At 42.2% G+C, this 61641-nt stretch overlaps 1 non-coding gene across 1 annotated transcript; it reads right to left on the bottom strand.

Annotated features, from left to right (window-relative positions):
* Positions 1 to 25499: 25499 nt before the first annotated feature.
* Positions 25500 to 25573, bottom strand: Trnan-guu (transfer RNA asparagine (anticodon GUU)). The gene has a single exon. It is a non-coding gene; the product is annotated as a tRNA-Asn (tRNA).
* Positions 25574 to 61641: the final 36068 nt, after the last annotated feature.

The raw sequence follows: 61641 nt of genomic DNA, 5'->3' as shown, positions 1-61641 counted from the left end.
AATCTGAAGTCGTTTCTTCAACTTCACAGCTATGTGCGGACAGCCGAGACGTGGGAGATGGGACAGGTTTGAGCGACCCCGTTGGATAATGACAGACGCTATGCTCAACGACTCACTGTGATTTTGTTCACTCCCAGGTCTCCGTAGACATTCTCCCAGCGCCTATGAATATCTGCGGTGCTCTGGTTTCCCGCCACATGAAACTCAATAGCAGCTGTCTGCTTGGAACACACATCCATTACAGACGCCATTTTGAAAGCTACACATGGCGCTGCGATCTATTGGAACTTCATGAAATTATAAATGCTGAAGCAGGAATATTCGGCTAAGTCCCACAACAAATTCCCCGTTTTTTCAACCGAAATTGGCCGAGAAAACAAAAATGAACGTCCCTCGTATATGTCCGCTCCAACCTGAAAGGCAGACAATTCCCCAATCGCAATCGACACTAGGCGAAAATGATGTCATCCCTTCCCCTCCTCCAGATCAATACCACAGGAAACTCTCCTATTGATCGTCTCTCTTTTATGACTGTAAAATAGTTGTAGAATTTTGGAACACGTATTGTGTTCGAGTATAATGGTTTTTCTGGAGACTAGCAATCTACTCTGTAGGAATCAGCATGGGTTTCGAAAAAGACGGTCATGTGAAACCCAGCTCGCGCTATTCGTCCACGAGACTCAGAGGGCCATAGACATGGGTTCACAGGTAGATGCCGTGTTTCTTGACTTCCGCAAGGCGTTCGATACAATTCCCCACAGTCATTTAATGAACAAAGTGAGAGCATATGGACTATCAGACCAATTGTGTGATTGGATTGAGGAGTTCCTAGATAACAGGACGCAGCATGTTATTCTCAATGGAGAGAAGTCTTCCGAAGTAAGTGTGATTTCAGGTGTGCCGCAGGGGAGTGTCATAGGACCGTTGCTATTCACAATATACATAAATGACCTGGTGGATGACATCGGAAGTTCACTGAGGCTTTTTGCAGATGATGCTGTGGTGTATCGAGAGGTTGTAACAATGGAAAATTGTACTGAAATGCAGGAGGATCTGCAGCGAATTGACGCATGGTGCAGGGAATGGCAATTGAATCTCAATGTAGACAAGTGTAATGTGCTGCGAATACACAGAAAGATAGATCCTTTATCATTTAGCTACAAAATAGCAGGTCAGCAACTGGAAGCAGTTAATACCATAAATTATCTGGGAGTACGCATTAGGAGTGATTTAAAATGGAATGATCATATAATGTTGATCGTCGGTAAAGCAGATGCCAGACTGAGATTCATTGGAAGAATCCTAAGGAAATGGAATCCGAAAACAAAGAAAGTAGGTTACAGGACGCTTGTTCGCCCACTGCTTGACTACTGCTCAGCAGTGTGGGATCCGTACCAGATAGGGTTGATACAAGACATAGAGAAGATCCAATGGAGAGCAGCGCGCTTCGTTACAGGATCATTTAATAATCGCGAAAGCGTTACGGAGATGATAGATAAACTCCAGTGGAAGACTCTGCAGTAGAGATGGGGGATCCGCTCTTGAACTAATTCATAGAGTTGAATCTTTCAAAGGAGTGAACAATCAGTGATTCAGAAAAAAAGCACGGTAGCTCCAAACGTTTCCTATGGCAGAGAGAGAGAGAGAGAGACGGAGCATATCAGCAGCGCCTCTGCTGGTCAGAGCACAGTGCACGCCACACAACACAGCCAGCGCCGGCCTCTGCCCTGCTTCTACCTTGGCTGCCTACATTGTGCAGTGCCCCATTGGATTTTGTGTTTCACATATGCCATGCCGTCTCTGTGCGTCGTCTGCCGCTTGCAGTGTCTGGCGCAGCTTAACTTAGCATCGCACTCTCTCGGCGATCGTTTCAGTCGCACGTCCTGTCCTCTGGGCAGTTGATGCAAGCAACAGGACAGAGAGCCACCTAGCGGATAACATAGGAACTACTTGCAACAACCTGCTCGCAAGGGAACGGACGATTTGTCTCGGAGCGGGTGAGTTCACTGCTCCCCCCACCCTCGGAACTCGCCCGCTCAACACTCACCCCACTGTCTCGACTCTAGCCAGAACGTTGAGCAAAGCGACTCAGGTGTCACTGTGGTCTCTGCGGTCTCAGCTCACGCTGTAATACAGCTCGCGGCTCGACCTGCTCGACTCAGCGCCTCAGCATAGGAGTTCGTAGTAATACCGCTATGTATATTACATTATTATGTTATGTATACATCAATTGTTTTTATTTGATTTTTATTTGTTTAAACTGATTAGATTAGGTTCCTGATGACTCCTCTTACTATAGGATTTTTATTATGGACACTCGAATTTACGCTTTAATTACGAGCGAACCGATAAACATATCGCAAAATGTGATACACCAATATTTTCCTTGTTTTATTCTGCGTAAGGCTATATGCAGCACTTTCGTTTTACAGTCAAATTTATATTTTTTTTTCTTATTCTGGTACGGATTTTGCGATTTTAGGCGTCTTCGGAAGGAAACTTTCACTTTAAAAATATATGGCTTGCGATGTATTTGTATGAGGTTAATGAAATTTTAATACATTATAGCCAAATATATTGTTAATGTAAATCTCAAGTTACAACATTTTCCGATCACCCAGAAAACCACGATAGTGCAAAATAAATCAATAATCAAAAACTTTGTCATATCGTGGAAATTTCAATAAACAATACAAAATTCTTACTCATTATCTGTGTTACTTCAAAATAGGATCAAATAAGATCAAAATACAGGTATAGTACTGGAATAAACCAAGTTTAAAGGGCAATGTGCCTTCCATTTATTTTCTATTGTAAATGAGTGGTGAGTCATGAAAAAGAGCTAATTCATTTCAGGGAGTGAACAGTTCTGATCCAATCTCTGAAAAGAACAGTTTTGCCCATCTCTACTCTGCAGGAGAGATGCTCAGTAGCTCGGTACGGGCTTTTGTCGAAGTTTCGAGAACATACCTTCACCGAAGAGTCAAGCAGTATATTGCTCCCTCCTACGTATATCTCGCGAAGAGACCATGAGGATAAAATCAGAGAGATTAGATCCCACACAGAGGCATACTGACAATCCTTCTTTCCACGCACAATACGAGACTGGAATAGAAGAGAGAACAGATAGAGGTACTGAAGGTACCCTCCGCCACACACCGTCAGGTGGCTTGCGGAGTATGGATGTAGATGTAGATAGTGAACTTTTACTGAGAGAGCTCAATATTAGCAACACAGTTCGATTAGAAGCTCTCTTACTGTCGTGTTCGCAACAAAGGGCTGTGGTTTAAGCCTAGTTTACACGACTACAATAGGTTGCAGGCAACTGCGCTACCGGCCACTGCGCATGCGCGCCGCGCGTTTGCGCAACTCGCTGGTGAAACTAAACGCTTTCGGCGTGTTCCAACTTTGGGGACAGTAGTTGCATGTGTTTTGAGGTTATGTGTGTTCGTAGTGTGTAGTCGAAGTGAAATATGAAGTGAGGAACGGAGAATAATGTTTGCTTTTTGGATATCTATGCTTTGCATAGTTGTTTGTGGGATTTCAGTGATGCTGATTACAAAAATAAGCAACATATTGCTGTCGCTGAGACCATCATGTGCGATCATAACATGGATGAATTGACAATATCTGAGCTGCAGGGCACAATTTACTGAGTTAGGAGCACATATGCAACCGAATTAAGAAAAATACAAGCAAGCGTAATTCTAGTTGTGGCAATGCTTTCGTCTACAAAATCCCAGCGTTCGAGTTAGCCAACTCTTTGTTAAGGGATATAGTTGACAGCACGGAAGGCTATACAAATTTAAGAAGCGGCATTCTTCATTCAATATTCATCTATAAGAACGTCGCTGCAGTGCTCCCCATTTACACATGCTGGAATTTTGAAATATTGCCACTGTACAGATCTATCTTCAAGAGAGTAGTTTGCAAACAATTCTCTTCTTAATGCGACCTGCTTCGAATAATTATTATTGCTACTGTTAATAATTATTGCTGCTAATGTTAATTATTGTTGGTGTTAATGAAAAAGCGTCGTCAGCATCTAAAACCGTATCTTATAGCGTGCCGAGTCTTCTCGATGGTAATGCACGCAATATGATATGCAACTTCAGTTCTGGCGACAGTGCTTCATGCATTACAGTACCTTTATTCCTTATCGCACAATTAACTCTATTTAGAAGAAACGTGAACAGTTCTGGTGACATTATAAGATAATTAAAAGAACTTATTGGCTCTTCCGTTATAAATTATTTCAGCAAGGATGCTGAGCAACTCGAGCTGACGTCTTTTCTTCATCCAGTCACGAATCGAAACACCTTTCTTATTTTTTCCTTATGCAGCGATTCCACGCAAGATTTAACTCCATCAAAACTCATGCCACGTGCAGCTGCCAAAACTTTCATTTGAGACACGACGCAGGAATCAGTGAAACAACGAAACTGAAGAATAAATATGCTGGTGCCGCCGTGTCTACAGTCATATATGAAACTACTTGCGTGCAACTCATTCCACGCAACGAGTGGCGCAACCCAATGTCGTCGTGTAAACTAGGCTTTAAGGAGCTCCGGAACGCCCTATACTTTCAATGTTAAAATAACGCTTATAAATTACATCTTTCCTCACAAAGTATTTGAGGTAGGAAGTTGAACTTTTTACAGATTATTTATTGGAATATGGGCTACAACTTAACACAGAGATTTTATAAAATTTTAGTTCAGTTATTAAAGATGATTTTTTTTCAATTGTAATGAAAATTCACAACATTTTTTTGCAATTTTTTATTTATATATTCAAAAATATACAGTTTTTTTTGGAAAAAGGCTGTGTTAAATTATGCAGAAGGTACTGTGTAACATTTACTGAAAGTTTGAAACAAATAAGTTTGGAAGATCCTTAGAAAACATGTAATTAGTATGAGAAAATAAAAGTTTTGGGAATCGAGCGACAAAGATTGGATTAACTTTTTAGTGCATTCCAGGTCCATAGGATGGATTATCTTCATCCTCTGCAAACTCCTCCTCCAGCTTCCTCTTGTTCCTCCTCCTGTTTACTCTTGCTTGTATTTCTAGACTCTTTACAGCCCTGTCTGCAGCCCGAAGGCGTTCCTTGTCTAAAGCAAGCATCGCTCGTACCATGTTAGAATGTTATTATTTACAGTAATAACACATACCTTTGGCTTTCCAACATTTCTCCTTTTCTTAAAAGCCTTCAGAGGATTTCTAATAACTTTACTTTTACTCATTATTATACTTCAACAAAACAGAGACTCAAGAAACAGAATTAATTACGAATATTTTCGAGATAACGACAGAGTAAATGAACATGAAACAATCGACAATCACACCAGCGATATATATTGAACCATCACAGGTTAGCCACAACACATACTTTATCTCACATCACTAAAATGTACCTGATGAACACGGACGTTAATAATAACACCATTTGACAGCAGTTTAACAGCGCCACAGTGGGTCACGCCCATGTAGAACACATTTAAAAAAAAAATTTAAAAATAGTTGTAGTCTTTGGAATTGAATAAATTATATATCTATGAAAAGGTAATAGTCTGCAGATTCAGAAAACGCAAAAAAGTAAAAATTGAACTTTTCATGATTTTGAGCCTTTCCGGAGCCCCTTAAGAAGGAACTGAAAAAAGTGACTAGATGTGTTTATATGACAGTAAGATACTGAGCTATTGTTGTGAGAGCTAAATGTGTGTGTTACCTTAGAATTTCTCTGATTAGCTTTTTTCCAACAAAGGGGCGTGGTCTGAGGAGGAGTTTAGAATTGTGATCTGACTAATAGAAGAGCTAAGTATATGTTTTGGCTCATCACTCCCCCACTCCGGCTCGCACTTGCTTGCTTGCTCGAAAATCCTACAGTTGTGCTAACAGTAAGAGTAAATACTTATAATTCACTTGTTGTCATCAAAGAAAGGAGGAGAGAGAATTCTTTTTCTGTTATAAATTTTCTCACACGTTCTTTCTTCACTGAATTCCAGCAGTATTTAAGGACAGGTGTGGTTCTTCCCCGTGCAATAATTCACACCTGACACTGTGAATGAACTTGGCTATTCCTTCCGGTGATTGCTGCGCGGTGAATAGTGGATGGGGCGACTGGTACGGTGGCGCACCTCGATGAATACATAAGGCGGGCCGAGGAGAGGCAGCATAAAGAATTCCATTAGCAGGCTGGAGCGCGGCGCCAGCAGCTGTGTCGTCTGCTGCCTACCTGTGGGCGGCGATTGGCGTGGTGGGGGTGGGGAGGGGGAGGGGGTAAGGGGATGAGGGAGGTAAGTGTTACCACCGGAGGGGGGGGGGTGGCACCGAGCATGGACGACTGTCACGTGCTTTCGCCAGCTTCTCGTACCACTCCAGTCTGCATACATACTGTAAAGGGAATTAAGAGAGAACTTCCATTTGGTTGATGAGGAAACACTAAATACACTCCTGGAAATGGAAAAAAGAACACATTGACACCGGTGTGTCAGACCCACCATACTTGCTCCGGACACTGCGAGAGGGCTGTACAAGCAATGATCACACGCACGGCACAGCGGACACACCAGGAACCGCGGTGTTGGCCGTCGAATGGCGCTAGCTGCGCAGCATTCGTGCACCGCCGCCGTCAGTGTCAGCCAGTTTGCCGTGGCATACGGAGCTCCATCGCAGTCTTGAACACTGGTAGCATGCCGCGACAGCGTGGACGTGAACCGTATGTGCAGTTGACGGACTTTGAGCGAGGGCGTATAGTGGGCATGCGGGAGGCCGGGTGGACGTACCGCCGAATTGCTCAACACGTGGGGCGTGAGGTCTCCACAGTACATCGATGTTGTCGCCAGTGGTCGGCGGAAAGTGCACGTGCCCGTCGACCTGGGACCCGACCGCAGCGACGCACGGATGCACGCCAAGACCGTAGGATCCTACGCAGTGCCGTAGGGGACCGCACCGCCACTTCCCAGCAAATTAGGGACACTGTTGCTCCTGGGGTATCGGCGAGGACCATTCGCAACCGTCTCCATGAAGCTGGGCTACGGTCCCGCACACCGTTAGGCCGTCTTCCGCTCACGCCCCAGCATCGTGCAGCCCGCCTCCAGTGGTGTCGCGACAGGCGTGAATGGAGGGACGAATGGAGACGTGTCGTCTTCAGCGATGAGAGTCGCTTCTGCCTTGGTGCCAATGATGGTCGTATGCGTGTTTGGCGCCGTGCAGGTGAGCGCCACAATCAGGACTGCATACGACCGAGGCACACAGGGCCAACACCCGGCATCATGGTGTGGGGAGCGATCTCCTACACTGGCCGTACACCACTGGTGATCGTCGAGGGGACACTGAATAGTGCACGGTACATCCAAACCGTCATCGAACCCATCGTTCTACCATTCCTAGACCGGCAAGGGAACTTGCTGTTCCAACAGGACAATGCACGTCCGCATGTATCCCGTGCCACCCAACGTGCTCTAGAAGGTGTAAGTCAACTACCCTGGCCAGCAAGATCTCCGGATCTGTCCCCCATTGAGCATGTTTGGGACTGGATGAAGCGTCGTCTCACGCGGTCTGCACGTCCAGCACGAACGCTGGTCCAACTGAGGCGCCAGGTGGAAATGGCATGGCAAGCCGTTCCACAGGACTACATCCAGCATCTCTACGATCGTCTCCATGGGAGAATAGCAGCCTGCATTGCTGCGAAAGGTGGATATAGACAGTACTAGTGCCGACATTGTGCATGCTCTGTTGCCTGTGTCTATGTGCCTGTGGTTCCGTCAGTGTGATCATGTGATGTATCTGACCCCAGGAATGTGTCAATAAAGTTTCTCCTTCCTGGGACAATGAATTCACGGTGTTCTTATTTCAATTTCCAGGAGTGTATTACTGCAGAAGTTGGACCATTGTGGAGTAAGGGGAGAAGCAAGCAGCTGATTCACCTCTTACTTCATGAACAGGCTAAACAAAGAGATTCTTCGCAGTACTGAGAATAGCTACGACGTGCAGTGCCAGCGGGACTCAGTTAAGTGGGGAATACCCCAGGGGTCGGTGGTGGGGCCGCTACTATTTCTTATTTAATGAATAATATGCGTTCTAATATTACAGATGATCCTAAAATATTACTTTTTGCTGATGACGCCAGCTTGGTAGTAAACGATATTCTGCGCAATACTGACACACTGTCAACTAATGCAAAAATGGTTCAAATGACTCTGAGCACTATGTGACTTAACTTCTCAGGGCATCAGTCCCCTAGAACTTAGAACTACTTAAACCTAACTAACCTAAGGACATCACACACATCCATGCCCGAACCTGCAACCGTAGCGGTCGCGCCGTTCCAGACTGTAGCGCCTAGAACCGCTCGGCCACTCGGGCCGGTCAACTAATGCAGTTCGAGACATCAGTTCATGGCTTCTAGAAACGAAATTGATGCAAAATCACCGCAAGACTCAGTTTTTACAGTTCCGAAAACGCATTCAACAAAAACTGATATTTTGATTACACAGAACAGGCATACAATTAGTGAAACTGGAGAGCTCAAATTCCTAGGCATTCAGATAGTTGATACGCTGTCTGGAAAGCCCATGAACGAGATCTTGTTCAAAAACACGATGCTGCTTTATTTACTATTAGAACAGTACATGAACACTTGATAGTTCGACACGAGGAGTCTTCTTATTTTCATTCACTTATGACGCATGTATAATTTTTTGGGGTAACTCTTCGGAGTCAGAAAGGACATTTTTGGCTCAGAAATGGGCAGATCGAGCAATATACAGTGTGTCACAAAAAGGTACGGCCAAACTTTCAGGAAACATTCCTCACACACAAATAAAGAAAAGATGTTATGTGGACATGTGTCCGGAAACGCTTAATTTCCATGTTAGAGCTCATTTTAGTTTCGTCAGTATGTACTGTACTTCCTCGATACACCGTCAGTTGGCCCAATTGAAGGAAGGTTATGTTGACAAGTCATCAACACAGATTTTCTGTGAACGTTTGGGCAAGCATTGTTGGTGATGTCTTGATTGCTTATGACGCATGTATAATTTTTTGGGGTAACTCTTCGGAGTCAGAAAGGACATTTTTGGCTCAGAAATGGGCAGATCGAGCAATATACAGTGTGTCACAAAAAGGTACGGCCAAACTTTCAGGAAACATTCCTCACACACAAATAAAGAAAAGATGTTATGTGGACATGTGTCCGGAAACGCTTAATTTCCATGTTAGAGCTCATTTTAGTTTCGTCAGTATGTACTGTACTTCCTCGATACACCGTCAGTTGGCCCAATTGAAGGAAGGTTATGTTGACAAGTCATCAACACAGATTTTCTGTGAACGTTTGGGCAAGCATTGTTGGTGATGTCTTGATTGGGCCCCATGTTCTTCCACCTATGCTCAATGGAGCACGTTATCATGATTTCATACGGGATACTCTACCTGTGCTGCTAGAACATGTGCCTTTACAAGTACGACACAACATGTGGTTCATGCACGATGGAGCTTCTGCACATTTCAGTGGAAGTGTTCGTACGCTTCTCAACAGATTCAGTGACCGATGGATTGGTAGAGGCGGACCAATTCCATGGCCTCCACGCTCTCCTGACCTCAACCCTCTTGACTTTCATTTATGGTGGAATTTGAAAGCTCTTGTCTGCGCAACCCCGGTACCAAATGTAGAGAGGCTTCGTGCTCGTATTGTGGACGGCTGTGATACAATACGCCATTCTCCAGGGCTGCATCAGCGCATCAGGGATTCCATGCGACGGACGGTGGATGCATGTATCCTCGCTAAAGGAGGACATTCTGCACATTTCCTGTAACAAAGTGTTTGAAGTCACGCTGGTACGTTCTGTTGCTGTGTGTTTCCATTCCATGATTAATGTGCTTTGAAGAGAATAACATGAGCTCTAACATGGAAAGTAAGCGTTTCCGGACACATGCCCACGTAACATATTTTCTTTCTTTGTCTGTGAGGAATGTTACCTGAAAGTTTGGCCATACCTTTTTGTAACACCCTGTATAGTGCAAGTCAGCGAACCTCTTTTCGACCCCTGTTCAGTAGTCTGGGAATTCTGACATTGTCCCCTCAATAAGTGTTTTCGTTTGTTGTTAACAATATCAGCGGATTCCAAAGACTTGGCAGCTTTCATTCAGTCGTTACTAGGCAGAAATCCAGCCTGAATTTACAACGCCCCTTCTTGAATCTTGTGCAGAAAGGCGTGCAATATTCTGCTGCATCCATTTTCAGCAAACTGCTGCAAGAATTATAAAATCCACGCACTTTCAAGTCGAAACTGAAGCGTACCTCCTGGCTCACACCGTGTATTCTGCCGAGGAACTCGTGGAAAATTAAAGAATTAAGGCAATCTCTGATTGCGTTTATTTAAATCTACGGTTTGTCATTTGCATAGGATTCATATACGTTTCATTTTATCTGTTGTGAAACGTCCCCTTATAAAAATTAATGAATTACTGTGCTGATAAACCTCTTACATTATTTGATTTGCAAACAGCTGAGCGAAACTGAACGTACTCAGACATTTCTCTCTTTACTTATTCTGATCATCACTAAACTGACACACAATATTTTTAGCGCAACGCAATCTGACTTTCAAAAATCCCCCACAAAAGAATGGCCCTGACTAACAATAACCTATACCTTTCATGAATCACTTAACTCACAAAAATCTTCATTACTCTAACTACTGCAATACAGCGAGCGCCAATACTGTCAGCTAAATAAAAGATTCTAACTACTGAAGGCACTAGCTACTGATAGGCATAGTTAGCAAATGAACGATTTTGATACAGAACAAACAATGTATTTACCTTAATAGTGTTCAAAAGTCATAATATATTATATCAGTCCACGACACCCAGTCTTACAAATCTGCTCTCTCTAATGGACACACGTCCACATCATCCGCTCTCAAAACTCCGCCATCTCTCTCCCCACATCCACCACTGCTGGCGGCTCACCTCCAACTGCGCAACGCTACGCGCTGTACACATCCAAAAAAATGGTTCAAATGGCTCTGAGCACTATGGGACTTAACTTCTGAGATCATCAGTCCCCTAGAACTTAGAACTACTTAAACCTAACTAACTTAAGGACATCACACACATCCATGCCCGAGGCAGGATTCGAAACTGCGATCGCAGCGGTCGCGCGGTTCCAGAATGTAGCGTCTAGAACTGCTCGGTCACTCTGGCCGGCCCATGAGTACACATCCAACTGCCCAACAATGCCACCCAGCCACAGACTGCACACAGCACAGCCAGTGATTTTCATACAGAGCGCTACGTGGCGTTACCAATATAAAAACCTAAACAGCCTACTTACACTATTATTGCTCTTTTTTTATAATTTCATATATTGACTAGTTCCATGCCCATGGAAACTGCTCCTGAGTTTGGTTCTAAGGATCATGACATGTAGAATATGAAATAAAATACATAGGACGTATTCCTCATTGCGAATCACGGTGGACGTGGTTTCCACCAAGGTAACTGCACGCTCATAAAAGGGCTAGTACATCTCACGGAACGTGTTCCTCATCTTGATTTGCGACCACAGCGCTATCCAGCGGCTGTTGTCGGCTATACAAGTACACTGAAGAGCCAAAGAAACTGATTAGGCATGCGTATTCAAATACAGAGATATGTAAACAGGCAGAATACGGCGCTGCGGTCGGCAACGCCTATATAACAAAATGGTTCAAATGGTTCTGAACACTATGGGACTGAACTGCTGAGGTCATTAGTCCCCTAGAACTTAGAACTAGTTAAACCTAACTAACCTAAGGACATCACAAACATCCATGCCCGCGGCAGGATTCGAACCTGCGACCGTAGCGGTCTTGCGGTTCCAGGCTGCAGCGCCTTTAACCGCACGGCCACTTCGGCCGGCGCCTATATAACACAAGTGTCTGGCGCAGTTGTTAGATCGGCTACTGCTGCTACAATGGCAAGTAATCAAGATTTGAGTGTGAATGTGGTTTTACGGTCGGGACACGAGCAATCAGACACAGCGTCTCCGAGATAGCGATGAAGTGGGGATTTTTCCGTACAACCATTTGACGAATGTACCGTCAGTGTCAGGAATCTGGTAAAACATCAAATCTCCGACATCGCTGCGGCCGGAAAAAGATCCTGCAAGAACGGGACCGACGACAACTGAAGAGAACCGTTCAACGTGACAGAAGTGCAATCCTTACGCAAATTGCTGCAGATTTCAATGTTGGTCCATCAACAAGTGGCAGCGTGCGAATCTTTCAACAAAACATCCTCGATCTGGGCTTTCGGAGCCGAAAGCACACTCGTGTACCCTTGATGACTATACAACACAAAGCTTTACGCCTGGCCTGGACCCGTCAACAGCGACATTGGACAGCTGACGGCTGGAAACATGTTGCCTGGTGTGGGGCGTGGGTAGTTGGAGTGATATGGGACCCCTGGCACGTCAAGATACGACTCTGACAGGTGACACGTACGTAAGCATCCTGTCTGATCACCTGCTTCCATTCATGTCCATTGTGTATTCCGACGGACTTGAGCAATTCCAGCAGGACAGTGCGACACCCCACATGTCAAGAATTGCTACAGAGTGGCTCCAGGAACACTCTTCTGAGTTTAAACACTTCCTCTGGCCACCAAACTCCCCAGACATGAACATTATTGAGCGTATCTGGGATGCCTTGCAACGTGCTGTTCAGAAGAGATCTCCACCCCTCGTACTCTTACGGATTTATGAACAGCACTGCAGGATTCGTGGTGCCAATTCCGTAGAGCACTACTTCAGACGTCAATCGACTCCATTGCCACGTCACCTTGCGACACTTTTGGGTGCTACCGGAGGCCCTACAAGATATTAGGCAGGTGTACTACTTTCGTTTGGTCTTCAGTGTATATGGCGTGCGCTCTGCGTAGTTTGTTTACGAAAATAAATGCGCGTAAAAATACTGTATTAGCCTGTTAAAACGCTAATTTGCTCTCTTGTCCGTATGCTGTTCTCCTTGTTCGATTTGTAATACACATAAATAAAAACTTCTATATCCATGAACATGATACAAGACAAAGAAAAGGTCCATAGCCAGTCTGTAACAACACCAACATTTAAAACTTCCATTAGAAATTGTACGATACAAATATACAATACTCTTCAACGTAAAATAAAAATTATTTCATCAGTCTCATATTTTAGTATGCGTGTTAGCTACTGCTTCTCTTCAGTAGCAGAATTTTTAGAACATGTGAAGTAGAGCAGACTTGACTCCTTCTTGTAGATAAAACCAAAAAATCGTTTATTTACAGCAATAGTATGGCTAAATTTTCTGTGCTTTGCGTGCGAGTGCGCGCCCACTGTGTGTGTGTGTGTGTGTGTGTGTGTGTGTGTGTGTGTGTGTGTGTGCGTGTGCGTGCGTGCATGAATGCTTGTTCACAAGCGCATTGATGCATACATCCATTCACAATACGGAAGGCGCATTCCAGAATCTGGAAAGATTTTTGGAAGCGATTCTGCAAGAGACAACGAATTCTGTTGGAAAATCTCGCAGTGTAAGGCAAAATAGATGTAAGCATTGGTGCCCTGCCGTTAATTTCAGTACTTAAGTGATTCAAAGTTGGTTGAAGCACAATGCGCATCTGATTTGGCTTTCACTATAACCATTGATGAATGGTGACTTCGAGGTGGGCTTAATCGGCTGACAAACTTTTAGAGTTCGATATGACTTGGCCCCTACGAACAAAGATAGGAAGTTCCCTTTCTTATTGAGCCAGACGGTGTCATCTGTCGGCCTGACGATACAAATCAATGTGAGTTGGCTTCCTATAAATGACACATCTCAACATCGCCTATTAAAATGAAACAGCCAACCGCAATGTAGCTTCCATGCTCAAACACATTTGATTTTTCTACGCCATATTCAAAAATATGTATCAATACAGAAGAATAGCCTAGCATTTTAGAGGCCACCAAAATGAAGCAGCCAGTCACACTGCACTGCCATGTTCAAAAGTACTTGGCTTTTCTCATGTCACATTAAGAAATATATGACGTAACAGAATTCCCACCTCTAAAAACACACACACACACACACACGCACACACACACGCACACACATACGCACACACACACGCACACACGCACACGCACACGCACACACAAGCACGCACACACACACACACACACACACACAAGCACGCACACACACACACACACACACACACACACACACACATACACACACACACACACACATTGCGCAACATTCGACTTCTATACTTCATCTCTCCCTCTCCCCCCCCCCCCCCGCCCCCTCCCCGCACTTTCTCTCTTCACTAAAGAAGGTATGTTGGTATATGTCAAATACAGTACTGTCTCGCCATTAAATTGCACCTCACATATGTGCACCAGCAGCAAAAAACTTATTTCCACATCTGTCACGTCATCTGTAAATTTCATGTGTTTTTATACTGATTCCACAGCGTCATCTCTCTCTGCTTTCTACTCCAATATTGTTTATGTCAACTAATGCATTGCCTTGTTAGCAAATGTTATTTTTTTCCTTCTCTCTTTGTATTGCAGAAGGGGAATGAAAAAAATCAAATAAAAATATTATAAATATAAAATTTGTTACAGACAGTATTACATTCTAAAGAAAAATTAGATTTACACTTGCTAGGCTTTGCACGCTTTAAGCCAATCCAGATCAAGTAGATTTACATAAACATTCGGTATATGGAGTATTACATACACTCCACCTATGACAAAGAATAATCAGAGATTAAATTGTGCATCGTTTTTAAATTTTCACACATACAATAAAATTGTATTTAATGTATCTGCATCTTTTTCAAATGGTAGTGAGGCCACGCTAGGGTATTCAGAGTAGTTTCAGTTTACATTTTTGACATACACACAATAAAATCAGTCATCATCATGTTGTTACATGATTCACAATAAGATTTGTAATTATCATAATTTTTCTGGCAGTAGTGATCCTAAGTTAATGCACTGCTGCACTGTCACTGTGTCAGTGTCCAATGCACTGCTCTTGCGATGCTCAGCAAAATGATGTTATACGGAGGGGAATGAGTGTTAGACTGAAGGCCTGACACCGTTCCACAAGAAGGCGTATTCAGAACGCAAGAGCGCTTTTTTAGGAAGCTGACATAGTGCATGAAGCTAGCCACTGATTCTGAAGAGTGAAGCTGTGCGATTGTACAGTGGCTAGGCTCTTTCAGAAGCTGTCTAAACAAGAAAAGCTAAACACATGAAGTGGGAGCTGCTTCTGTTGGAGAAGTAATGGCCTGCAGTCTCTCGTAAATATCGCCCCGCTCTCCGGTTAGATCCTCACTCTCAGATATGCTCAGATGTTCTCAGATACCCACTGACGTTCTCTGTACACGATCCTCCTGAGGTGTGTACATTGTGCCAACCACCTCTGCCTTCGTCAGCTGATGACTTTGATGTGAGTATTACTGCTATGCCTGATGAAGTATCTAGTCATCTATCAGGGACTTAGTCACCTATGGCAGCAGGCAACTGAGCTAGGGGCCAAATGCATATCACCAGGCACGTTAGCATCACTTCATCCCCCTCTGGGTGAATACCTCCTGCTTGCAGCCACTTCTCTTGTGGGACGCATGTTTGAACCTGGGCTGTGGGCAGCCCACTCCCTCTGCCACTGTTCACTGGTTCGTGGAGGGTTCACTGAACACCACCTGGGATGGGTGCAAGCCTTCGACTTTGGCTGTGCTGGATGTTGGATTCTGGACACCGTCTCTGCTACACTACTGGCCATTAAAATTGCTACACCACGAAGATGACGTGCTACAGACACGAAATTTAACCGACGGGAAGAAGATGCTGTGACATGCAAAAGATTAGCTTTTCAGAGCATTCACACAAGGTTGGCGCCGGTGGCGACACCTACAACTTGCTGATATGAGGGAAGTTTCCAAGCGATTTCTCATACACAAACAGCAGTTGACCGGCGTTGCCTGGTGAAACGTTGTTGTGATGCCTCGTGTAAGGAGGAGAAATGCGTACCATCACGTTTCCGACTTTGATAAAGGTCGGATTGTGGCCTATGGCGATTGCCGTTTATCGTATCGCGACATTGCTGCACGCGTTGGTCGAGATCCAATGACTGTTAGCAGAATATGGAATCGGTGGGTTCATGAGGGTAATACGGAACTCCGTGCTGGATCCCAACGGCCTCGTATCACTAGCAGTCGAGATGACGGGCATCTTATCCGTATGGCTCTAACAGATCGTGCAGCCACGTCTCGATCCCTGAGTCAACACACGGGAACGTTTGCAAGACAACAACCATCTGCACGAACAGTTCGACGACGTTTGCAGCAGCATGGACTATCAGCTCGGAGACCATGGCTGCGGCCACTCATGACGCTGCATCACAGACAGGAGCGCCTGCGATTGTGTACTCAACGACAAACCTGGGTGCACGAATGGCAAAACGTAATTTTTTCGGATGAATCCAGGATCTGTTTACAGCATCATGATGGTCGCATCCGTGTTTGGCGACATCGCGGTGAACGCACATTGGAAGCGTGTATTCGTCATCGCCATACTACTGTATCACTCGGCGTGATTTTTATGGGATGCCATTGGTTACACGTCCCGGTCACGTCTTGTTCGCATTGACGGCATTTTGAACAGTGGACGCTACATTTCAGATGTGTTACGACCAGTGGCTCTACCCTTCATTCGATCCCTGCGAAACCATACATTTCAGCAGGATAATGCACGACCACATGTTGCAGGTCCTTTACGGGCCTTTCTGGATACAGAAAATGTTCGACTGCTGCCCTGGCCAGCAAATTTTCCAGATCTCTCACCAACTGTAAACGTCTGGTCAATGGTGGCCGAGCAACTGGCTCGTCACAATACGCCAGTCACTACTCTTGATGAACTGTGGTATCGTGTTGAAGCTGCATGGGCAGCTGTACCTGTACACGCCATCCGAGCTCTGACTCAATGCCCAGGCGTATAAAGGCCGTTATTACGGCCAGAAGTGGTTGTTCTGGGTACTGATTTCTCAGGATCTATACACCCAAATTGCGTGAAAATGTAATCACATGCCAGTTCTAGTATAATATACTTGTCCAATGAATACCTGTTTATCATCTGCATTTCTTCTTGGCGTAGCAATTTTATTGGACAGTAGTGTAGTATAGTATACGGCGACTTCGAATTAGACAGTCTGCTACAAGCAGTGTCTGACAGACTTTTGGGTCAAATAATTCGTTTCCAGTCATGCATTGACCAGTGGCGCCACTGTTTACATCACTTCAGCATCGTTTATCATTGACTACAGAAATGTGTGGTTGCAGTGAGCTGCTCTCCAACATTGTACCCTGTTCTTTTTGACTGTTTACAAATAGTCTTTGTACTATCCGGGTTGCTGATAGCACTTTGGAACTCACTAGTGACTGCTTCCTCTGATTTAATGCGATTTTTAAAGCTATCCTCTGCAATGTTCGACGGTTACGTTCTGTCTGGTAACGTCTGTCTGGTCGTGATATAGCTAGGGTTGTACCTCTGAGGTCCCACCTCACCCTCACATCACCACCATTCGACTCGTGTGGCTTTAAAAGGTTTGATCCGTCCCTAAGGGATTGTTACTCAAGTGAAACCCGACGGCTAGTCCACGTTCGAAATTAACGAGCTCTCTTTACCGTCCCCTTCTACTATTACTGCTTCTCTGCTAACAACACAAAACTCCACTTCTTTTATACTAGTGATCAATACCGTATTACGTAGAGGTGTCTGGATACTTTTGAACACTCAGTGCACTACATAGGTCACCAGTTCAAATGCGACACAGGGTCCAAGTTTCCTTCTTTTGGGTGACTAGCCCATTCTTTAAAATATTCCTCGAACAAAATTCTGAAAGTCTGCCTGATATTGTAATTAGACACATTGTTGCTGAGTGGCCAAGAAGTCGAATTTTTGCGTTTAGCTTCAATATTTATACACATAAGCTGAATAATAACAACAGTAATAATGTATTACCCACGTTTGGGCCCCATTGGATCTCTTGATGTACAAAAATGGGATTTTCGGAATTTTTAGTTCTTCTTTGTGCTCATATTAAATCCATTTTAGATCGTCAGAGCAAGCTTTTCTGTTCTTCGTGGATTTTTCTTGCAGTCTTGATCTTTCTGTCTGGAACCTCAAACGATGTTATTCCAGCTTGCTCACGTTTCCTCCTACTGCACCGAACCATTTAATTGGTGCAATTTTAGCTTTACTGCGATTTTCGTATAATTCCCCAACCTGCCTAGTTGATCTGGTTGGTTCCATTTTTTAAATTCACCCATACAGTTTTAGCCGGCGTTTTTTCACATCCGAACAAACGTTGGCATGCTTTTCAGTTTCTTTATTAGCTCTTAATCTGTAAGTTCCTTCTTCGGTTATAGTATGAGCCAAAAGTTTACTGATTACTTTTCGTTCTATCTTTTGGTGTCTTTCTGTCCAGATTCAGTTTTTCAGTTCCGTAAAGACACTCTGGTTTGGTAACTGTATGGGACTGCCTCAGTTTCGAGTATTTAGAGACTCATTTTTTTGTTAGAGATATCTTTCCTAAGTCTGAAGCCTGTTCACATTTCGTGGCAACGAGTTTCGTAACTGATCTTTTCCAGGTCAATCTCTTGAATGGTGTCTCCTAAATATTGGAAATGACAAACTCTTCCGATTTCCCTGTATCTGCGAGGGCGCTCTTAAAAGTAATTCTTACGAATATTTCACTGGAAAACTTTTAAAGCTTTTCAGATAATGCAAACATAATTAACATTCTACATCCGTATTCTTCATCTCTACATATTTGCAGCCCTCTGTCGCTAGAGGGCTCTGGATTGCAGCGTGTAACTTTCCAGTGTCTAACGTAGCCATGTTGGTTTGTGAAGAACAGCGTGCTGTGATCGGGTTTCAAATTTGGTGAGTTCGTCCACACAAGAAGCACCCTCTTTTTCAACGCGATAATTCTAGATCACAAACGAAGGCTGCGACATTTGCAACAATCCGCCCCCTTGGATTTATTGTCACAGAACACCCTCCATACAGTCCCCACGTGGCCTCATCCGATTTCTGGCTGTTTCCAAAACTTAAAGGACACCTTCGAGGACTTAGCTCCCCACCTCCCCTCTCTTCTTTGCCCCCTTCTCACCCCCGAGTCTTTTTACATTTCCATCCTCTGCCTCCTCTCATTCCCTCTCGCGTCTGCCCTTCTCTCCCTTTATTAGTCCTCTCCCTCCCTGGTTCTCCCCCCCTTTTCGTTTTTTCCTCTCCTCCCTCCTGTTTTCCCCCCTCCTCCAGGTCCCCCCCCCCCCCATCCCCATCTGCCTTTGGCTCGGGAATGCCATATTTGAGCCGCCATTTCCGTGCAGTGTTTTACGGTGTGTTTTTCCAGTGAGTGTTCCGTGTTGTGTCTTTTGGGAAGTGTGGCGAACAGCCATCAGACTGTCATTGGGTGTGATTTTTTTTTTTTTTTTTGCGAACAGAAACCAGACTGTCACCATGTTTTTTAATTGTGTGTCTACTATGTTACTTGTCTGATTCCTGTGTATTTTATCAACATTGCCAACCCCTTTTGCTTTCTGTTTTAACTTTCCGCATTTTTACGCCATTTTACGCTTTAAGTCACCATTTTATCGCCTGTTTTTCCTTGTTTCTTTCTTCTTCCTTTTTTTTAAAAAAAAAAGTCTGTAGGCTTTAGAGCAGCGTACTAAGCTGCTGCCAGCCCGCCCCCTTCGGGGGGGAATTGAAAATCAATAAAGGAAAAAAAGGACTTCGCTTTGATAGTAATAAAGTGGTGCAAGCAGAGGTGAGGTTGAGGCTCCGTCATGGAAGTCAGACATTCTAGTGACGGTGTCAACAAACTGGTCTCTCGTTGGGGGAAATGTGTTCCAAGTCAAGGTGACTATGTTGGGAAATAAATATGCAGAAATGAAGAATGAAGAAGTAGAATGTTAATAACATTCGTTTCGTTTAAAAAGCTTTAAGAGTTTTCGCAAACAAAATTCGGAGGTATTAATTTTCAGAATTAAGTGTTGCTTGATATGTAATTCATTTCTTGAAATGATGTTGGAGACCTACTCTATCTGCTGCTTTCTTATGAATTCTGTTCGTTTTTATGCTGTTGAATATCTTGACAGACAATCGCCACATTGTCTTCAAAAGCTAAGCTGCGTATCTTAATATCGGTTCTTCATAATTTGAATAGTTCGTCAGTTTTAACGCCTAGTTCCTGTTTTCGGCACTTTTGGATTACTTTTTCTAAATCACAGTTGAAAAGTAATAGAGAGAGTTTATTACTGTTTTAACTGCGAAATATTCCAAAAATTCTCTTCTCAGTTTTACCTTATACCTTGAACCATTCAGCTTTTCACCAATAACTACAGTGGTTTTGAGGTCCAGAGCTTGTTCCTCTGTTCCTTCAGAATCTGGGAGCAAGACGTACAGTCCACTGAGCCATAAGCCTATTTAAAGTCGACAAAAGTACTAACTACTTTCTTACTATAAATTTTTTTATGTCTAAGAAATAGTTTCAGAACAAAAATTTTTTCTGGACAAGATTTATTTCGTCTGAAATCTGCTAGATATTCGCCAATCTTGCATTCCGTTTGCTGTTTGTTCGGCCCAGGAGACAATGACACAGAATTTCAATTGGGAGCCGAAGAAGAGAAGAACACCTGTTATTCCAGGATTTCCGAGAATGTTTTAATTTCAATAATATAAACGTGACACAAAGTCATGCAGGAGGCAGGCGACCATTATTATAATAATCTGTACTTCTCCTTTCCTTCTGACTGAGTCACAATGGTAAAAGTCAAACATCAAGTAAGGGATGGCTTCATTGCTCATGTCTGCAAATGTTTGTTTCATATACAACTTGAAGCGCCATTTCTACATCCAGTAATCGTTCCTGGATATCTGATGCTGGATAAATTCCGAAACGCGTCATATGAGCAACAGAGTAGTTACTTGCCTCTTGTTTGACTTTAACCATCGCGGCCCAGTAAGCCTCAATGCAGAACTACTCATTATTATAATTTCAAGTTTGACGTCAGATAACAAATGACGATAGAAATATTTTTTCGTGTGATTTAATTACGAGTTGACAATTTGCGGATTTTTTCTTTACTTGTACTGTGAAACCTTGCTTCTTTTTAATTTTCGTGATTGTAGGTCGACGGGAGTACCCTATACAAGGTGTAGAAGTATGAAACCGGAATTTGCTTGCTATAATTACACGTCTGTTGAAACTGATAAAAAAATATTTTATTCAAAATAATCTCCATTGCTAGTTATACATTTATCCCACCTTTCCGGCAGGCTATGAATGCAACGCCAAAAAAAAAGTTCTTCTTTTGAATCGAACCAGTCGGCGAGCCATTTTCGTACATTTTCATGCGAACTGAAGCGTTGCTGAGCGAGAGCGTGTCCCAGCGATGCAAACAAATGATAATCGGACGGAGCCAAGTCTGGAGAATAAGCCGCATGCCCTGGTATTTCCTAACTGAATGCCTCGATCGTTTTCCTGACCCGTTTTGCTGTGTGTGATGGGGCGTTATCATGGAGCAATATGACACTATGTTGCCTTTGTCCATATTCCGGTCGTTTTTCACGTAATGCTCGATTTAAATCGATCATTTGCTGTTGGTACCGATCAGTGTTAACGATTTTACCAGGTTTTAGCAGCTCATAATGGATGACACCCACTGATCCCACCAAAATCAAGAACATTGTCTTTTTTCCAAAATGACTTGGTCTGGCAGTGGACATCGATGGTTAGCCTGGATTCAGCCGTGATTTACGACACTTAGGATCCATTTTCCATCACCTGTTACTATTAGATGGAGAAACGAATTTCTTTTGTATCTGGCCAGCAGCATTTTACAAGTGGTCTTTCGAGTTGCTTTCTGTCTTTCATTTAGCTCATGCGGAACCCAATTTCCCACATTCTGCACCTTTCCCACAGCTCTCAGCCGAAGAGAAACTGCTTTCTGCGTCACATTCTATTGTTCCGCGAGTTTCTGTTGAATTTGAGTATCATCTTCATCCAATAAGGCCTGCAATTCGTAGCTTTCGAACTTTTTCCGTGGTTTCCCGCCCTCATCGTTTCTCACGTCAAAATCACCATTTTTGAAATTTTTGAGCCAATCGAAACACTGTTTTTTTCCAAAGAGCATGTTTGCCGAAAGCTTCGACAAGCATTCGATGCGATTCTGCAGCAGTTTTCTTCAAATGACAACAGAAAACCAATGCTGCCCGTAAATCGTAATTCGTAGGCACATAACTCGACATGTTTACTGTTTGAAATAGACACCGATATTTCGAACTTGGGTTACTGTGAGTCGACATTCGTCGTCAGCCGTTACATGAAGCAGATGGCGCTGCAGAAGCTGTCCCACGGGCCCTACACTGACGGCTAGCACCGTGTATAGGGAAGTTCCAGTTTCATGATTCTACACCTGGTAGGTTTTGACGAGTGAGGTCGCGAGTATTAAAATATGTGACATAAGGGCCGTATCTTTTGATTGCATTGACTTAAAAGCTTTAACCGCGCCAAGGAGCCTTAGACCAAAGCGTATGACAATTTCACCTTGATAGCCGGCCGCTGTGACCGAGCGGTTCTAGGCGCTTCAGTCCGGAACCGAGCTGCTGCTACGGTCGCAAGTTCAAATACTGCCTCGGGCGTGGACGTGTGTGATGTCCTTAGGTTAGTTAGGTTTAACTAGTTCTAAGTCTAGGGGGCTGATGACCTCAGATGTTAAGTCCCATACCGCTCAGAGCCATTTCAACCATCACCTTGATACGTCTACCCGTTCCTGGGAGAAAGGGTTTTTAACAGTTGGACAGCCGGACAGACAGACGACAAGGTGGTCCTAAAGGTTCCGTTTTTACCGATTAAGATGCGGAACCCTAAAAATGGAATAATTTTATTCACCACGCAGGATTTGACACTCACCGCAATATATGAAGCCTTATTTTACGGAAGTCGTTGACTTGCAAGATTACTTTTCAGCACGTGGCAGTATTTGATACTGATAACCGGTTGGCATTCATAAGTCAATATGGTAGAAACTGTCACGTGGCAGATTCTGAAAGTCACCACCTCTTATGCTAGTTAGCAACTTTTTCCGCAACCTTCATACGATTCGGAAGACATCCACCTTCGTGAGGATCAATGTTGAAACACACTGTAGACTACCTTGATTTTAGTTTTCGTAAGTGATAGGAAGGAAGGACGGAAGAATGAAAGATTAGATCAGGTCATTAGAGACGGAGCACAAGCACGAATTCTTTGTTAAGGGTGGGGAAGGATATCGGTCGTGCGCTTTCAAAGGAGGCATCCCAGTATTTGGCTGGAACGATTTAGGGAAATCAAGGAAAATCTAAATCAGAATGGACAGACGCCTATCTGAGCCGTCACCCTACCCAATGCAAACCCGTTTCTTAAATCGCTTAATGTAAATACACTTACAGCATTGTCATATCCATCTGAGATGCCGATCCCCATTTAGCGACTACTTGTTATCTTCTGAAGATGATAAAACAGTCTTCTGTGTGGTGGCAGAGTTTTCATGTGGAAACGCAATGAAGATAAGGGAAACTACCTGAACGTCTCTCAAAATTAAAATTCTTAGGACTACAACAGCTAAATTATTACAAATGTGATATTATACTTTACAGTAATAAAAATATGACCCGCAGAAGATGACATATTGGTGTCGAAACATGTCTGGCTAAAAAATATAAAAAATAAACTAATTATGTTTGCATAAGGCTGATTTCCAAATCCATCCAGTTTTTAAATCGCAAACACGGAAGAAAAGAGGAGCTTCAAGCCGCAGTAAAATGATTAAATTACCCAGTTAAAATTAAGGAAGTTGAAACTGGAAGCTCTTCTGAATGCCTACGGTGTACTGTACTGGCGAACGACTGAAGTATTTTATGAGCTAACAGGCCGTGTACTGTTTCCAGTTCACTCTGTGATATGACATACACCACCTGCTAATCTCTCTCTCTCTCTCTCTCTCTCTCTCTCTTTTCTTCAGGACACTTTATGTAGCCCAGTCCAAAGCGCTAAGGACAGGAACTTGAAATTCGGAGAGAGTGTTCATCTTACACCGTAGGCATCGTTTAAGAAGGGATTTCTCGAAATTCAACTCCGAAGGGGGTGAAATAGTAGATTAATGTTTTTTGAAAATATGACTCTGTTAATGTAATTTTGAAGCTAGAACTAAGAAAATTGGTACTTGGTTTCTCAGACAGAAATAAAGAAATACGTGTTTCAGCAGTTTTGTAAATTTAACTCATATGGGGGCGAAACAGTGGGTGAAAGTTTTTTTTGAAAACAAGTCATTGTTAAAGAAACACTAAAGCATTTTTAAAGCTACATAAATGAAAACTGGTATTTCACTTCTCAGCTGGAAATGGAAAAATTCGTCTTTCATTGTTTTGGAGAAATTCTAGCACTAAGGGGATGAAATAGGGGATGAAAGGTTTCGTGGAAATATTTCTTCCAGAAAGCAATTTTGAAGTTTACTGTAAGAAAATATGAATTTGACTTCTCAGTTAGAAATACAAAATTAAGTGTTTCAGTGTTTTTGGAAATTCTACCGTTAAGGATAGAAATGTGAAATTTGGAGAGAACATTGATTTTATACCGTAGGCGTCTACAGTAAGGGTCCGTTCGAAATTCCACCCCTAAGGGAGTGTAGTATAGGATTAATGAGTCTTCGAAAATAAATGATTACCAAAGCTACTAAAGCTACATCTATGAAAACTGGTATCTCACATGTTGGTTAGAAATATAAGAATACAGTGTTTTTGAAAATTCAGCCGCTAAGTGGGTGAAATGGGGGATGAAAATTTCTGTGAAAATATTTCATTATGAAAGCGTTTTAAAGCTAAATATATGAAAATTTGTATGTGGCTTCTCGGTTATAAATAAAAATTTATGTGCTTTTTGGAAACTAAAAGCCTAAGGGGGTGAAATAGGGGTTAAAATCTTTATGATAATATTGCGTTTTATAAAACTTTTCAGAGCTAAACCTGTGGAAGTTTATATTTGACATATAAAGAAATATGGGTTGGGGGATGAAAGTTTCTGTGGCAACATCACCACAAGAACTCAAAAGACAGGATCAATAAAGACCTCTGACTCTAGCTACCAAAATCGCTTTGTGATCAGAACAACATTCGGAAAATATCTTTCTTCTATGACCTTAATTAGCGTACAAAGTTTAGAAGGTGGTGCAATTTTTAACATGAAAATTCGATTAAAGAAAAACAAAAAAAAATGCGTAGACCACACAATCTACGCTAGCGAAGCGGCACGCGCTAAGCTAGCTACTCGTAAGCTGCGTACCGTACTGATTTGACGTTAGGCTACAGACTGGCTTACGGATAGTTGCTATCGAAGTGTGGAGCGAGTCGAGGTACCGTTTTACAGTAAATAAAATTTGCGCCCCCGGGTGGGCTCGAACCACCAACCTTTCGGTTAACAGCCGAACGCGCTAGCCGATTGCGCCACGGAGGCTGACGAGCGAATGTGCTCTAATTTGCAGTATTTACTAAAAGGCAATAACTTGCGCTGTCGTTTTTCAAATGACAAAATAAAATTGTTACAAGTCAGTTTTTAGATGTGTGGAGTAGCAACCGATTCCCAGTTAGAAACTAGGAATTAAGAATTATCATTTAATAGGCGCTGAACGTTTATTTTTTGTATTATAACTGCTAGGACCGATATAAGACTGTGCTGCACGAAGGACTTCGAGAGCTCATGAGAAAGGAAATAGTTTACAGTAACAATATAGAACTTATTAAGTTGTGGGATACATGTAAGTAATATGTGAACGGCAAGTACGCAAGTAGCAATTTCTGAATCCCGTAGATAAATGTAGGAAAAACCATGCTACCATGTCCAAAGAGGTAGTATTATACCCAAGCATGGCGTACAGTATGTTAAGTGTTGGATGGCATATTTCTAGAGGGATTGTGGTGAGCGGAGGAAGTTGGCCCCACGGGGTGTGCGCGCGTGCTGAGTGGTAAGATGGGGTGGGGTGTGAGGGGAGACAGACGGACCACGCCCGCCTCTGGCAGCGCAGGTACGTTAATCTGTAGTTCATGCTGCCGCGAAAGCGGGAGGCACGCAGGGAAGTAACGTTAGGTGAAATATTGTTCGAATTAAAAGTGAAATCACTTACTGACATGTTTTCTAAAGATGTTAACTGCAACAATTCCGTATACTCATCACCAAGAACGGAAACCGTATGAAACCAGTAAAGCCGTGATTATCTAAATCATCGAACTGCCGTCTATAAAATAGCTTCAAACGTCTGATTACATCTAAAGTAAAGTGTTAAGTATTTGACTTTAAGCACCTAAACGAGGAAAAAGTTTAGGAACATTCGTTGGAAGTCGCGAAGTGCTCTTATTATGAAAGACCGGATTAACATAACGGTAGACTCGATAATTTGCGCTCTGTTTCATGCAAACGTTTTCCACGCGTCTCCTATTTTACGTCATATCTCCTGGATTATGTATCGTACAATGATATAATTTTGTAGGTACATTCAGTGATGTATGTAGATATTGTCTGCTAAGTTTATTCAGACTAGGGTTAGTAGTAAAGAAGTAGTAAGGTAAAACTCACGCCGGATGCAACAGACTGCATGTACAGTACTGCGAAAATGTATTTAGCGCGAAGCTTCTTCCCTTTCATAATTTGTGGGAAGTATCAGCGAGTAAAAGTTTCGTAAGGGATTGAAATTAGTTGCAAAGTTTATTGTAAGTCGCAAAGTGCTCTCAATCTCAAATACTGGATGGACACAGCCCGTGTAATTGTGGGCCGTCGGTTACCTTTCTCAAGACAAAGTTCTTTAATTAAAATTTAAACGTAACATTATACGTCTTAATGATAAGATTATGACAGTATTTTAAATTCGGTAAACAATTAAGAAAAAAATCAAATTTTTCTTGTTCCTGGAATCCGTTAGAAAGGTAACCTGCACCGAGCGAGGTGGCGCAGTGGTTAGACACTGGACTCGCATTCTGGAGGACGACGGTTCAATCCCGCGTCCGGCCATCCTGATTTGGGTTTTCCGTGATTTCCCTAAATCGCTCCAGGCAAATGCCGGGATGGTTCTTTTCAAAGTGCACGGCCGACTTCCTTCCCCGTCCTTCCCTAATGCGATGAGACCGATGACCTCGCTGTCTGGTCTCCTTCCCCAAAAACAGTCAACCAAAGGTAACCTGCAACTATCTAGCGGTTTAATAATTTGGAGTGAAGTATAGGATCTTTAATTAAGACTGATACTTCTTAAATTGTTATTTCCAGTTTCTAATATACTTCTTGTGGTGTCAGATCTGAGCGGGATTTCACTCTACTGTGTTGGGAACCAATTAATTTATGTACGTCTTCTGTTATTAATGTCTTCTGTAACAAATCTTGATCATGCGTAATTATGAAGACTGTGGCCTTTAATTACAGACAAGTCAAGAACAACTGGGTCCACAGCTTATTTTCTATGTCGGTCGCGATAATAGTAGGCTAAGTAGTCTCCCTTAAAGGTCCTGTCACTAAAGGCTAGATGCACGGTAATATAACTAATATTTCACGGAGATAGATTACATATACACTGCTGTGTGACGTAGTCATTGTTGACTACCGTGTTATAAATGGTCTTTTATTAAGCCGGTGGTGCAGGTGCCTGGATTCTCGACGTCAGTACACGCATCTGGTCTCACAGACCCTTTCAGTTTTCATCGCTTCTAATTTACATTATTATATATATTATAGAAGGAAGTGGTAGTAAATGAAGTTGTATCATTATCAGTCACTTTAATTTAGCTATTTAAAAGACGAATTTTGTATTTTGGTCAAAAACATTTACATAAAAATGAGCTGCTATCAGAGTAATACACATATTTTGTGGGATATTTAGTCGATACAATCTCGTCACACATTAACAGTGTGGTGTCACCGCCAGACACCACACTTGCTAGGTGGTAGCTTTTAAATCGGCCGCGGTCCGCTAGTATACGACGGACCCGCGTGTCGCCCCTGTCAGTAATTGCAGACCGAGCGCCACCACAAGGCAGGTCTAAAGAGACGTACTATCACTCGCCCCAGTTGTACAGCCGACGTTGCTAGCCATGGTTCACTGAGAATTACGCTCTCATTTGCCGAGACGATAGTTAACATAGCCTTCAGCTACAGTTGCTACGACCTAGCAAGGCGCCGTATTCAATTGCTATAATACTTCTGTATCATCACGAGCAATGTTCTACAAATGTGGATTAAAGTTAAGTATTCCAGAAGCTACGTACTTTTCTTTATAGCATTCATTACGTATCCTGTTTCAGACCTCACGTCAGACTGCTTGAGTTTAACGCGTGCATTTCGGCCTTCTCCAGCTATACAACATCTTCTGTAACAAATCTTGATCATGCGTAATTATCAAGACGGTGGCCATTAATTACAGACAAGTCAAGAACAACTGGGTCCACAGCTTATTTTCTATGTCGGTCGTGATAAGGCTCGTTTCACACTGGGACACTTGTGACGGTCACTGATAGAGATACCTTCGTTTGAATTGGAGCATTCACACCGGGACACTGCACTGAGTCACCGAGTGACGGTGACCCAGCAGTGACTCACCCTCGCCACATGTGACGGACACCGACACTGTGTTCGCTGCGGTCACCGCCGGACGTGCATTAGCTTGTATTGGAGCGTTCACACTGGGACACCGATCACAGACACAGCATTGCAGAGTTGCCAACAGACAGGCAGCCGTTGCTGAGCCCAGTGGTTCTCCACACAGTGCAGCGATGAGTTTAGAGTTCATCAACACAGAAGATTTTATAAGTGAAGTGGAAAGTCGTCCCGTTATTTGGGATATGAAAAGCGATGACTACCGTAACAAAGTCATGAAAATGAAAGCGTGGCAAGAAATTATTACGAAGTTTGTGCCTGATTTCGATGAAAAGAGCGTAGATGAAAGAAACAAAATTGGTAAGTTCTATATTCTTTTTTCACTTTAATACCGTATTTTTTGGACCGCAAGAATAGCGAAATATATTTTCTACCCCTGTACGAGGCTAGGAGGTTAATAACCTACAAGGAGAATGCTATCCCTCACCCCATTTCTTTTGCATTACCAATAGCAAGTGTACTGTTATGCAGTCTCAATGCGAGAGGAATGGACAAAATGGATGAGCGCAGAAACCATGTACTCACCCCAAATGAAAGTAAAATACAATAAATAGTTTTATTTCAACATTTTCATAACAAAATTAAGGGTACGTATTTTCGTAGTCTAATAAGGCGCTCCGCCTTATGGTCCGAAAAATACAGTTAAAATATTATTCAAAACAACAATAATTTACGCACATGTTGTTACTATAATAATGTATTTTATTTATTTACCATAATACTATTGACTTACAAGTTTTTGACACCTGAATGAGAACAGTGCTCGTACTTGGGTTCTGTTCAATTAGGTACACACAACTGTAATACAAAAAAGTGCATTGCAATTATAATTTTAATTGCAAGTTTTAATCAGTTCGGTGAACTCAACAGTATGGTTTGTTACAGTTAACATGGTAATAATTGAACATTGCACATTTCAAATACAATTCCAATGAACATTTAGGCCTAACGACATTAATGTTCACATAACATTTCTAGCACTTAGATTTTTCGCAGCTGCCATGGCACTTCGCCTTCAGGGCTGATGAAGTAGTTTGCGAAATCTTCTCTGATACCGTTCGCAATATTTCCTCCACGGACCAAGCAAGGTGACATGTCCTGCAATCACTGAATAGTTAACGTATCCTCAAACTGTATTCCATCACGATCACGCACAATAGACTCTGCCAAATCTAATTTAACATCCAGTGCTCGATAGAAAATGTGCCACTTGATTGCAAGAATTCCAAAAGTACACTCTATGTACCTTCTAGCTCTGCACAGTCTATAGTTGAACACACGTTTTTTAATGTCTAAATACTTTCCACCATAAGGGCGCAAAATGAATTTGATAATCCGAAACCTTCATCTCCTACTAACATGAATGGCATAGGTCTTTCAAACGATAATGACAGGCCGGCCGGTGTGGCCGAGCGGTTCTAGGCGCTACAGTCTGGAACCGCGCGACCGTTACGGTCGCAGGTTCGAATCCTGCCTCGGGCATGGATGTGTGTGATGTCCTTAGGTTAGTTAGGTTTAAGTAGTTCTAAGTTCTAAGGGACTGATGACCTCAGAAGTTAAGTCCCATAGTGCTAAGAGCCATTTGAACCATTTGATAATGACAGTTGTTTTGGTGCAGGTAAATCTAGCGTACCATCTGGTAGTTTATTATTTAACACTGTATTACGAAACACAGTTGAGTCGGACGATTTCCCATATGCTCCAACGTCTATAAATAAGAATTTGTACGTCGAATCACAAACAGCTAACAACAGAATGGAAAAATAGTTCTTATAATTATAGTAGAGTGAACCACTGGAAGTTGGTTTTACAGTTCTGATGTGCTTCCCGTCCACTGCACCCACACAATGAGGAAAGTTGGCCCTCTTATGGAATCCTTCAGCTGAGGCAAGCCATAGATCTTTCGAGAGGTCGGGAAAACATTTTGACTTCATTTTACGCCATATGGCAGAGCAAACGTCTCGTATAATATATGAGATAGTTGATACTCCAATTCTGTACTGAAAATGTAAGTCCATCATGGATGATCCGGCCCCCAAGTACCTGTAAAAAAAAAGATAAAGCATATGGAGCAAAACTACAAAATTATGCAGGTTACACACAAGCATACACACGCACTCACGTGTAGACATTATAGATAACCAGCTGAAACACCCGGCAACTATAATTTTAATAAATGTTAATAATTGTACTATGCCTATAACTTTCGCGCAAGTGACAAAGTTTCATCGCAATCGGATGAACGGTACGGCTGCGCATAAAATACGAACAAAACCAAACAAACATTCATTTTTATATATTAGATATTACAATACTATGGTGGTTTTTGTTTGTTGCAGGGACAATCCTTCAAAGTAAATGGAAGAGCTTAAGTGCCAGTTATACCGAGAGTTATTAAGGCAAAAAACAGAAAAGAGTGGTTCTGCAGCAACTGGTAGGAAGAGGTATATCTACTTCGATCAGCTGCGATTCCTAACAACTGACTGTAAGAACACTACTTCTAGTATTGACAATGATGATGATGAAGACAGAAATGAGTTTGATGAAGGAGAAAATTTAGAGCAGGGGGCACGTGAAGAAACTGCTGAGCGTCGGCAAAAAAGGCCACGTGAAAAGAGAATCTTCAAGAAGAAGATATCCTATATAACATTTTGAAGGAAAAGTACGCCAGAAAAGACAATTCATCACAGCAAGCCGATAGCTTGTTTATGCAGTCTTTAGTACCTGAATTAAAAAAAATTACCCAGTCATGCAAGATTGAAAGTGAAATCAGATTTGATGAATGTCATTATTAATGCCCAACAATATTACAGCGCTTCTGCTTCCTCTTCGTCCCAAATAGGATTTGCGCCGGTACCAAATTACTACGGGGGATCAGCATCACGACCGTGCATATCATGGAACAGTTCAAGGCTACACTGGAGGACAGTCGAGGTTGTCCGATCAGTTGCCAGCTGTGTGCTCGCCAGCGGCCTCCGAGTACAGTGACGAGTCCTTAATATACTTTTCAACAGCACGGGCAGAGAAACAATGAACTTAAAACTATCAGTGAAAGTTTTACAGTATTTTGTAATGTATATTAATACCAGTTAAAATCTGTAAAATGTGCTTTCAATAAAATAAAATAATACTACAGTACCTACCTTAATGTAAGAGCAACTTTTTCCTCTGGTGGGATAGCCTTCCTTAGTATAGTGTCTTTTCCTGTGATTGCTTCTTTCACATTTTCTAGTAGTTCATCAAATGAAGTTTTTGACATTCGAAAATACTGAAAAAACTTCTTCTGAGATTGTCTCAGATCGTCATAAAGGGTGTAATACAATCCTTTCTCCAGCCGATCACGTAGCAGTGGATGTATGTGTAATGAACGTTTTGTCTTCATTCTCCTCCTCCTCGTCCTCCTCATTACAAGTACTAACAACAGTTCCTCCTCGCTCGAGTCCATTTCACCAACTAATCAGTTGGCAACAGCTGCAGTGTGGGACACCAGTGGCCCAGGAGTGTTCGCCACAGTCACCGGTGACCGTCACCGGTGGCCGTCACAAGTGTCCCAGTGTGAAACGAGCATAATAGTTGGCTAAGTAGTCTCCCTTAAAGGTCCTATCACTAAAGGCTAGGTGCACGGTAATATAACATTTCACGGAGATAGATTATATACACACTGCTGTGTGACGTCGTCATTGTTGACTACCATGTTATAAATGGTCTTTCATTAAGCCGGTGGTGGACGTGCCTGGATTCTCGACACGCATCTGGTCTCACAGACCATTTCAGTTTTCATCGATCCTAATTTGCATTATTATATATATTATAGAAGGAAGTGGTAGTAAATGAAGTTGTATCATTATCAGTCACTTTAATTTAGCTATTTAAAAGACGAATTTTGTATTTTGGTCAAAAACATTTACATAAAAATGAGCTGCTATCAGAGTAATACACATATTTTGTGGGATATTTAGTCGATACAATCTCGTCACACATTAACAGAATGTGCAGGACAAATATATTTATTGCAGTTCTTATAAACATATATCTTTTAGCTTTTGTAATCCACACCTAATCCACATTCCTAGTGGTAGGAAAGATGAAAATCAAGATGATTTGGAATCAACAACCAAAAGCCACACCAAAACCTAATTTAGACGTTGAACGACTGAAGGAACTGTGTGTTAAAGAAGCCTATGTGATTGAAATAAATAACCGATTTATAGCATTGCAAGAAGCTGAGGAGGAAAATAGTGTCGAGAAGACTTGGGAAAGAAAAAGAGTGTAGCAACAGATGCAGCAGAAAAAACGCTGGGTAAGAAAAAGAAAACGAAGAAACAGAAATGGTTCAACGAAAAGTGTCAGAGAGCAGTAGAAAGGAGGAAAGCAGCCAGGATGCTATGGCTGCATAATAAGGAGAGTGAGGACAGAAGGGAGACGTCCAATGCGATTAGAAGAGAAACAGTAAGAGTTCTGCGAACAGAGAAAAGGAAATATCTAACTGGAGTCCTAGAATCTATAGAAGTGGAAGGCAGGAATGGTAACTCAAAGAAGTTGTTTCAGTATACAAAGGAAAGTAAGAGAGGTTATCAAAGTGAAAACCTATACATAAAAGATAAACATCAAAATATGCTAACGCATCTGGAAGGTATCCTAGATGGAAAGATGGAAAGAGCATTTCTCAGAAATGTTAAAATGCACTGATCCGCACATAACCTTCAATTACGCAATGTCTGAGAGTGACAGCATTAATAATGACGAATGTAGAATCACAGGACAGGAAGTGATCCACTCCATTCAAAAGCTCAAAAACAATAAGACAGCAGGCGAGGACCAGATTTCAGCAGAGATGTTAAAAGAGGGCGGAAGCAAACTACACAAAGAAATTTATAACCTTATCACAATGATCTGGAAAACTGAACCGCTCCTTGAAGATTGGAAAACTGCAATAATTTGTCCCGTACACAAGAAAGAAACAGAATGGAATGTGGAAATTACAGAGGAACCCGTTTGCTGAACATAACATACAAAATCCTGTCAATGACCATTCTGGAAAAACTTAAACCTTACGCGGAAAACATTATTCAAGATTACCAGGCTGGATTTCGAACAAACCGCTCCACAACTGATAATTTGTTTACTATATGACAGATCTTTGAGAAATACTGGGAATTTAACAAAAACATCCACTGTCTCTTCATTGACTTCCAGCGAGCCTACGACAGCATCCACAGAAGTAGCCTCTACAACACCTTACGAGAATTTAGTATACCCAGTGGAATCATTAGGATGATATAACTGTGCATGGATGGCTCCCAGGCAGGAGTGAAGTTCAGAGGATCCATATCCCCCACCTTTCCAATTAAAACAGGCTTACGACAGGGAGACGCTCTTTCATGTGTCCTCTTCAACCTTGCATTAGAGAAAGTGGTTCGGGAAAGTAATTTACATCTATACAATGGTCTCCGATTCGAACACAGAGAAGTAAAACTCCTGCCTTATGCAGATGATATAGTGTTACTGAGTGAAACTGAAGAAGAACTGAAAGACATGTACAGATCTCTCAGGCAGAGTGCCAGCAAAATCGGGCTTTTGATTAACCGAGAGAAAACCGAATATATGGAAATAGTTCGAGTAATAATCACAAATCCTTACTTTGAAATTGACCAACATTATAAATTCAGAAAAGTTCTCCAGTTTAAATACCTTGGATCACGTTTCAACAGTAAAAATATCATAACAGTGGATATAAATGAAAGAATAGCCTCAGGGTCAAGATGTCTGTACTCACTAATCAACCCACTCAAAAGTAAAGCTTTGTCAATCAGCACAAAAATGAAGATATACAACACCACTATCTGCCCCATAGTACTGTACGGTTCAGAAAGCTGGACGCTTACAAAGAATGAAAGAGAAAAACTGAATGGGTTTGAAAGAAAAGTAATGAGAAAAATCTGGGAACCTGTGTTGGAGAATGGCGTATGGAGAATTCGAAAGAACAATGAAATTTATCAGTTAATGAAGCAACCCACTATTATCCAGAAATTAAAAAGTAGGAGACTGCAATGGGCTGGACATGTGGCCAGAATGGAAAACAACAGAATCACCAAGAAAGCATTTGAAGGAACTCTCCAGGCAACAAGACCGTTGGGCCGACCTCGTACAAGGTGGAAAGATGACACAGAGAAAGACATGGCAGCATTAGGAATTTCAGCAGGGTGGAGAGAGGCTGCGGGAGATAGAAGGCAGTGTAAGCAGATCGTTGATGCAGCGCGTGGTCTACAGGGCTTGTGATCGCTGAGAAGAGAGAGAGAGAATCCACACCCTGTTCTCCTGAACTCGCAGTTGATTCCACTTCAGATCTTTTCATAGACGAAAACTCTTCAATTCTCTCAGTTAGCTTGTTTGGCAGTTTTGGACGCTACCCTATAATGACGCTCAAAAGAAGACTGCCTCAAGAATTCTCTTCTTCTCCATTATTTTGATTCTTATTTATGTTGAGATTATAGCGACATCTCATTCTCTCCTCTTCTGCCTCGTAAGAATATGCCATGACGTACTTACAGTAGTTACAGGATACTAAAGTAAGGTATCAAGCAAGAGAACGCGTGTTGTAACTCTAAACAAATCTAATACTGTATACATGCGCGCACGAGAATAATCTCAGTGGAACCAACAATAAACTGACACCAGTGCACAAGGCTGGTGCGTGATACCTTAGAATTATTTGTTGTAAGCTAACCGTAAGTATTGTTGTTAAAACACCAGGTACACCATACCAAATGACTCCTATTATGATACAGAGAATATAGCTTCTTGGAGGTAATTGTTAGACATTGCACTAATGTGAAAATGTTGTTCGTGGTCTTACAGACATCAGCGTGTACTTTTGGGTCAAGAGTGATAACTTTTAAAATAAAAAGAGATACTTAACGCACCATAGTAAATTGTGCTTTATTTTGAAACATAGACTTTGCAGTTATGTTCTGAACAGAATATCATTCAAATCTCGACCACGGCTTTGGACGCAATGACGTGCACGATGGGTCCAATAGTTAATCACTCTGTCCAACATCAGTGACTTGTGATCTTGAGTCAGTCTACTTTGTATGAATGCTGGCCCTGATCATCTGCGCAAGTCACTCCAGGCAAATGCTGGGATGGTTCCTTTGAAAGGGCACGGCCGACATCCTTCCCAATCCTTCCCTAATCCGACGAGACCGATGACCACGCTGTCTGGTCTCCTTCCCCAAACCAACCAACCAACAACCATCTGCGCAAGATTCGCCAAGTTGATGTCTCAGATAGACGCAACTGTTTGCATCGTTTTAAAACAAACATTTGGGTCTACCTCAATACTGGTCGCTACAGCTGCAACGTTGTCCTCACTTTGCGTTTTCTTCTTGGTGGCTTCTGGTAGTGTAGAGTCGAATCCCGCTCAGATCTGACCGCACGAAAATATATTAGAAACTGGAAATAATAATTTAAAAAGTATCAATCTTAATGAAAGATCCTATACTTCACTCCAAATTATTAAACCGCTAGATAGTTGAAGGTTACCTTTCTAACGGCTTCCAGGAACAAGAAAAATTTGATTTTTGCTTAATTATTTTCCGAATTTAAAATGCTGTCATAATCTTATCAATTAGACGTATAATGTTACGTTCAAAGTTTAGTTCAAAATGGTTCAGATGGCTCTGAGCACTATGGGACTCAACATCTGAGGTCATCAGTCCCCTAGAACTATGAACTTCTTTAACCTAACTAACCTAAGGACATCACGCACACCCATGCCGGAGGCAGGATTCGAACCTGCGACCGTAGCGGTCGCGGATTTCCAGACTGAAGCCCCTAGAACCGCTCGGCCACAACAACCGGCTCAAATTTTAGTAAGAGAACTGTTTCTCTTGAGATAGGTAACCGAAGGCGCCCAAATACACGGGCTGTGGTCATCCAGTATTTGAAAATGGGAGCACTTTGCTACTTTCAATAAACTTCACAACTAATTTCAATCCTTTACGAAACGTTTCCTAACTGTGCCTCCCATGCCCACACTTCTGCAATTCACATTGACAAATTGTCACTTCGCAGAAGCCAGTATTTAACTGATGTTAATTATTTCATCGACACCAGTTTCTACTCTTACTGCAGTCTTCTACAGGTCGTTCAGTCAAGTCCATTCTAGTTAGTACCAGTCGCACTAGAGGTCTACATTTCGCTCCTTCTATTTAATTTCGATGTAAGTAATTATTAATGAATAACCATTACACTTCTGGACACAGTTATTCCTCCCAGTACCGTCTTTTAACTTTTACTGCAACCGATCCCCCCCACCTGTACGGTGCGGCGAACAATTCTGGCATGCAGCGCATACCTAATCGCTTGCCATCTCGTTGCGTCCTGAAACAATGCCGGTATGACTCGCCAATGCACGCACAGAATGCCAGGCTCGCCGGATGGTACATGCTAACCAAAATGTTCATCATTTCATTTCGAAGCTCCAGCAGCCGTGTTTACAGACAAAAATCATTGAATTTTAGGTCCCCCCATTTTGCAGACAACTGTTTCCTTTTTCTTTTTTTTTTTTTTTTTTGTGAAAACCCAAACATGTTTCGGAAACTTTGTCGCATTCCGAATGGACACTTTATTCATTTCTGTAAAATGTAAACATATTTTAATTAATATTTTTTCTAACGAAATTAAGCCTGAAATGGTTTTGTCTGTTATTGTTATTATCTCAACTTTTTCTGCATTGGTGGGGTTCTGTAGAACTCATTACATTGCTGTTAATGGTAACATGTCATCTACAATTAAGTTATGTCACTGCGAGTTGGCTGACTAGCTGACACATCATTTTCTCTAAAAAGTAATTGTTCTACGCGAAAATATTTTCGTGACTGCATTTAGTGAGTACTTACTTCAGGAATATCGTTTCAATTTACACTCTCATCTGTGGTGAAAATGTACACACAACAGAATATATTTATTTGTGGAACTCGACTCACAGGTTACACTTTTTTCACTTCGCAAAACACTGTGGTCAGATGTCCCAAACGCAGAATCCAAGATGGCATACCTAGTCCACTTGTCCATGGCTAAAATCCAAGATGAAGGAAGCACAAAATCCAGGATACTGGAACTAGATCACGTGTCCTACTGGGATTTCCCAGCCCTCTGACGTCGTGGTGAAAGTAGGTCACAAGTGCCAAGCTTATAATTCTGTTCTATGTTTAAAATGGAGAGCAATTCCAGTTTAAAACGATCGTATACCTCACTTGTGGAAGCCTCCTACCACGCTCCCTCCACTGCCTCGCACACCAGTACATCGAGTCCAAAGATTAGAACCCAAGAGCTCACTAGTGCTAAGTTTAAAATAGCGGGAAATTCAGAAACCTCACTGGGCTTCCCTAAGCCCAATTTTCGTGTTTGAAGTGGCGACAAATTCAAAAATTACAGCACTGCCACAGTCTATACGTATGACATCACAGTGGAGCTAGGCTACTTGCCCTAAATTTGGAAGAACCTGCACATATGTTGCAAACTGTACTGGTGCTCTGAGCCAACAAGCACAGGCTTGCACCATCGCTGCGTAGTCACAGTGCCTCCACTCACAAAGAGGCAAGTCTGAACAGGTCTGATCTGAAACTTCCTGGCAGATTAAAACTGTGTGCCCGACCGAGACTCGAACTCGGGACCTTTGCCTTTCGCGGGCAAGTGCTCTACCATCTGAGCTACAAAAGCACGACTCATGCCCGGTACTCACAGCGCACACTCCGCTGCAGAGTGAAAATCTCATTCTGGAAACATCACCCAGGCTGTGGCTAAGCCATGTCTCCGCAGTATCCTTTTTCAGGAGTGCTAGTTCTGCAAGGCTCGCAGGAGAGCTTCTGTAAAGTTTGGAAGGTGGGAGACGAGATACTGTCAGAAGTAAAGCTGTGAGTACCGGGCGTGAGTCGTGCTTCGGTAGCTCAGAAGGTAGAGCACTTCCCCACGAAAGGCAAAGGTCCCGAGTTCGAGTCTCGGTCGGGCACACAGTTTTAATCTGCCAGGAAGTTTCATATCAGCGCACACTCCTCTGCAGAGTGAAAATCTCATTCAGGTCTGATCTCGTTGAACCAGGTCATGTCACTTTTTCCGTGTTTAGAGCCCACTAGTGCAAAATTTAAATTGGTGATGAATCGCAGTTAAAAAAATGGAGTCACATTAAACATTTACAGCACATATAGGACAGTATAACAAGAGGATATAAAATGTAGACTGGCAATGTCAAGGAAAGCGTTTCCGAAGAAGAGAATTTGTTAACATCGAGTATAGATTTCAGTGTCAGGAAGTCGTTTCTGAAAGTACACTGCTGGAAATTGAAATAAGAACACCGTGAATTCATTGTCCCAGGAAGGGGAAACTTTATTGACACATTCCTGGGGTCAGATACATCACATGATCACACTGACAGAACCACAGGCACATAGACACAGGCAACAGAGCATGCACAATGTCGGCACTAGTACAGTGTATATCCACCTTTCGCAGCAATGCAGGCTGCTATTCTCCCATGGAGACGATTGTAGAGATGCTGGATGTAGTCCTGTGGAACGGCTTGCCATGCCATTTCCACCTGGCGCCTCAGTTGGACCAGCGTTCGTGCTGGACGTGCAGACCGCGTGAGACGACGCTTCATCCAGTCCCAAACATGCTCAATGGGGGACAGATCCGGAGATCTTGCTGGCCAGGGTAGTTGACTTACACCTTCTAGAGCACGTTGGGTGGCACGGGATACATGCGGACGTGCATTGTCCTGTTGGAACAGCAAGTTCCCTTGCCGGTCTAGGAATGGTAGAACGATGGGTTCGATGACGGTTTGGATGTACCGTGCACTATTCAGTGTCCCCTCGACCATCACCAGTGGTGTACGGCCAGTGTAGGAGATCGCTCCCCACACCATGATGCCAGGTGTTGGCCCTGTGTGCCTCGGTCGTATGCAGTCCTGATTGTGGCGCTCACCTGCACGGTGCCAAACACGCATACGACCATCATTGGCACCAAGGCAGAAGCGACTCTCATCGCTGAAGGCGACACGTCTCCATTCGTCCCTCCATTCACGCCTGTCGCGAAACCACTGTAGGCAGGCTGCACGATGTTGGAGCGTGAGCTGAAGACGGCCTAACGGTGTGCGGGACCGTAGCCCAGCTTCATGGAGACGGTTGCGAATGGTTCTCGCCGATACCCCAGGAGCAACAGTGTCCCTAATTTGCTGGGAAGTGGCGGTGCGGTCCCCTACGGCACTGCGTAGGATCCTACGGTCTTGGCGTGCATCCGTGCGTCGCTGCGGTCCGGTCCCAGGTCGACGGGCACGTGCACCTTCCGCCGACCACTGGCGACAACATCGATGTACTGTGGAGACCTCACGCCCCACGTGTTGAGGAATTCGGCGGTACGTCCACCCGGCCTCCCGCATGCCCACTATACGCCCTCGCTCAAAGTCCGTCAACTGCACATACGGTTCACGTCCACGCTGTCGCGGCATGCTACCAGTGTTAAAGACTGTGATGGAGCTCCGTATGCCACGGCAAACTGGCTGACACTGACGGCGGCGGTGCACAAATGCTGCGCAGCTAGCGCCATTCGACGGCCAACACCGTGGTTCCTGGTGTGTCCGCTGTGCCGTGCGTGTGATCATTGCTTGTACAGCCCTCTCGCAGTGTCCGGAGCAAGTATGGTGGGTCTGACACACCGGTGTCAATGTGTTCTTTTTTTCATTTCCAGGAGTGTATTTGTACGGATTGTAGCCATGTATGGAAGTGTAACATGGACGATAAATAGTTTGGACATAAAGAGAAAAGAAGCTTTCGAAATGTGGTGCTACAGAAGAATGCTGAAGATTAGACGGGTAGATCACATAACTAATGAGGAGGTATTGAATAGAATTGGGGAGAAGAGGAGTTTGTGGCACAACTTGACTAGAAGAAGGGATTGATTGGTGGGGCATGTTCTGAGGCATCAAGGGATCACCAATTTAGTATTGGAGGACAGCGTGTGGAGGGTAAAAATCGTAGAGGGAGACCTAGAGATGAATACACTAAGTAGATTCGGAAGGATATATGTTGCAGTAGGTACTGAGAGATGAAGAAGCTTGCACAGGATAGAGTAGCATGGAGAACTGCATCAAACCAGTCTCAGGACTGAAAACCACCACAACAACAATATATAAGAATTTATTTATTTGAACAAATGTGTACACGCATAAATTATTTAAAGAACTGTGACCATGAGGGGTCTCTGCGCCAAGCTCTGCGCTGACCACACATCGCTCAGTTCGCTGCTGCTGAGTGCCAAGCTGTGCCAATAGCCAGAGTCACTCCACCACTAGCCGGCCAGCCATCAGATCCGACACCAGGCTTTTTGAGGATCGTCAAGGCAGGTGACAGTGTATGCCCTGACACCCTTACACCGAGGCACTGTGTTCATGAGTGACAGCACGTTGTGTGTCATGGAGTACTCATCCTCGTCACCTTACTGGTCGCACACCTGCTTCATGTACCCAGCTGACAGATGGTGAATGCTGTGACGTCCTACAGGTACAGCAGTGTGTTCAGAAATCAAAGACGGTCACTTGTACTATGTTTAAAAGAAATGGTATATCCAATGTTTTAACAACTGATCTACTATATTTCTATAGTAAACAGTTACACCCAGGTGCATGTGTAGTAGGATAGGGATGGCTGGTACGTAGACTTCAGAATGTCGAGGGCCAGCAGGATGTCCACTTATATGAGAGATGTAGACAGTCTCTACGTTATATGTCGCTCTCAGTCTGATCATGCAGGTGTATGGCAACTCGTAGCAGCAGCATGACAGCTTTCACAACCCATCTAGTCACTCACAGCTCACAGTCGCGGCATTATGAAAGATTCAAATGCTAAACACATATCATAACTCAAAATATAGACAATGCAACGATTTAATGCAATCCAGGTGATATAGTTCACCAATGCATACAGTAATTTTAGAGCAAGCTCATTCCTAGAGTGAGTACGAGTCAATTGAGTCAAGAATATTTTTGTTGAATATCGATATAGTCATAGCTCCCAGCAGATATATACCTTTCTATTTCATTTGTGACAATATGTTACACTCTAGTCCAAAACTTATTATAAGGTAACAGGTCAGAACTAAAATTACGCTATGAGTACAAATCACTATGGTTGTAATGTTAGCAACGTATTTTTTGTGAAGATTCCAGTGAAGTACAAAGAATGATACACTTTCTATACCACTGACAATCTACAGTGAACAAGCAAACAGCAATGTGTTTAAATTAAGTGTTCCAGGACCATCATTCAAACATCTATGGTTTTTTTACACTCATTGAGGAGAAGGATGGTATAATTAACACTACACAGCAGCTTCTAAGTTAAAATTCACATTAACATACCTAACAAGTCTAATGGTTCATATAATAAAATTAGCAGCGATACATCACAGAAAGTTAACAATAAAGATTATCGAGAAATGTGACAGTATATATACTTTAGCAATGGTACGCATGATACTATTAGCTGTGATACATCAAAGAACACCAATTAAAATATACATACAATGAAAATCCCACTAACAACTCTCACATGAAGCGTAATCACACTCAAGGACAGCTTAATATACACCTGCAAAAATTTTATTTTCTATGTGATCTGCAGAGGCGTGAAATGTCGTCAAAATGTCTTGTAGCTGCAAATCTAATTGCTCCAGCTGTTGATATGCAGTCGACCAGGAAACCAGGGAGATGAATCCTGGAAGCAGGTACACTCGATCGCAGGTCAGTCTTCAGGGAACAAAAACTGTGAACACCGTGTAGAGACTGGTAAGGAGAAAGCACGAATGAGACCAGTATGCACGTAAAAAGTAAATATCATATGAAACCAATAGCATGGCGTGATGTGAAAGCTGGGCCCGTGTTAGTCGATCTCAGTGTAAGAACTGTCTGGTCTAGCCTATCACCACTGACAAACATCCTGGTCAGTGCGTCGAACCATATGATGCTCCATACATGCGTTCAATGATAGCTTACCACATTACTCTGCCACAAGATTCATACCAACTCATCTGGTCCTTATGTATATCCATTCGTTGGGATACTAAACTATGTAAGTATAAGATCAATATTGTGAGTGAATATAGAAAATAATTTCAAATACCATATAAATATCTAATATTATTTGCAATTTATTTATAACAGTACATTATCACCATCATCTGATACATGGTGTAGCAGCTGTGAGCTTAACAATGACATTCCTATGGCTGAAGTTCCGTGTCATGCTGACATGTTCTGTTTGTTCAAGTCTGAAATCGTCTAGCAACAAAACCAGTCATCTTCCTTGTCATCATCATTGGAATATGTACCATGCCAAAATAGACTGAAAGGGAACTGTTAGATCTATTTCATATAATCTGTCTCACTATCGACTTGTTTCACTGCCTTTCCCTGCCTGTTTGAGATGACAGCTAGTCCCAGGGAAGGGAAAGAGTCTTGTTCTACCCCTATACAAAGAGTACCATCTATATGCCAAGTGAAAGTGAATGGATGACAAATTTGAGTGGATGGCATATCTCGCGACAGACGGGAGTTGGTAGTTTGCTAGACAATGCTCACCAACGTTTGGGATGTAACGAATAGGTAGGGAAGTTTAACTGCGCCAGTAGAGCATGTTGCTTTAGTCAAGCTTTCCCCTGAATTTGGCGAAGCTGTACAGATAATTTTTGATTGTTCCCACCCCCACCACTTCTTCTGGTATGCGGCTAGTGGTGGACCGTTGGGCGGCGCTGTTGTTCCTGGTGCGAAGTACGAAGGAAGGAAGGAAGATTGGGTTTAACGTCCCGTCAACGCCGAAACCACCAGGGACAGAGCACAAGCTCTGATTGTGTCAAGGACTGCGAAGGAAATCGGCCATACCCTTTCAAAAAAAACATCCCGGCACTTGCTTGGAGCTATTTAGGGAAATCACAGAAAACCTACATGTGGATGGCCGACCGAGAGTTTGAGTTGTCGTCCTGTCAAATACCAGTCCAGTTTGCTAACCACTGCGCTGTCTTTGGTGCGAGGTTACACAGCTGTGTTTGCATCTCACTCTGCAGTGGCGTGGTGAAGGTAAAGGAATGGTAGCTAAGTGAGTTAATATTCTGCTTAACAACTTCTTTCTCAAAGTCAAGATGGCTGTAACGACAACAGTAGTCAATCTGAGTATATCTGCGTGTGTATCCGAATTATCGGACTATTAGAGGCATATGCTTTGTGTGTAGGCCATGTTTCAACCTTGTGCCTTTGAAGTACAAAGTGATTGAGAAGGCAACTTCCTACCATTATGCTGAAAAATCTTAAGGAAAGTTAATGCGCTTAACAGAGGACTGAAATTTATAATATTTTAGCTAACTGGGGAACTTAGAAAACTATACATATGTGTCGATCTAATATTCACTTAGGCAGTGTTAGAGTTCATATTATGTTTTCTTAAATCAGTAACAAGTTGTGTTTTTCACGTCTGTCTGTTGAGTGGTTGGATGTCCATTTTTAATGTAATTTTGATGTGAAGTAAGTAGTGTCTCCTTCCACAGTTCACATACGTTCTCCCACATCTCCACCAAAGAGCACTTAGACCCCAATGTTTTTAAATGAGCCTAATACCTGCGTCCCTGGCAAATTTTAATTAACTTCCAAGATGTGAAATTAATGTTGTTTTCTTCACTTCACTTATGTCCTCACATATGTCCACCAAAGTGTGTGCAGGCTCCAGTAGTTTTGATAAATGAATGGATCTCAACTCTGAGTCTGTATAATACCTGAAACTATGGTCTGTTCTTAATTAGTTCTGACATACAAAATTAAAATTATTTTTCTCAGTTTAGCCATGTCAATCCATGGGTCTGTTAGAGTGCATCAAGGGTCCAATAGCAGCAGTAAATGAATAGAATCTAACTTTCTGAATATACCAGATACCTTTTCTATGGCCATTTCTATTCCAGTTCATGATTTTCGAATTTATCTTGACACCTGTCTACAAACGCATTCCAGTTTCTCTGCCAAGAATTCTGTACCATTCTTCAGATATGTTGAAGAGGAACTCATTTTAGTCCTGTTTGTAGAACATACATATGCATTTTTTCTTCGCGTATGCCACTGTTATTCTTTACTGAGTGCTTGTCATGAAGTCCCTGATACAACACGACACTCTCAACAAGTACGTACAATTAAGAAATGCAAGCCTCAGGAGTTACTGAACAATTGATTATTTTATTCCATGTGGGAACCAATTTAACTTACGCTAGTATTTATGCTTTATAGTTTGCGTTGTCCATGCTATTATTGTTTAATAAGTCCTGTATGGAATTTGCACATACTATTTTCACATTCCCATACCCAATCCCCTTTTAAACTTAACTGATTTACCAACTATGTGTATCTTGGAAAGAATGTCTATTCAGTGTGTACTGATCGGCCATGGTCAAAATGAACTGTTTTAGGACTGTTCTTTGAATATATGAGGATGTTTTGCAAGTCATTATCTGTTATGACTTCAAATTCATTAAACAACTCCTTCATTAACTGAACTAGTGAGTTCCGAACGATGCAAGTGAGTTTGCATTTAGGCTGTCAGACTTAGCCTGTTTGATACACTTAGCCCCCGAAGTATTATGTTTCTTTTAAAATCAAGACCACATCTTCTGCAAATTCACAGGTAGATAAGCATTAACATAGCAGACATCAAATGTATACACAACACTTACAAAAAAAAAAGAATTATATACTCACGGTGTGTGATTGAAAGTTAACATCAGTGTCAATGTGTGACATATCAATAACTATTCCATCATTTAATATGTTGTCCACAACTGTAGACATAATGAATCCATAGCTACTCAATTCAGGGGTACACACAACAGTTATAAAAAAGAAAACTGCATTCACTGCCTGCATACATCTTCATCATTCGACAATATAAGACATAACATTATCGAGATCAGTGAAGACTTCAGCAGCTTGTAAGTGGCATCTTCAGCCATTGATTGTCTCTGTATGAGATCTAATATAATGTTTCATCATGATACGATGCAAGGGTACTGAAAAGCCACACACTAAGCAGAAACTTTGAATATTCCCACCGTTAAGGGTAAGAGGTAGTCTTCAACAACAACAACAACAACAACAACATCAACAACAACAACAACAAGCATGAAAAGTCGCCGCGTGGAATTAGCCGAGCGGTCTTGGGCGCTGCAGTCATGGACTGTGCGGCTGGTCCCGGCGGATGTTCGAGTCCTCCCTCGGGCATGGGTGTGTGTGTTTGTCCTTAATTTAGGGTAAGTAGTGTGTAAGCTTAGGGACTGATGACCTTAGCAGTTAAGTCCCGTAAGATTTCACACACATTTGAACATTTTTTTGAACATGAAAAGCCATCATGCACCATTTTAGGGGCAATTTAAACTGCGGCTCTGGATATACTATAGAACAATGGGAAGCTTTTAGTAAGTGATGAAATGAGTAAACTAGCATAACACATCGTAACAGCGCCATTCTAAACAACCAGACATTGGAAGGTTATCAGACGCCCTAGCCATAAGTTAATGGACAGGGGCTGGAGTCAGGCAGATTAACATTCCACAGTGCATGACTTCACATCCCACTAGCAACCAACACAGATGCAGGTATTTAACATGGTATACATAATGTTAGCGGGTACAAACTCTGATACTTTTGAACTAGATGTAAATAATAAAAATTATAGACAGAAAGAAGATAGTACATTATGATTTACTATGAAATAGCTGAATTACGAGTTGTACATACTCGTACAATGTAACTCTGATTGCAATAGACCCTAGAGCATTGTTCAATTTTAGCAATTATAACTATTTCTCAACTGCATTGACACTGGTATCTACACCTATGTATTAATATGAAGCGTGAAGCCGACCTCACCATCCAGGGGGAGTAGTCATGTGTGTGTGAGTTGTGCTCGTCTGAAAGTGTGTGTGCTCCCTAATTCAGAAGAATGGCTTTTGGCTGAAAGCTTAAATCTATAGCAGTTTTTGCGTTGTGCCTGTTTACCAATCAACGCAAAGTAGCAATTTACTCCTTTCATAATACTCTCGTTATTTCGCCCTGGACTTTCTATTGTTTGAAGCAACTTGGGCTTGACTGCGACTTGGTTTCATATTTAATATTCCTCAGCAACGCATATCACAAACTAAACGCATATTCATCATTATTTCATTATTTTTGCCGTGCTGAAGACACAATAAAAACTTATATCTGGTAAAAACTTTTAGCATAAGGAGCAGACACAGACAGTTACCCAGGTTCTCGTCACTCGCGTTGCCACATAATCATGACTTAATTAGCTTCTTGACAAGTGGGTTATCTAGCTAGACTGAATACTGCAACATCCAAACCCAGCAAAAACAAACGCAAAACTCGTCTGTTTAAAAAGGAGATAAAAATTCACTTTATACTCTCCTAAAAGACAGCTTCCACTCCTTCCAATCTGATCTATGTAAGCAAAGACCAGACGTGGTTTAGATACTAAGAAATGGCATCGACGGAAATTGAGAGGTAGATACCAAATAAATTAATAAGAGAGTGTACTGCTCCCCCGTGATACACAGAAGAGGTCAGAGCATTGTTGCAGAAGCAACGACAAAAGTATGCAAAATTTAAAAGAATGCAAAATCCCCCAAGACGGGCGAAAATTTATAGAAGGTGGAAATTTAGCACGAACCTAAACGCGAGATGTTTTTAATAGTTTCCACGACGAAACTATTTCTCGAAATCTGCTTGGAAAACTAAGATATTCTAGTCGTATGTAAAGTACATCAGCAGCAAGAATCTGTCAGCACCTTCACTGCACGATAACAGTGGTGGTGTTATTGATGATAGAGCCGCTAAAGCAGAGTTACTAAACACAGTTCTCCGAAATTCCATCACAAAAGAAAACAAAATAAATGTTCCAGAATTCAAATCAAGAACAACTGCCAACATGAGTAACTTACAAGTAGATACGCTCGGTGTGGCAAAGCAACTTAAAACACGTAAAGGCAAGGCCTCCAGTCCAGCTAGTGTACCATTCACGTTCTCTTCAGAGTATTCTGAAACAATAGCTCCATACCTAGCAGTCGTATACAAACCTCTAGCTCGTAGAAAGATCGCACAAAACACAACAATATCCAAGAAAGGAAATAGAAATAATCCGCTGAGTTACAGACGCATATCACTATCGTCGATATGCCGTAGGATTTCGGAACATATAGCGTGTTCGAACATCATGAATTACCTCGAAGAAAAAGATTTATTGACAAATAACCAACAAGGATTCAGAAAATACCGTTCTTCTGAAACACACCTCGTTCTTTATTCCCTCGAAGTAATGAGTACTGTCAGCAGGGGATGTCAGACTGATTCCATACTTTTAGTTTTCCAGAAGGCTTTTGACACCGTTCCTCACAAGCGACTCCTAATCAAATTGCGAGCCTATGGAGTATCGTCTCAGATGTGTGACTGGATTCGTGATTTCCTGTCAGTAAAGTCACAGTACGTAATATTTAACAGAACGTCATCGAGTAAAACAGTGGTAATACCTGGCGTTCCCCAAGGAAGTGTTAGAGGCTCTCTGCTGCTCCTGATACATATAAACGACATAAGAGACAAATTGAGTAGCCCCCTTAGTTGGTTTGCAGATGACGCCGTCGTTTACAGTCTTTTAAAGTCATCAGTTGCTAAAAACAAATTGCAAAATGATTTAGACAGCATACCGGTATGGTGCAAAAAGTGACAATAGAGTCTAAACACATGAGTACTAAGAGGAATCCGTTAAATTTCGGTAACGCGATGAATCACAAAAACATGTAAATTCAAGTAAATACTTAGGAATTACCATTACAAATACCTCAAATTGAGACGATCATATAGGTAATGTTGTGGGAAAGCAAACGAAAGTCTCCGATTCATTGTCAGAACGCTTAGAAGGCGTAACAGGTCTGCTAAAGAAATTGCTTGCAGTAGACTGTGGATAGTACTGACGGAGGACAACGAAAAAGTTCAAAGAAGGGCAGTTCGTTTTGTACTGTTGCGAGATAAGGAAGAGAATGCCACCGTTATAGCACAGGAACTGGAGTGGCAATCATTAAAACGAAGGTGTTTTTCATTGCGGCAGGACCTAATAATGAAGTTTCCAATCACCAGCTTTCTCCTCGGTGTATGAAAATATTTTATTGGCGGCCGCCTAGATAGGGAAAAATCATCATAGTAATAAAACAAGTGAAATCAGAGCTCTGACGGAAAGATTTAATTCTTCGTTTACCACACACGATGTTCGAGAGTGAAACGGTAGAGGAGAAGCTCGAAAGGGGTTTGATGAACCTCTGCCAGGCATTTAATTATGGATTGCAGGATAATCATGTATTGGTAAATGCAGATCTCTCCATTTTAAAATGGAATTTCGCACTGTTTTAAATTAGGACAGGTTTCTGAACTTAGTGTGTGTGATGCACGACCACCGTAATATTAGAGCGCCGGAGAAAAAACTGTAGAAGAAGTGACCAAATTCCCGTACCTTGGATTCTCTGCTTCAGCCATATTGCATTTCAGGCATGAAAAAGGGGGCTAGGTCGGGCATCTTGGATTCTGTACTATGAAGAAGTGCCCAAACTCACAAGACAAGTAGTACTTCCACTGAGTCGACACAGTGACACCAAACAAAGAAAATTGCGAAAAAGAACGAGAAATGGTTCAAATGGCTCTGAGCACTATGGGACTTAACATCTGAGGTCATAATTCCCCTAGAACTTAGAACTACTTAAACCTAACCAACCTAAGGACACCTCATACATCCATGCCCGAGGCAGGATTCGAACCTGCGACCGTAGCGGCCGCGCGGAAAGAACTAGACATCATGCTGCAAATAGTCACAAACAATGGACGCAATGTGACCGTTGTCACAAAGCTGAGCAACAAAATTAAAAAAACAAACAAACTCAAAGGCACAAACAGCAACATAACATAACCCAACATAAACACACACACACTCGATACCATATCAACAACACAGAATAATGAGGAAAATGCAAGGGAAGATACAGGATGATACAGAACGACATACAAATAGAAACGCACACATAAAATTTCCAACATTTTCAAAAGACAAACATGAGGCACACAACGGACGTAGTATCCAAAAATTCATTACAAAACTTACAAGAAACATAGACTTAAACTAGAACACAGGTGTATATATCAATTGCAATGTAACACATATGGTGGAATATATACGCGGCAGACAGACAGAGAGTTCGATTTTCGATTAAAAAAAAGAAAGAAAAAAAACATAAGAAAGCCTGGAAGTATGGAACGATACCATACGAACAGCTAGAATTCTTTATCCAATCCCTGATAACTATTAGACCAATATTGAAATTTTTTGCACCCTTTCCTGGATTAGCCCCCTTCACCCCGAAATGCTTTACCATAATGATAACATATGTGAAATAAAACACACACACACACACACACACACACACACACACACACACACACACACACACACACACACAAACAACAGTAGTTAGCTTATGAAATATGAAAAATACAAAACAAAACCAAACTGTGACGTGAAGATTTATAGGTGTTATACAAGTGAAGTGTCAGCTCGACCCGAAACCTATGACCCGACGAGAGAAAACGCAGGCTCCAGCTGGAAGAAGTGTAAGTATTGATTTATTAATGCAAAAATTGGGACGTTAGCTATTTTCTAATCTGTAAGTATCGCAATATATAAACAAGATCGTGTTATTCCAGATCAAATCCAAGACGGATGCCCTAATGTAAATCGGGAAATGTGTCAGGAACGTGAATAAACATAGGCAGCAGCGAGAAAAGGGCATTTCAGTTAATAAAACGAGTACTTACATAGGCTACTCTACAAACTTAAGGACGTGAAGGGTACAACAACGTAACATCGACTATTCGCTTGTAATGAATGAAAATTGTGGGAGCATGTTGCCAGAGGTCTCTCAGTCATGTACAGGTATCTGGAAGTCAAATGGCGGGAGGTCAGCGTGCCTGCGGCACCAAATGGAACTGTCTTCTTGAGGCAGTTGAAGGATGGGAAAAGACAATGTGTGTCAATCAGCGAGCAGTCACGGCGCATTTTAATGATGTTCGTCGTTGGAACATGGCCCGGAGACATCTATCGGATAAATTAATACTTACACTTCTTCCAGCTGGAGCTTGCGTTTTCTCTCGTCTGGTCATAGGTTTCGGGTCGAGCTGACACTTCACTTGTATAACACCTACAAATCTTCACGTCACAGCTTGGTTTTGTTTTGTATTTTTCATATTTCATAAGCTAACTATTGTTGTTTGTGTGCGTGCGTGTGTGTGTGTGTGTGTGTGTGTGTGTGTGTTTTATTTCACATATGTTATCATTATGGTAAAGCATTTCGGGGTGAAGGGGGCTACGTGGGGCATTGTGGCCAATCCAGGAGAGGGTGGAAAAAATTTCAATATTGGTCTAATAGTTATCAGGGATTGGATAAAGAATTCTAGCTGTTCGTATGGTATCGTTCCATACTTCCAGGCTTTCTTATGTCTTTTTTTTCTTTACATAGGGAAGAACAAGCGGGAAACTGGAAGTAGGACAGGATGCGACGAGTGTTTTCCGGGAGTTTGGTATTACTGACAGCACGGTTCACGAGCATAGGAAGCGTTCCGAGCTGCAGGCCCTGTTGCGACCACGGTCAGCTACAGCAACTCATAACTGCGACACTTTGCAGCGGGCAGGAAGCCACGTCAAACAGTGGGTGTAGTTGCAACCACATTTAAGGATACAGGGTACTTCTAAACGCTGGAAAAATCGAATTTCTTTAATGACTTTTTTAAATTCTGTAGTCTTTACCGATTACATACATTATAGGATTTCAAATTAAAAATGACCTATATATACCAAATTTTAAAGTTACGGTCATGTATGCAGCCGCGCCCCCTTTATTTCTGTTACAGATACCAGTATTATTTCGAAAAGAAATGTGAATTTTCTGTTTGCAGCCATTATACGTATGATATATCGTATATATTGGTAACAGTGCACATTCCTAGTGTCTGCAAATGATTAACTTTGCTAGTATTTAGTTTTGTTTCGCTGAAGCAGTTTGTTCACGTGTTACTGGATGTATGTTGCCCAAGTGCTACATATATTTGTGGAAGTACATATCCTTTAGTGTGCAATAAACACGAATTCTGACATGCATCAAGAAATTCAATAAAAGAAAATTGTGTGTGCACCTACCGAGACTCGAACTCGGGACCTTTGCTTTTCGCGGGCAAGTACTCTACCATCTGAGCTACCGAAGCACGACTCAGGCCCAGCCCTCACAGCTCTACTTCTGCCAGTATCTCGTCTCCTACCTTCCAAGCTTTACATATCAGCGCACACTCCGCTGCAGAGTGAAAATCTCATTCTGAAAAGAAAGTTCCGTGGTAACCAGTTCACAAGCAAAGCAAACCACATTGTTGAAAGTATCCTATATATCACTTTTTCAGGGAAGAAACTCCCACAATGCACGCCTCCTGGTGATTCAAATTTTTGTGTTAACAATTACGCTGTTTGTAGTGGATTTCTTGTTTTGATGTGGGCATCTTATCTTCTTTGACAAAGGAAGTGGCGAAATGTAAGCAATGCGATGCTGTGGGCTGTCTGGAAATAACTAAACAAAGTAGGAGGAAGAGTATAGCTTCAAAATAAGTTGTTCTGTGTAGATCCTGCAATAAATCTACCTCGAAAATGACTTCGAATATTGTGCATAATTCATATGATGTGAATTTGAAGTTAGTGTATGCAATGCGTGCAACAGGAAACGGAAAAAAAGGCTGCTCAAACATTTTATGGTTTGATGGACCTTCCTCCTCCTCCCAGCAGGTTCAGCAAGGACATAAAAATAGTTTTAGGTGCCTTGACCGTTGCGTCTAAAGCATCTATGAAACGTGCAGTAGAAGAAACCGTTGCACTTGATGGGACATGGCAACGTCGCGGACATCGTTCCTTGAATGGTGTTGTAAGTGCTGCTTCTCTGGAGAATGGAACAGTTGTTGATGTTTGGTGCTTGTCTGAGTACCGCCACACCTGCCATGGTGACACTGAAGGACACACTGAACATCAGTATTCTAAGAATTATGATGGTTACAGTGGAGGTAAGGAGTGTGACGGAGCTCTAAAAATATTTCAGATGTCGATGCCCGTTTATAACGTTAGATATACGAAGTACCTTTTAATAAAATTAATGAGTTCAGTGTTTGGTATCAAAACTGGAGTGTTGTAGACATGTGCAAAAGAGGATGGGTGCTAGATTGAAAAAGCTACGAAGAGAAATGAAAGGAATGTCGCTATCTGATGGAAAATCTGTGTCTGTCCGAAACAGACTGACAGAAACTGAAACAGACCTTCTTCAGTGTTATTATGGACTGATCATTAGACGAACTGCACCTCTGAATAATGCTATAACAATAAGAAAATCTATATGGGCCACCTACTTTCATAAGTTGTCCACAGATGCCACCCTGTTCATGGTCCTTGCCCTAAAGGAGCAGATTCTTGGTGGGGTTGCCAAAAGTCAAAAGGAAGTGGTCAAATATTATAAGCGTTCTGTTCCTGAGTCTGTTATGAATGACATAGAACCAATTTTAGAGACCTGAGTGACCCTGTTTTGCTTAGTAAATGTCTTCATGGGGGCACTCAGAATACAAACGAAAGTTTCAGACATTGCATATGGGAAAGATTACCCAAGAATCTTTTTGTACGACTAAATACATTAAAAGTTGGTGTACTAGAAGTAGTATATGTTTCAATGATCGAGTGATAGGGAGGTTGGCAGTCCTGAGAAATTTTGGCATAAAATGTGGCTGTAATATGGAAGATCAATTGCTTGCGTGTGACAGACGACGGGTGCATTAAGGTGAAAGATTGGCTCTTCAAGTTACCAAGGAAGCAAGAAGTGATAAAGGGAATGCCAAGAGGAAGCTTGAAGATGAAGAAATGCTGCAGGATAAAGACACTGCTTCAGGAATGTTCTGAGGCACAGTTTAATTGGACTCATATCTTCATTCGCAATTTCCCGCAAGTTGTATTTTTCAGAATTCAGGTACTAATACTTCCTACAGTTTATAAAGTATTGCTCAAATTTTTTTCTATAACTTGCACTGGTCCATACTTTTGTAGTAGACCTAAATTTTATTGCAGAATCAACTAAATTATAGGATACCAGTTCAATTTTACACAGAGTACGCGAAGTAACTTGCCCCCCTTCTTGCAGCGGTGTACCGTACGTCTCTAGAAGAGCGTAGCGTTCCAAAGGATTGGAAAAGGGCACAGGTCATCCCCGTTTTCAAGAAGGGACGTCGAACAGATGTGCAGAACTATAGACCTATATCTCTATAACGTCGATCAGTTGTAGAATTTTGGAACACGTATTATGTTCGAGTATAATGACTTTTCTGGAGACTAGAAATCTACTCTGTAGGAATCAGCATGGGTTTCGAAAAAGACAGTCATGTGAAACCCAGCTCGCGCTATTCGTCCACGAGACTCAGAGGGCCATAGACACGGGTTCCCAGGTAGATGCCGTGTTTCTTGACTTCCGCAAGGCGTTCGATACAGTTCCCCACAGTCGTTTAATGAACAAAGTAAGAGCATATGGACTATCAGACCAATTGTGTGATTGGATTGAGGAGTTCCTAGATAACAGGACGCAGCATGTTATTCTCAATGGAGAGAAGTCTTCCGAAGTAAGAGTGATTTCAGGTGTGCAGCAGGGGAGTGTCATAGGACCGTTGCTATTCACAATATACATAAATGACCTGGTGGATGACATCGGAAGCTCACTGAGGCTTTTTGCAGATGATGCTGTGGTGTATCGAGAGGTTGTAACAATGTAAAATTGTACTGAAATGCAGGAGGATCTGCAGCGAATTGACGCATGGTGCAGGGAATGGCAATTGAATCTCAATGTAGACAAGTGTAATGTGCTGCGAATACACAGAAAGATTGATCCTCTATCATTTAGCTACAAAATAGCAGGTCAGCAACTGGAAGCAGTTAATACCATAAATTATCTGGGAGTACGCATTAGGAGTGATTTAAAATGGAATGATCATATAATGTTGATCGTCGGTAAAGCAGATGCCATACTGAGATTCATTGGAAGAATCCTAAGGAAATGCAATCCGAAAACAAAGGAAACGAACGCTTGTTCGTCCACTGCTTGAATACTGCTCAGCAGTGTGCGATCCGTACCAGATAGGGTTGATACAAGACACAGAGAAGATCCAACGGAGAGCAGCGCGCTTCGTTACAGGATCATTTAGAAATCGCGAAAGCGTTACGGAGATGATAGATAAACTCCAGTGGAAGACTCTGCAGGAGAGACGCTCAGTAGCTCGGTACGGGTTTTTGTCAAAGTTTCGAGAACATACCTTCACCGAAGAGTCAAGCAGTATATTGCTCCCTCCTACGTGTATCTCGCGAAGAGACCATGAGGATAAAATCAGAGAGATTAGAGCCCACACAGAGGCATACCGACAATCCTTCTTTCCACGAACAATACGAGACTGGAATAGAAGGGAGAACCGATAGAGGTACTGAAGGTACCCTCCGCCACAAACCGTCAGGTGGCTTGCGGAGTATGGATGTAGATGTAGATGTAGATGTAGATAGAAAAAATAACATTTTTATTAGGAAAAGAATTATAAAAATTAAAATGTAAGACGTGATATTTTTTATCCTTGTAATATACATAATAGGTGGAATTAAATAGATCTAGTACCTCAGCCATAATGTCCTGCATATCTGGTTAAATTTTGGTATCCTTGAAATGTATAACATTAGATTAAATCGTAGCTCAATTTGAGGAAGCATATTGGAAAAAAATTGCATCAATTTCTTTGTAATTTTTTTAATAACCTTAAGCAAGTTAAAAAATATTCAAAATACTTCTGATGTGTTTAGAAAATGTGTTGCATTACCTGATATCAACAAAAAATCTTTAATACATACACATCATAAACAGTGCCTGAAAGAAATAGGTTGGATTTTTACATAATAGTGAGCCGGAAAAGTACCCTGTATCCTTAGCAGGACTGCAAGGCACGCAGTTCCACAGTCGCACTGCGATTGCACGGGTGTGGTCTCTGAACCGGACTACCAGTGCGTTGTGTTCCGTTGACACCCGCACGTAGGCGAGGCCATCTGCGATGTTACCAAGAGCATGGGGACTGAAGCAACGAGCGGGGGAGCCACGTGGTCTTTTGGGATGAGAGCGGATTGAGTCTGAGCAATGATTCTGTACGTACCCTCGTATAGTGCGAGGTGGGAACAAGTAGTGCACCCATGAACATGACCGTTTTGTAGGTCCAGGTATTATGGTGTGGGGAGGTGTAATGTACGGAACTACTGACCTCCAGATCTTTGAATACTGTACACTCTGCGGTCAAATTTATTGTGGCACTGTACTCCTTCCCCATTTGCGTCTTTTCATGGGTGCATTCGACCCTGAGTTCATTTTTATGGATGACAATGCACGGCCGCCTCTAACGGGCTGGTTGAGGACCTCTTGTAACGAGAAGATATTCGGCGAATGGACCCTGATTTAAATATCATCGAGCGGTGGGGAAAAGTACTGCAGCTCGGCCATCCAGCAGTTGTCAACTAACCACGTTGGTGTAGGAATGGGGTGCTCTACTACAAGAACCCTGGAGATACTAAAATGTATCAGATAGATTATATAATGGTAAGACAGAGATTTAGGAACCAGGTTTTAAATTGTAAGACATTTACAGGGGCAGATGTGGACTCTGAGCACAATCTATTGGTTATGACCTGTAGATTAAAACTGAAGAAACCTGAAAAAGGTGGGAATTTAAGGAGATGGGACCTGGATAAACTGACTAAACCAGAGGTTGTACAGAGTTTCAGGGAGAGCATAAGGGAACAATTGACAGGAATGGGGGAAAGAAATACAGTAGAAGAAGAATGGGTAGCTTTGAGGGATGAAGTAGTGAAGACAGCAGAGGATAAAGTTGGTAAAAAGACGAGGGCTAGTAGAAATCCTTGGGTAACAGAAGAATTATTGAATTTAATTGATGAGAGGAGAAAATATAAAAATGCAGTAAATGAAGCAGGCAAAAAGGAATACAAACGTCTCAAAAATGAGATCGACAGGAAGTGCAAAATGGCTAAGCAGGGATGGCTAGAGGACAAATGTAAGGATGTAGAGGCTTATCTCACTAGGGGTAAGATAGATACTGCCTACAGGAAAATTAAAGAGACCTTTGGAGATAAGAGAACCACTTGTATGAACATCAAGAGCTCAGATGGAAACCCAGTTCTAAGCAAAGAAGGGAAAGCAGAAAGGTGGAAGGAGTATATAGAGGGTCTATACAAGGGCGATGCACTTGAGGACAATATTATGGAAATGGAAGAGGATGTAGATGAAGATGAAATGGGAGATACGATACTGCGTGAAGAGTTTGACAGAGCAGTGAAAGACCTGAGTCGAAACAAGGCCCCCGGAGTAGACAACATTCCATTGGAACTACTGACGGCCTTGGGAGAGCCAGTCCTGACAAAACTCTACCATCTGGTGAGCAAGATGTATGAAACAGGCGAAATACCCTCAGACTTCAAGAATAATATAATAATTCCAATCCCAAAGAAATCAGGTGTTGACAGATGTGAAAATTACCGAACAACCAGTTTAATAAGCCACCGCTGCGAAGTACTAACACGAATTCTTTACAGATGAATGGAAAAACTAGTAGAAGCCGACCTTGGGGAAGATCAGTTTGGATTCCATAGAAATACTGGAACACGTGAGGCAATACTGACCTTACGACTTATCTTAGAAGAAAGATTAAGGAAAGGCAAACCTACGTTTCTAGCATTTGTAGACTTAGAGAGAAAGCTTTTGACGATGTTGACTGGAATACTCTCTTTCATATTCTAAAGACGGCAGGGGTGAAATACAAGGAGCGAAAGAATATTTACAATTTGTACAGAAACCAGATGGCAGTTATAAGAGTCGAGGGACATGAAAGGGAAGCAGTCGTTGGGAAGGGAGTGAGACAGGATTGTAGCCTCTCCCCGATGCTATTAAATCTGTATATTGAGCAAGCAGGAAAGGAAACAAAAGAAAAATTCGGAGTAGGTATTAAAATCCATGGAAAAGAAATAAAAACTTTGTGGTTCGCCAATGACACTGTAATTCCGTCAGAGACATCAAAGAGCTTGGAAGAGCAGTTGAACGGAATGGACAGTGTCATGAAAGGAGGATATAAGATGAACGTCAACAAAAGCAAAACGAGGACAATGGAGTGTAGTCGAGTTAACCCGGGTGATGCTGAGGGAATTAGATTAGGAAATGAGGCACTTAAAGTAGTAAAGGAGTTTTGCTATTTGGGGCGCAAAATAACTGATGATGGTCGAAGTAGAGAGGATACAAAATGTAGATTGGCAAAGGCAAGGAAAACGTTCCTGAAGAAGAGAAATTTGTTAACATCGAGTATAGATTGAAGTGTCAGGAAGTCGTTTCTGAAAGTATTTGTATGGAGTGTAGCCTTGTATGGAAGTGAAACATGGACGATAAATAGTTTAGACAAGAAGAAAATCGATGCTTTGGAAATGTGGTGCTTCAGAAGAATGCTGAAGATTAGATGGGTAGATCACATAACTAATGAGGAGGTATTGAATAGAATTTAGGAGAAGAGGAGCTTGTGGCACAACTTGACTAGAAGAAGGGATTGGTTCGTACGGCACATTCTGAGACATAAAGGGATCACCAATTTAGTATTGGAATGCAGAGCGGAGGGTAAAAATCGTAGAGGGAGACCAAGAGATGAATACACTAAGCCGATTCAGAAGGATGTAGGTTGCAGTAGGAACTGGGAGATAAAGCAGCTTGCACAGGATAGAGTAGCATGGAGAGCTGCATCAAACCAGTCTCAGGACTGAAGACCACAACAACAACAACAACAACAACTAAAAGACCCCTTACCAACCTTGTGCCCTATATGGGAGCACATTTCAGAGCACACATTCTGCGAATGTGATGTTCACACACCTACTGTAAGTAGAGATCAAAAAGTTTCCGTTTGCGAGCGTTGCTGTAGTGTATATGAAAACCATCGCGAACTCTATGCGGGTATATAAGCACAGACGTGTAGGCCAGCGGTTAATTTAGCTTTCGAACTGGAACATTATGATTGTCCCTTATACGATCATGTCACTCCTTTTCTAGTGTCCAGGGGGCCGTCATAGATCGTGGTGACTTGAGCGAATTTATTGTCTTTGAATGAAAGTTTCATTTCTGTTCGTCTCATTATGTTTTACGAACGTCCAGCACGATGTAGTAGCTTGGATAAGCAACTTCTTTTGATCAACAGAACGAAAAATCAGACGACGTTGCAAGTTTTTTTGCTTTTTATTGATTCCGTGACTAGTTTCGGGCACTGTAAATGTTCACCGCACATTTTTGAAATGCCATTTTCGACATTGTTATTTTGATTTGAAAATGGGTCTCGGCCCGAAACTAGTCATCTAATGAACAAAAAGTAAAAAAAATCACAACTTGGACTGGTTTTTCGTTCCATATTGTGTTTTTGTCTCAGTTACGTTCTGTACTATACTGCAGTAATTATTTCATTGTATGATTCAAGTTTTGTCGAGATATGTTACTTGGCAGTGATGCATCATGAAAAAGCTGCTTTCGTACTTAAGTTTTGCGCACCAGTGTACTCGCTGCAGAAAATGGTCACACGAACGAACTTTCTACTAGAGCAGTACTTGGTCCATGTCAGCACCAAACGCAGTCGCGTGAAAGATAAGAGAAACCGGTGACTAGTTTCTGTTGTTCCATCTTGTGTAAATGGAATGGGACTGCGGCTGGTCAAAGACTTGAAGATAGTAAATACCGACAGCCGTTATTTTAAGAATTATTTTGTTTGACTATCAGTTTCCGTGCCTCACTGGCACCATCTTCAGGCCACTGTAAACACAGCTAGGTATGTCATCTAAACGTTTGTGCTTTTGTAGGCATCACTAATTTCAACTGGTTACCGTAGATTTCTGGACTCCACCCTCAGTTGCTCTGATAATGAAAACAAAGAGAAAAATCATAAAATTACGGGTCGGAACAAATATTTAATCTCAAGTCAGTAACTCGTTACTTAATTCAAAGGACATTGTAGTTATGGTTATGGATTTCAAATAGGCTTATGAATCTGTTGACAAAATCGAGAATTTTGCGTGAAGTCTAAACTGGCAAACCTAATGCGTGACTCACTTACAAATACAGTCTGTGAAGTAAAATTTACGAGAAGAATTCCGCAGCCTTGAAAATAGAAATGAGTATCCGATAAGGTGATGGCATATCCCCAATTCTTTTTAATAGTGTGTTAGAGGAAACAATCAGAATCTGGAACGAAAAACTAATTGAATTAAGCATCCACGTCCACAGGGTTAGGAAGAGGAAGCAAAAAGATCGAAATCAACTGTCTTTCATTTGCAGATGATTTTGATATACTTCCTGAAAATGGGGCACCAGGTAAAACACAAATAAATCTCCTGGAACAAATCTCCAGCAGAACTGGCTGAAGAATTTCTGCAGAGAAAACAAAATTTGTAACAAATGTTAAAGATGCTCCCAAATTCATGAAAACCGATATTGACCAAACAGAGAGGATAAAAACATTCAAATACACTACCCGGACAAACCAAAAACATACGTTTCTCATATAAGGTGCATTGTGCTGTCACCTACTGCCAGGTAGTCCGTGTCGGCGACCTCAGTAGTCATTAGACATCGTGAGAGAGCAGAATGGGGCGCTCCGCGGAACTCAACGGACTTCGAACTTGATCAGGTGACTGGGTGTCGCCGGCCGAAATGGCCGTGCGGTTAAAGGCGCTGCAGTCTGGAACCGCAAGACCGCTACGGTCGCAGGTTTGAATCCTGCGTCGGGCATGGATGTTTGTGATGTCCTTAGGTTAGTTAGGTATAACTAGTTCTAAGTTCTAGGGGACTAATGACCTCAGAAGTTGAGTCCCATAGTGCTCAGAGCCATTTTTTTGACTGGGTGTCCCTTGTGTCATACGTCTGTACGCGAGATTTCCGCACACCTAGACATCCCTAGATCCATTCTTTCCGATGTGATAGTGAAGTGGAAACGTGAAGAGACACGTACAGCACAAAAGCGTACAGGCCGACGTCGTCTGTTGACTGACAGAGACCGCCGACAGTTGAAGAGTGTCGTAATGTGTAATAGGCATACATCTATCCAGACAGCCACACAGGAATTCCAAACTGCATCAGGATCCACTGCAAGTACTATGACAGCTGGGCGTGAGGTGAGAAAACTTTGATTTCATGATCGAGCGGCTGCTCATAAGCCACACATTACACCGGTAAATGCCAAACGACGCCTCGCTTGGTGTAAGGAGCGTAAACATTGGACGATTGAACAGTGGAAAAACGTTGTGTGGAACCATGGTACATAATGTGGCGATCCGATAACGGGGTTTGGGTATGTCGAATGCCCAGTAAACGTCATCTGCCAGCGTGTGTAGTGCCAACAGTAAAATTCGTAGTCGGTGATGTTATGGTGTGGTCGTGTTTTTCAAATGGTTCAAATGGCTCTGAGCACTATGGGACTCAACTGCTGAGGTCATAAGTCCCTTAGAACTACTTAAACCTAAATAACCTAAGGACATCACACACATCCATGCCCGAAGCAGGATTCGAAACTGCGACCGTAGCGGTCGCGCAGTTCCAGACGGTAGCGCCTAGAACCGCTCGGTCATTCCGACCGGCCGTGTTTT

This window comes from Schistocerca cancellata, chromosome 5, assembly GCF_023864275.1.
Source record: "Schistocerca cancellata isolate TAMUIC-IGC-003103 chromosome 5, iqSchCanc2.1, whole genome shotgun sequence".
Classification (NCBI taxonomy): Eukaryota; Metazoa; Arthropoda; class Insecta; order Orthoptera; family Acrididae; genus Schistocerca; species Schistocerca cancellata.
The sequence above is the reverse complement of the archived record's forward strand: the minus strand, read 5'-3'. Positions and strand labels throughout refer to the sequence as shown.